Here is a 72,089-nt window from a genome sequence, read left to right on the forward strand (position 1 = left end):
ACTTTGGAAAAAAAAAAAAGCACGTACGCAAATGGCGGCGCCTATGGGCACTGCCATTTGCGTTCCTTGTTTGGGCAGGGGTAGTCTACGTAAAAATTTACGTGGACTACAGCGAAAATAAGGGCAACGCAAATAGCGTTCCCTTATTTTTGCTGTAGTCTACGTAAATCTTTACGTAGACTACCCCTGTCCAAATAAGGAACGCAAATGGCAGCGCCCATGGGCGCCGCCATTTGCGTACGTGCTTTTTTTTTTTCAAAGTCACCCATGATAGGCTACGTAAAGATTTACATAGCCTATCATGGCTGACTTTGAAAATCTAGCCGTCATAGGCTACGTAAATCGTTACGTAGCCTATCACGTGTGTGGGTTTTTTTTTTACTTTACTTTGTAATGCCGGCGGCAGCAGCCAGTCGGAAGACCGGCCCCCGCCCCCACCCCCGCCGAAACGCCGCCTCCACGAGGGACATTCGGCCACGGTAAGTCCCATCCCGGGGCAGGGCGGGGGGCCATCGGAGAATTTCCCCACCAATTTCAGGGGGCCGAATGTGTTGGCATTTGGCCTTCTGGAGATTCATGGAAAAATTCTCCGCCATCCCTAATGGGACCCATAAGACTGTTATGTTCAGGGTCTAAAATCAGCCAGCTGCCACACAGGTTGTGATCCAGTTGAAGAAAATGCATTCAGCATGGCAGGACATGCTGAGAGGGAATCAGACCTAGAGTAATTTCTGATTACTTCCCAGGGACAAGGACGGTAGGAAGGAGTTTAATTTAATGTATGCATCTATGTATTTATGTATTTATTTAATGTATTACAGACAAAAACACCCCTGTCCTCCCTCCCTGTGTGGTGAGTAATATGTTTGGTGCATTTGAGTTGGGGTGAGGCTATTGTTTTTGTTTATTTACTTGTATAATTAAAACAAATACAATGTTGGATCCAGCCTAAATTAATCTGGCTTGGGGCCCCCTGAAATCAATGTGAAAAGTCAATATTTCTCTCCTCCCCACAGTTGTCTGTGCGATGTTCCAGCCCTGACCAATGCTTTATTTAGGGACTAAACAACCCAGTGGTTTGTTTATGGGTTAACCACTAAAGTGTTAACCCCCTAAGCAACCCATCAGTCTGGGTTTCATGCTGAAAACATCTGATAGGGCTGATTGGAGATTGTTTAGTGGAAATAGGGATGTCAGAGAATTCCGCCACGGATCTCGGTGAGGCCGAATGCCAGTGCATTCGGCCCCCTGAAATCTGTGGCAGAATGGCCTGCCGCCCCGCCCCCCGCCCCCCCGCGGATCCCCCCCGGGACGAGACTAACCTGGGGTGGATGTTCCAGGTGGTGGCAGCTCCGGTGCCGGTGGCGGCGGCTGGTCTTCCGACCGGCTGCCGCCGCCGCCATTTGCAGTCTTGTCTTTTTTTTGTTTTTTGGTTTTTTTACAGAGACGTGATAGGCTACGTAAAGACTTACGTAGGCTATCACATCCCAGTTAAAAAAAACAACAATGCGTACACAAACAGCAGCAGCTACGGCCACCACCATTTGTGTTCCTTATTTTTCGCCGTCTTAGCCTACGTAAATATTTACGTAGGCTAAAACGGCGAAACAAAAAGGGACTCAAATAGCGCCCACTATGCTATTTGCATTCCCCTTTATTTTCGCTGTAATAGTATACGTAAATATTTACGTAGACTAAGACAACGAAAAATAAGGAACGCAAATGGCAGTGGCTGTAGCCGCCGCCGTTTGGGTACGCCTTTTTTTTTTTTTAACCCAGCAGTTAGCAGCTATTTGCATTCCCCTTTATTTTCGCTGTCATAGTCAACGTAAATATTGACGTAGATTCAGATGGCCAAAAATAAGGAACGCAAATGGCAGTGGCCGTAGCTGCCACCATTTGCGTACGCGGTTTTTTTTTTTTTCCCCCAGAACCCTCCGTGGCTAGAAATCTGGCTGCAGAAGGCTTTGGCCTGGATGGGCCTGGCCTGCTGCTCTGCGGAGCTGCTGCGGAGCACAGCCGGCCGTGGAGTATTCCGGGGGGGAGGAACGGATCGCCTCCCCCCGTCAAGGATTCCAGGGGGAGGGATGGAACACCTCCCCCCCCGCCATCAACATAATCCGCGGAAAGGTAAGTGACTTTCGTACATCCCTACTTCAAATGGAAACACTATCAAGCAAGTCTCCCATTAAAAATGCCTAGGCATACAAATGTAGAGCACTGGATTCTGGTCTGAACAATGTAAGCAGGCAATTGATTCAGCAGACCTTAGCCAGTAGCTCATCATGAGATTTTTCTTTATGCAAGGTCTTGATCCCCTCTGAAGTTCAAATTTACAAAGCTAAGACTCTGGCCCAACTCACTCATGGTATTTCTGTTTGGATTTCAGGATTCAGTTCTCAAATTGAAAGAGTCCAGTCTGCATTTCTTACGAAGCTACTGGGCCTTCCTTCTGGTGTCTATCTGGAAATGGGTATCCGATCAGTTGAATGCAAGGTATGGATTGATGCCTTTAAGTGGTGTTGAAGTTTATGCTTTCTAGCAGTTCCTGAAAGCTATCTCTCCTTACTGCTTTCGGATTCCTATGTTGCTGGCTGGATGAGAGCAACTGAGGAGAAACTACATAGGCTAGGCTTCTCTGCAGAAGTCGTGGGCAATTATTTGCTTGAGAAGGTCCAATTTCTTGTTGTTCAAAGACTAATTGACTTAGACCTACAGCATCTGAGAACTGCTGCAAATGAAGCTTGTTCTCCATTACTTTATACTAAATATAATAATTTTAAAAATTACGGAATCACTGTAGCTCCACGTCTGTACACTTGAACTCTTCCAAAGTATAGACAAGCATTTGCTTTTGCCCATTTTACTGTTCTGCCATCAGCACTATTAATTAAATGGATGATTTAGTAAGATCCCGGTTAGTGAAGAGATATGTTTCTGTGGTGCTGGAGGAACAGAATAGGTTGAACACATTCTCTTATATTGCAACTTCTCTAGGGAATGCAGAGAAAGGCTCAGTTCCCCACGACTAACAGCTGTCCCAGGAAATAGCTCTACCACTTTGCTCTCCATTTGGTTAAGGGACATGTCTATTTGTGTCACTGGAAGGGTTGCCAGGCTTCTTATGATTTCATTGCAAACTAGGACAAAGTGTGGTTATTTTCTTGAGAGAAGCATCTCAGATGTTGTATTTTGTTACTGTGCTAGTTTTAGCTGTGTTGTATATGTTTTATATTGATTTTGCTGGTTTGTGACCCTTCTAAATTAATTCATCCATTCATTAATTTTATTGACATATTGTAATATTCAGTACATCAAGAGTTTGCCTTTTCCCTGAAGGTCAGTTGAATTTTGCCACCACGCATGCCCTTAGTAACTCCTATATCCTGGATATGGGAATCCAGTCTTAATGGATGTATTGGAGAAGGATAAGTTGGTTTTCTTAAGATCCTCTTTAAACTCCTTGCTTACCAGGTTAGTGCATGCCAAGTGGTCCAGGTGTGGGTAAGACTGCTCCCAAGGTAGGCCAAAGAACTCAATCAAGTCCAATGTCCAATTGAGTGAATTTATTCATGAACCAAGCAGAAAGAAGTTCAGAAACTGTCAGTTGCTTTAAAAATGAAATGAAATGTACAGTTAACTAGCAAATATCAGTCAACATTTGGTGAGCTGAGCCCTCGTCGACTCATGAAATAGACTTACACTGGTGAATAGTGCAAACATGTTTTCTCCAGATGGCACCTGCCCATGGAGCCAGAGGAAGGGAGGGAGAGAGGGAGAGAGAGAGAGAAAACAAGTTTTCAGAAGTGATTTCTGCTCTCTTATAATTATGCAAATCATGGTTATTTATTCTATTTCTCTCCAAAGCTTGAGGGATTTTGATTTCCTAAGATCACTTTTGAAAGTGATGCAAGAAACCTCAAATCAAGAGCAATACCTGGCAGCTCTTCATATCTGAACCCTGAAACACTGGTGCATAAATAGCTCCTGATCCTCTGAGATCCTGGGGAGGGGGAGATGTAGGGAAGGCAGGGACTGTGCCAGTGTGAGGTTTCATAGCATCCCCTTCTAGGGTGGCTGAGCATTTTACATTACAGAGGGCAACTCTCTATTTTGAGGACCTAGTCCTGTATTTGGGGTGTCCACACTGATTCTGGATTACAGATAAAGCACCACAAGGAGGGAGAGGACACGGGGCCTTGACATTGTCTGACAACAGCACCTGGACAGCAGACCGAGCAGGTGGACAAGTGAACTAGTTAGTCTCTCCACCACATTGAGATATTTTTCCATTTTATTTAAACAATAGTTACACTTTCTAAATTTGCACCTACACATAATTTTTTTCATATGCATATGTCATGCAAATTGGTATCCTCTTCAGTCCTTTGTTTGGCAATACATAGCTGGCCACAGTATGACCCCTTCAGAGCTGAGGCCACACCAGACCACAACTTCATGAGTCAAGGCACTGAGGGGGTGTGAGAGGCTGGCTCCTAATTCATTGTTCCTGAGACCAGTCACAGGATTTCTTGTCTGTGTGTGCAGACATGGGAGAAACAGAATGGGATTGTAGCTGAACCTTCTAGCACGATGCTGCTGCTCTTGGTTATTCTGTTGCTCCACATTCCCTGTGGGATGCTGAAGACAAAATGCCAATTCAGTGTGATAAATGAAGAAAACAAGCCATTTAATTTTTACAGGCCAGGAGAGTACCTGATTGGTGGGATCACATCTACAGCGAACACTGAATTTGAGCCATATGTTTTCTTGGAGCCTCCCTCTACCCGATTTAAATCGTAAGTGATGAGGTGCCCAACTCTGAATTCCTATTCCCCAGATTTTCCTTTTCAGCAGAGGGGACACAGTGAATCTCTCTTTTCTGGCATCTGCCCCTTTCAAGCAGGGTCCGCGAGTCTGGTAGTAGTTCTCATCCTACTTTGTCTTTCCTTCCTTCGAGGGAAAGATTCCTGGGGAGGATAGAGAAATGCACAGGCACCATCTAGTTAGTGCACAGTCTTCCATTTCAAATACTGCCCCTTGCGAGGTTCCATTTGGACTCCTCAGGCAGGCCCAGCCTCAGCACCTGAGATCACTGGGCAGCTGCCAGCAGTGGTGTAATTGCTGCATTATCTCAGGGTGAGAGTCTGGGCCCCTGCAGAATAGCCACCCCCCAAAAAAAAGAATGACTACCCAGAGATCAGCAGATGATGAGAACAGCAGCACACAGTAGTAGTGGGGTTGGAGGTATTCACCACAGAATGTTTTGTGTCATAGTATGTTGAAAACACATTTTATATTAAGGCTGCTATAAATGGCGAGGTATAGATATCGTTACAGATCCTTATTTTATTATTTTTCCACATATATGATCCTTTCTTACTTTTTGTTTTCTTTTGTACAACAGTAAGATGTTTATTCCCAAGTAAATGAACTAAGCATCAGGGCAGGAGAAGCAAACTCCATTTTTATACTATAATCTTGATGGTTCTATGATGTAATTCAGTCAGCTCAACATGGGGAACTGCAGATGTTGACAGCATTAACTTCTTCAACAGGTCTGGCAAATATTTTCTTGGGGGGAGGGGGAGTTTGTCCAATATCTCAGGAATGTAGAAACAATTGTAAAGCATGGAGCAGTGGTGGTGCATGGGGAGAAATGTTAGTTATGTGCCTCAAAACTGAAGTAAGACACCAGAGTATCTAAATTGTGGGGGTCCATAAGACAGTTATGTTCAGGGTCTTAGGTTAGCCAGCTGCCATACTGGTTGTGATCCCAGTTGAAGAAAATACGTTCAGCATGACAGGAGAAACTGAGCTGAGAGAGAATCAGGCCTTGCATGATTTCTGATTACTTCCCAGAGACAAGGAAGGTAGGAAGGATTTTAATTTCATGTTTTTATTTATTTAAGCCAAAAAACAGCAGTGCCCCAGCCCCCTCCTCTGTTGGGGAATACATTTGGTGCATTTGGAGTGTGTTGAGGCTAATCCTGTCTATTTTTCAAAAGCCCTGAAATTATTTTCACTTTTTAGCAATGTGAAAGAAAATGCCCTCCCACCTTCCGTCTTGAACCCTGCATTCCCTTCCTTTTGGGGATGCTCTGTGTCATGGAAACTTTTGGTTTTCAGTGTCTCTTGCTGCCCATGCTTACTCTTGAGTCCTTCTGACTTCTGAGGGTAGAGGCCGTGGTTCAGTTGTAGAGAATATCCTCTTCATTCAGGAGATCCAAAGCATCTCCAGGCTGGGCTGGAAAAACTCTGGCCTGGAACATTTGAAAGCTGTTGACTGTCACTTTTTGCAATGCAGGGCTAGATGGACCAATGGTCTGCCTTAATATATAGCAGCTTCCAATGTCCGTATCATCTTTATATCATTACTTTTGAGAAAACACACAGAGGGATTTTCAGGAAATGCTCTGTGGTGGGAAGTGCAAAGGAGAAGATGTTTGATGCTCTCAGAACTTGCTCCAAGTTTCCAAAGGCTGTTTTGCTTTTCTTTGTGGCTCTGAGGATATGATGATGATGATGATAATGACCCCCCCAATTGCAGCAGGTTGTTGTTGTTGTTGTTGTTGTTGCTGCTGCTGCTGTTGCTGTTATTATCATTGTTGTTATTACTGCTTGTCTGGGGCCAAAGGAGAGCTTTTTGTTGCTGTGTGAATCCCCACACCCACTGCATGGTCATAAAGTTCCTGTGCTTTCGTTCCCCCTTTGTGTGCCATGAGGTGCTGACTACTGGCGATTTAAGAGACTGCTCCATCTCTGGTGACCCTGCTCTCTGGGACACTAGCTCCAGCTAGCAAGAGCTGCCACTCAGGAGTAATAATATGGGCACTTCGTTGCCCTGGAAACGCCAGGAATGAAAAAAAAAAAAAAAGATATTCACCCCATATTTTGTGTAGATACCCTGTAATCTTCTGCTAATCTTTATGAGGAGGAAGGTGTTACACTATGGTTACGGATGCGTCTGCTTGAGAAGCAAGTACAGGAAGATTGTTGAGGAATAAATGAATATGATAAGGAATATACACAAGGAAGAGCTGAGCCTTCTGTATTGCATTGATAGTGGGAGTAGAGGAGGGTCCGTGCTCAGGCAGAGATCTCTATTCAAGAAAGATTGGTGCTTTTTGTATTTAGCTATTTAACAAAGTGCCTGTGAACTGGGTGGGGATTTGAGGGATTTCTGGTTCAAATGCTTCCTTGAATCTGCCAAACGTTTCTTTATCCGTCTTTGGAGATTGGGTGTACTGCAGTCGTCAAGGTATAAGAACCACTAGAGCCAGGCACAAATCTTCCCTCAGCCATGAATTTCACTGGGTCACCTTGGGCCAGTCACCCTCTCCTAGTTTATTCACCCCCACATGGTTGTGTGGATCAAATGGGGGACATAATCTGATTTTATTTGTTTATTTTATTTCTGATTCGCATTTCTCTCCATCAAATGACACTCAATTTCATTGCAATCACGGATAAATAAAACTCCATTAAAATAATAATACAACAAATACATTCAAGCACGATTAAAAACACAACCAAGATAGAACAATAACAACACCCAACCCAACAGACCCACAGACATCCCAAAGCCCTATTTGAATTAAAGTGTGTTTGCCTGCCAGGAAAAGGACAGCAATGAGGGAGCCCACTTGGGAACCCTTGGCAGGGAGTTCCATAGCCTGATTTTGGAATTAGCTTCCCAGTGGCAATGTATCTGGGAAGAACACAGCTTGCCCATGGAGAGACATAAACTGCCTGGCTAATCTGCTTCTAGTTTGGAAACTCATTGCTCCCTTCCATATATGTTCCCACGAAACCCCACCAAAAACAGGAACACTTCCTAGATCACCACGCCATCGTCTCATAAACTACTTCCACATGTTTTGATTGAACCTACAGTGCAATTACGTTATGCATGATTACTCAAATGAAGTGGGACATGAAATATAATGTTTTGCATCTTAACATCCACATTTTTAGAAAAATCAATAACTGCCACGCAGGGTGGACTGGCATGTACATGACCAGAAAGGGAGGGAGAGGGAGGGGGAGTGCAAACCTTTCCCTCTCTGTCATGATCCAAAAAAAAAAAATCACACACCCCTCCCTGGATATGGACCTCTGCATTGGGAGGGAATTTCCCATTAGTGTTATTGGGAATGTAGTTCCAAGAGTAAAAATTAGAGATTTCTATTGCCTAAATCTTCTAAGCATTGTTAAATGTTTTCATGGAATTAAGGAGAAAAATCTGATGGCATCTGTATTTGTTACAGTACGAGAGAAATTAGGTACTGGTCCGTCCTCCCCTTCTTGTTTGCCATTCATGAGGTCAACCAGAATCCGAGGCTCCTGCCCAATGTCACCCTGGGCTACAACATCTATGAGAACTACTTCCATGAAAGAATGACTTACGAGGTCATGGTAGACCTGCTGTCTGTTGGGGAGCAGAGTGTTCCAAACTTCAGCTGTGGAAGACAGAATAACCTCCTGGCAGTCCTTGAAGGGGCCGACTCTGAAATCTCCCACAAGATTCCAGCCATGCTGAACATCTACAAGATCCCACAGGTATATGAATGGGGGTGAGGGATGTAGGCTGAATCTGCTTCAGCTTTACCAGAGAAGTTCAAAGGGAGGCATTGGGCCTGGCATCACCAAGTTAGGCTGAAGACAGGCAGTCCTTTGAAACGCACTGAACATGGTTTGAGAAGGTTTTACTGTCGTTATTTCTTTTGTTCCCCTGTCACCTCTGCTCAGGGCAGTTTGAAAGAGTACGACAGGTGCAGTGAGGCTTCAGTTTACTTTCTGATAATGCATTGAATCTAGACTAGGAGTGCTTCCTGATGGAGGGCTCACTCCAAAGTCATTCTGCAGCTATTTGGACTTTTTTGTTTTGCTTTTGTTTTACTTAACAAATATTTGACTTGGATTCCTGCATTGAGCAAGGGGTTGGACTTGATGGTCTTATAGGCACCTTCCAACCCTATGATTCTATGATTCTGTTGATATAGTATAAAAACAACAAGAAAAAGAAGATTTGGGGAAACATGTTAGGGTTACAAAATGAAGACATCACCTTCTGACTGTGCCTCCTATAAAAATCTGGAAGTCATACTGAAGTCCCAGCTCAATCAATGGGACTTAAATCAGAGCTAACCTTTCACACTGATTTCAATGGGACCTAAGTCAGATAGATTTAGGCTGGATGCAACTTTGTACTTCTTTTGATTATATAAGTAAAAGCAAAACATGGACTGGGTACATGCACCATATCCAGAGAGCCCTGTATCCACAAGGAATCACTGACAACCTTTGCTGGAGAAAGGCAGGAGGCAATGCAGAGCAGAAGTGTGCACTGACCCCCAGCATTGTCTGTGCACTGACCCTGATTCAATACTGCAAAAAGTGGCCCCATTCTGCTCAGACTGATTTAGAGCTAGGATGCTTTGAGTCATCACCAAACCTGAGCTGAGGTTTGGAAATCTGAGGCTTCCTGCTCCCATTGACTATCGTGGATGGTATTTGTAGGCATAATAGCCCCTTAGGAGATGTTTATGCCTCTCAAGTGTCAGAAATAATGGTGCAGGATTTTTCATGCTCCAAGTGTGCATGCGTGTGTGCCTGTGGGAAGCCCAGACCCAGAAGAAGGATATGAGCACAAGAATACTCTGCCGCTCATGTTCCCAAGCAATACATATACAGAGGCATCCTGCCTCAATATTGGAGGCCATGAAGAGTCATCATGATTAGTAGGATATCTGTCATGAATTTGTTTAATCCACTGTTAAAGCAATTGAAGCTATTGTCCATTTTGTGGTAGCAACTTCCGTTGTGTAACTATAAACTGTATGAAAAAGTAATTCCTTTAATCTGTCCTGAATCTCCCAGCATTCAGCTTCATGGCATGACCCTGGCTTCCAGTGATATGGGACAATGTTTCTCTCTAACCATTTCTTCCACGTCATCCATAATTTTGTACACCTCTCTCCATAAACACCTTTTATTCTCGGCAAAACAGCCTCAGATCAGATGTTACAATCTTGTTATGATATTGGCTGTTGTATAAACAGTTATATTTTCTAATTATGGCCGACAGAGAATGTTCCATTTTCACAGCAGACGCACACTGGATCAACATTCTCATGGAGCTGCTCACCACAGCCCCAAGTTCTCTTTCTCTCTCGAGCAATGCTAGCTCAAGTCCCAGCAGCCCATGGAGGTGTGGTCGGCCTGGGCTGCTATGGGGGGCTGGGGGTGGATGCTGGTGCTCTGCCTGTGCCTGTGTCTTTCTCTAGGCTTCAACTTCAGAGTCCGTCTGTGTCTGATACGCTATTTGGCCAAGTCAGTTTTCTCTGAGCCAAGTCAGTTTACCTTCTATGAAATGGGGGGGGGGGATGGTAGAACCAGCAGTTTTCAAACTTGCTGAAACTCTCCAAAATCCACTTGCAGCCTTCTTCTGTTTTCAACCGATCTTTCATCTTGTTGAAATGGGAAAATTGAATCCACCAGTGTGTGTGTTTTCCAAAAAATTGCACCTCACTCGCATAGACTGAAGTGGGAAAACCCGGAAAACGCATATTATTTTTTGTTGGAAACACTCATCTCTTTCTCTCTTTCATAGGTCAGTTATGGGTTTTTCAGTCAAGTTCCCAAAGATAGACACAACTACCCTTTCTTTTACCGGATGGTTCCCAAACCAGAACCTCCATACCTGGGGATTGTCCAATTGCTCCTTCATTTCAGATGGACTTGGATTGGCCTCCTGGCTCCAGACAATGACAATGGAGAAAGGTTCATGAGCAGCCTTCCACCTTTGCTTAGAAAAAATGGAATTTGCATTGCCTTCTCAGCAAGCATCCCAGTGCTGTATGAGAGAAAATGGAAGTTCAACATAATTTCATATTTTATGGACACTCGGGTCAATGTAGTTGTTTTTCCAGGGGACTCTCAGATCATAATAGCTGTAGGAATAATAATTCATAGAGTTGCACAGATCACAAAATCATCTGTGGGGAAAGTTTTGATTGCAACAGCTCTGCAGGACCTCCATGTAAGGTTGTTGTACAACAAGGTTGATCTCCAGCATGCCCATGTTGCCTTGTCCTTTGTAATCAAGAAAAACAGAAGGACACAATATGACAATTTTGACTCATTTTTCTTTGCAATCAAGCAGTTTGGGGAGGCAGTATTTCATTGTTTATATTCAAGGAAGATGTTGTCTGTGAAAGCCTGGAAACGATGTACAGAAAAAAAGAACTGGGAAAAATTGTCCCAGGTTGTGATAGAAAAGATCCTGTCTCAAGACTCCTACAGTATTTACAGTTCCATCCAGGCTGTGGCACAGACCTTACATGCTGCATCCTCATCTCGACTGTATGGGATGCGGATGGTGGGTGGAGAGAAGCAGGGACTTCAACAGGTATATTCATGGCAGGTATTCCTTTTCCTTCACAGATGTTACCTTCACATGCATTTATCCCCCAAATGTCCTCCAAGGAACTCGAACCCAACTTTTGTCCTCAAAACAGTCCTGTACCTTAGGATTAGGGGTATACGAAACCCCCTTACCTGGCATCTTCGGGGGTCCGTGCGGGGGGAGGCGATCCATCCCTCCCCCCCCCAGAGTCCTTGCCAGCTGGCTCCGCCCTGTGGCGAGTCTGCGGAGCTGCCAGCTGGCTCCGAAGCGCCAGCGATACGGCCACCATGCCGTATCGCTGGTTGAAGGGAGGGAAGTGACTGTGGACGCAAATGGCATCCAAGATGCCATTTGCAGCCATAAAGGCATTAGTTTACGGTAAAGGCTGCATTTACCTTAAACTAAGGCCTTTACAGCTGCAAGTGGTATCCCGGAAGCCATTTGCAGCCGCAGTTCATCCGCCCAGCCACAGTTCATCCGCCCAGCAGCCACAGTTCATCCGCCCAGCAGCCACAGTTCATCCGCAATGGCAGCCGTATTGCTGGCACTCTGGAGCCGGCCAGCAGGGAGGATCCAGCTGGCAAGGATTTCTCCAGGAGGTGGAGGTAAGTCTTCCAATCCTCCAGGGACTCCAGGGCGGTGGATTCTTTTCAATCTGGCCTCACTGGGGTCCATGGAGGATTTCTCCCCCATCCCTACTTAGGTTAACCTTGTAAGCTTCATAATAAAATCATAGTGGGGACCTGAACCCAGGTGGAGGCAGGGATGCGACAATGGACATACTGTGGTCTATCAGGTGCCTCAGTCTGAAATCGTTTGATATTTTAGTTGTTACTTTGAAAGGATGTCCAGGAGGAAACAAGGATTCTATGGCTGTACCTAGTAATGTATGAACACCCCAATCTCTGGTCTGAGGGGGGGGTTTATCGAGGGACAATCCAGGCCCCTCGGGGCCCTGTGGAATCCTCTGGCACCCAAACCCATGGGAGCCGCCATTTGCGTATGTGCAGTTTTTTGTTTTTTTTCCCACTCAGCCGTGATAGGCTACGTAAACATTTACGTAGCCTATCACGGCATTTTTTGAAAATCTAGCCGTGATAGGCTACATAAATCTTTACGTAGCCTCTCACTTTTTTTTTTTTTTTTTACTAGAAATGGCGGTGGCGGCAGCCGGTCGGAAGTCGAACTGCCGGCGAACCGCCACCGGAGCCGCTGCCGCCAGGGACATTCGCCAAAGGTAAGTCCCGTCCCAGGGGGGCGGGGGGGCAGACCGTTTCGCCACTGATTTCGGGGGGCCGAATGCACTGGCATTCGGCCTTCCCAAGATTCGTGGCGAAATTCTCTGACATCCCTACCTAGGGGTGTACAAAACCCCACTTACCTGGCTCCGCTGGGTTCTGCTGGTGGGGAGAGGCAATCTGTTCCTCCCCCCCGGAATCCTCGACGGGTGGGGGAGGTGATCCATTCCTCCCTCCCGGAATCCTGCCCGGCTGGCTCCACTCTGTGGCCAGGCTGCAGAGCCGCCAGCCAGGCCAACCCGCAGTGGGGCCTCCAGCCACTGCCAGGCTGGTGGGGACGCAAATGGCATCCTGAGTAGGGGACACCATTTGCGTTCCCGTTTTATCCGTGATAGGCTATGTAAATATTTACATAGCCTATCACGGCTAAAATGGGAACACAAATGGCTAAAATGGGAATGCCACCACTGGAGCCAAAGCCGCAGCCACAGCCAGGTAGGCTCTGTTTCGCGGGGCTTTCGTGGGGTGGAAGGGCGGGAGGCTCCGTTCCACCACAGATTCCGGGGGGCCGAATTCACTGGAATTCGGCCCCCCGGGATCGGTGGCAGAATTCTCTAACATCCCTACATTAACCTATCGCAGAGAAAAATACAGCTACAGAGAAAAATACAGCTACATCCCCGGCTGTACCACACAGCCTGCTACTCAACAATCTGCCAACCTGGTCTATCCAGGGTGGTGTCAGATGTGGTGCTGGGGAACCTTGAGCTATATTTGTTGAGTCACTTCAACATCTTTGCAGAGGCTGCCCTGTTGGGCCTGGCTTAGGGTCTCATGGCTGTATCCAGTGGAGGCTGGTGGCTAATCTGCCTGTGGAGGACCAGCAAATCCTCCATTTTCTCACAGGATGATCTGGGCCAGTCACTACCTCTCAGCCTAAACTACCCCACAGTATTGTGAGTTTAAAAATGAGGAGGAAAGGCAGATCAGAAATGTACTAAAATGAAGTAAATAATTTTATCCTAGAAAATGTAATTGTCTTTTACTACGTAATAAGCCTCCTAGTATGTAAAATGGCCATCTGAGCAATGCCTTGCTATGGACAACATTAGTTTTCTGGAAAGACCTGAGGCACCATTTTGCATAACGATGGTGGCTCAGGGAAAGAGCGGGCAGCCGACCCCTATTTTCGGACTGTGTGGCACTCTGTGAATGGTCTGGTAAGTGCCACACGGTCTCTCTTATCCACATACACACACTTTAGGAACACAGGGACAGCAATTTGTGGCAGAGTCAAGATATAAAGCAGATGGGTGGGTGACGGAGAGAGCAATAATAATAATAAAAATAATAATAACAACCACAACCACAAAGATGATGATGAATTTTATACTCCACCTCTCCACACCCTATTTAAAATACTTTACATACCAGGATTGTGCTGAGCTAAGCTGGGTCCTCAAAGTAAACAGAGACACAGATAGCAAGTCAGCAAGCCAGCACGAGCATACGTCGCACCGCACCCCCAACTCTATCTGACTTACCTCTCTCCTTTTTCCTCCTCTTTTTAAGCTTTTGGGACAGTGAAAAAAAATCCAAAAGTCCATGGACTCTGCTTGGCCCAAAGGTTTCACTCCCCAGCAGATTTCACAGGTCAGATTCTTAGAAATCTGAGCTAATTTTAGTCTGTCTCAAATTTCTTCAGCATCCCTACCCACTGCCCTTGGCTGTATCAGATAGGGATGTCAGAGAATTCTGCCACAGATCTTGGTGAGGCCGAATGCCAGTGCATTCGACCCCCCGAAATCCGTGGCGGAAGGAAGCCCCTGCCCCCCCCATGAAATGCACGCGAAACAGAGCACTTACCTGCTGCTGTTTGCGCTGACTTGTGAATGGCAGCCGCGCTACGGTCGCCATTCGCTTCCTCATCATAGCTGTGATAGGCTACGTAAATAATTACATAGCTATCACGGCTAACACAGGGACGCCATTTGCATCCCTGCAGAGGCCGTGATAGGCCACGTAAGTATTTACGTAGCCTATCATGGCAAGCTAAAAAAATAAAACAGCATACGCAAATGGCGGCAGCTATGGCAGCTGCCATTTGCATTCCCTTTTTTCCACTGTTTTAGCTTACGTAAATATTTACGTAAGCTATTACGGCGAAAAAAAGAGGAACGCAAATAGCGTACTGGGCGCTATTTGCGTTCCTTTTTCCCCCCCGCCGTAATAGATTATGTAAATATTTACGTAGGCTAAAACAGCGAAAAAAAGGGGAACACAAATGGCGGCCACTGTAGCCACCGCCATTAGTGTACGCTGTTTTTTATTTTTTTGCCTGCAGGCTGCCTGGCAGCTGGATGTCCAGCTGCAGGCGGCCCCGGCTGGTGGCTCCGGCGAATCTCCGCGGAGCGGAGCTAGCAGGGTTAGGATTTTGGGGGGAGGTGCAGAGCGCTTCCCCCCCACCGCGAATCACCCCGTCAAAAAGGTGAGTGACTTTCGTACATCCCTAGTATCAGATCACCTCCCTCTGGTCTTCTGTTTTGTATGATGGGATGATGGTGATATGGGTATGAAGGCAAAGAAAGTTGTCTATTTGTCATGGATTTATAGACTTAGAAACACTGCCCCATTCACCTTGAGCTGCAAGGCCTGTAAGGACCACAAATGCACATTCACATGAACATGAGTAGAACTTTCCAGGCAACTGGGAATTCTGCAGACAGGCTAAAGTACCATATTGAGCCACAACAGGGTTCATCAGCCTGGAAGATTTGCTGCAGATTAGAGGTCCAAAAATGGAGAGCCAAGATGTACAACAGAAGTTCCTCTTTCCCAAATGTGTCTTTTTTCTATGTCATTCTAGCTACACCCTTTCCTAAGAAAATTCCATCTTTACAACACTTCCATGGATGGAGCTTATTTGGATGAGCATGGTGGACTGGCATCCGACTTCTACATTGTGAACTGGGTGGTGTTTCCCAACAAGTCCACTGCCAGAGTGGCAGTTGGGAGTCTAGAGAGACAGGCCTCCTCAGAGATCAAGCTCACCATTGATCAGAATGCCATTGTGTGGTCCAAGTGGTTTAATGAGGTGAGGAGTATCACTCATATCATTTGATGCCCTTTACTATCTCTTCCCATGCAATCCTATACATGTCTAATGCAAAGAATGGCCCACTGAGTTTAATGGGGCTTAACCCTTGGTAAGTGGGGATAGGCTTGCAACCTTAATGCCTATTGTTTTGTCAGCTACTGTACATAATACTTTATGGATGTGATTCATAACCTGTTCATTGATACTGAAATATCATAGTGACTATGAATAGGAAACATTAAGAATGATTTTAGGGCAGAACCTAACCCAGCAGTCTCCAGTCAGTGATGGGGGGATACTGTATATACTGGAGATCACCTGCATTCATTTCATTTTCTTCTCAGACTACAGGCAGCAAAACATTCTGCCCTCAAGGAAGGACATGCCTGCTTATGAAGTGAAGTTCACTCCCATTCCATGCCACAGCTTCTAAGCCCTCTGTTCCCAGCACTTGAATTCAAAAAGGGAACTTAGGGCACAATCCTATGCATGTCATCTGTCTAAACGTGCATAGGATTCTGCCCGTAGTCACACAAACGATTAAGGGGACAGGGGGAAGCAGAGGAGGAAGGGGAACGGCTGGGAGTGCAGACCAGTCAACGGAAGCAGTGGGGTCCGCTCTCACTGAGGGGATTCCTTGTCTGCGGAGAGCCACGCAGAGGCCCCAGCAACTCAGGTAGCTGCTGCTGCAGCGGCTTCTTCTCCACACAGCAGTTTTTCCCCTCCCCCTGCCCTCAGCATTCCAAGTGGCACCTTAGGGAATCTCACAGGGTTTCATCATTACACCAATGAACATTATTTTAAAACTAAGTACACTGACTTTTTAAAAAAGAAATTCCATTCCACCAACTGCAATAGAAATGGAATAGGAAAACATATGTGGTGTTGCTATTTGGCCTCCAGGCTTTTGGGAAATGATGGGCACAAAAAAATGGGCTACACATGTTTTGAGTGCCAAAACGTAGTGACCTAGTACTTGTTTTATTTTTTTCTATTAACTGCCCTTTCTCGATCAATCTGTAACCAATCATCCTGGAATTTTGAGGTAATATAAAGCAGACAGGTCTGTCCGGCACTTGTGAATTTCAGAAAGATTGGTGAAACCCTTTCAATTTTATTAAGGTTAGAATAATCCACCACCCTGATTTTCATTTAAAGTGGGGGAATCCTTTTTTTGACAGATCACCTTATATAAAGTACTTTCCATATATATATATATATATATATATATATATATATGTATATATATGTATATATATGTATATATGTATGTATGTATGTATGTATGTATGTATAAAATATATGCGAAGAGAAAACTCTCTGGAAAAGACCCTGATGCTGGGAAAGACTGAAGGCAAAAGGAGAAGGGGACAGCTGAGGATGAGATGGCTAGATAGCATCACTGATGCAATGAATATGGACTTGAGCACACTCCAGGAGAGAGCGCAGGACAGGAAGGCCTGGAATGCTATGGTCCATGGGGTCACGAAGAGTCGGACACGACTGAATGACTGAACAACAACAACAAATATAAAATACATAATATATATATAATATATATAAAGTACTTTCCTTTCCTTATTATTGATCCCCTCCTCCTGCCCTTCTCAATTTCTGAATTCCTTCCCTTCCCATTTTTGAGCTCTATATCTAGGGATGTCAGAGAATTCCACCATGGATCTCGGTGAGGCTGAATGCCAGTGCATTCGGCCCCCCCAACACCGTGGTGGAATGGCCTGCCCCCCCACCCCCCCGTGGATCCCCCCCGGGACGAGACTCACCTGGGGCGGATCTTCCGGGCGGCGGCAGCTCTGGCGGCGGCTCTGGCGGCGGCGGCTCAGGCAGCGGCGGCAGCCGGTCTTCCGACCAGCTGCTGCTAGGAGTGTACCAAAGTCACTTACCTGTTCTCGCATCTTGCTTCGCGGTGGGTGGGAGCCGCTTCGCTGCTCCTCCCGAAGTTCAGGCCGCGGGGGGGAGGCTTCCCACCTCGCCCGGCCGAAATTCAGGCCGGGGAGAAGCGCCCTGTCTCCCCCGCCGTGAAGTTCAAAAGAAAAAAAAAACGCCTCTGTGATAGGCTACGTAACGATTAACGTAGCCTATCACGGCTAGATTTGCAAAGTCAGCCGTGATAGGCTACATTAATCGCCACGTAGCCTATCACGGGTGACTTAAAAAAAAAAAAAAAGCGCGTACGGCTAATGGTGGCCCCCATAAGGAGCCGCCATTCGCGTTCCTTATTTGGTCCCTGTAGTCTACGTAAAGATTTATGTAGACTACGGCAAAAATAAGGGCAACGCAAATAGCATTGATAGGCTACGTTAATCGTCACGTAGCCTATCACGGGTGACTTTGAAAGAAAGGGGAAAAAAAGCGCGTACGCAAATGGTGGCCCCCATAGGGAGCCGCCATTCGCGTTCCTTATTTGGTCCCTGTAGTCTACGTAAAGATTTACGTAGACTACGGCGAAAATAAGGGCAACGCTATTTGCGTTGCCCTTATTTTCGCCGTAGTCTACGTAAATCTTTACGTAGACTACAGGGACCAAATAAGGAACGCGAATGGCGGCTCCCTATGGGGGTCGCCATTAGCTGTACGCGCTTTTTTTTTTTTTAGTCACCCGTGATAGGCCATGTGACGATTAACGTAGCCTATCACGGCTGACTTTGCAAATCTAGCCGTGGTAGGCTACGTTAATCGTTACGTAGCCTATCACAGAGGCATTTTGGGTTTTTTTACTGTTCTTGTAATGGCGGTGGCGGCAGCCGGTCGAAAGACCGGATGCCGCCCCCGCCCCTGACGAAGACCTCCCGAACCGCCGCTGGGACCCGCCGCCGGGAGGGACATTCGTGAAAGATAAGTCCCATTCCAGGGGGGGCAGGGGGGCAGAGAATTTCTCCCCGAACAACCTTCGGATGACCGAATGCATTGGCACTCGGCCCCCTGAAGTTTCGGGGAGAAATTCTCCCCCATCCCTAGCTGCTGCTGCCACCATTTCCAGGCTTGTGAAAGAAAAAAAAAAAAAAAAACATGATAGGCTATGTAAAGATTTATGTAGCCTATCATGGCTAGGTTTAAAAAAAAAGACGTGATAGGCTACATAAATCTTTATGTAGCCTATTATGGTTGGGTGGGTTTAAAAAACAAACAAACCGCGTACACAAATGGCGGCGGCTGCAGTCGCCACCATTTGCATTCCTTCTTCTTACTGTCTTAATCTACGTAAATATTTATGTAGACTATGACGGCAAAAATAAAGGGGAACACAAATAGTGTAGCGGGTGCTATTTGCATCCCCTTTTGATTCGCCGTTTTAGCCTTCGTAAAGATTTATGTAGGCTAAAACGGTGAATGAAAAAGGGATGCAAATAGTGCCCGCTATGCTATTTGCGTTCCCCTTTATTTTTGCCATCATAGTCTACGTAAATATTTACGTAGATTAAGACGGTCAAAAAGAAGGAACGCAAATGGCGGTGGCTGTAGCCGCTGCCATTTGCATATGCAGTTTGTTGTTTTGGGGTTTTTTTGTTTTTTGTTTTACCCAGAGCCCTCCGCGGCCGGAAATCCGGCTGCAGACGGCTCTGGCCTGGCCTGGCTGGGCCGGGCCTGGCCGGCTGCTCCACGGAGCTGCTGCGGAGCACAGCCGGCCAATCGAGGATTCCGGGGGGAGGGACAGAACGCCTCCCCCCCCATCAACATAATCCGCGAAAGGTAAGTCACTTTCATACATCCCTATGACTATGTCTTTCCCCTACCCCCCCAAAAAAAATTAATAAACATTTTATCTTCTGTCAGGATTATAGATAGTGTACTGTACTCTCCCCCCCCCCCCCGGCTTGTAGGTAGTTCTGTACTTGTTTTCCTTTTGCTTGTGTGTGTGTGTGTGTGTGCGTGCACGCGCCTGTGCACATGCTTTTGTCGTTGTTAAGCAAACAGTGTGTGGCAAAGGACTACACACAAGTCCACAATTCAAAATATAGTGGGCAAAGCAGATTGGGTCCAAATAAGACAGAAGCGAAGCGGGGCTGATTGGGAAAGTCCGAAACGGCTCCCGAACCTAATCAGGGGGGTCTGTGCACTGCCCTACTAAACTGTTCCTGTCAAAGACCAGATGGAAGACAGCCCCTCCCCTTCTTCCAGCATCACAAGTACAGCCATCAAGAACGTGTACTTGGTGACCCAGTGAGAAAATCAGGTATGAGAAACATCAAGTAATTTTCTCGTATGTTTCTTATCTTCATGGATAGACGGTGCCTTTTTCTCGATGTACTGAAAGTTGTCGGCCAGGATATGCCAAGTTGATTAAAGAAGGAGAGCCCCTCTGTTGCTATGCTTGCACCCCATGTACAGAAAGAACAATCTCCCCTCAGGAAGGTGGGTGACTCTAGAGCAAAGAGCTGCTCTTTAGGAATAGGCACACACACACTGACATGTTCTGGGAAGGGTTGTTTTTGGCACAGGTTCCCTTCTGGCTGTTCGTATAGTACCTTATTAATGTATTCAAGAACAAATTTCTCCAAGAGAGCTGAAATAAATATCCTGAAGTAATGGAGTACAGGGGGAAAACATGCAGTCTGGGGAGTCTTCAACATGGGGAGCACAGGTGGATTGTGCTTTACACTTCAATGGACCAGTCCAACCCACATTTATGGACATTGTCAAGTGCAGTTTGGCCCCAACAGTACTTCCTGATGAGTGCAGCAACTAACCAGCATGGTACGGGTTCAGTTGATCTCTTAAGAACCCTGGTCTTGAGTAGCTTAGGACACACAATGAAAAGGGATGGGGAGGCCACCATACAGACTCTGTGAGCACAAGATACCAATAGGCCTAACCTCCATGAATGTCTCTAATCCTTCTTGAAAGCTACAGGCCACCACCGCATATTGTGGCAAGGGATCATGAAATGTGGCCTCTTCTCAATCATCCCTAATTTATGTTGTTAGTTTTTTTGTTCTTTCACCCATCTTTGTCTCATCTTCCTCTGGTGCTATCAATGCTTTCACTCATAAGGCTGGATTATAATGATGATGCAGAGGGACTTTTTTTTTTTTTCAGATGCAGAACGTTGCAACAAGTGCCCTGATGATCAGCATCCAAACAAAGAACAATATCTATGTGTTCCTAAGGCTGTAAACTTCCTCTCTTATAAAGAATCTTTGGGGATCATCCTTGCCTTCTTTTCCCTTTTCTTGTCCCTAACCACTGGTCTACTTTTAGGAATCTTCATTAAATATCGAGAAACTCCAGTAGTCAAAGCCAACAACCGCGACCTCACCTACATGCTCCTCCTCTCCCTCCTGCTTTCCTTCCTGTCCTCCTTTCTCTTCATAGGTCGGCCCCAGAAGGTGACCTGCCTTCTCCGCCAAACTGCCTTCAGCATCATCTTCTCAGTCACCATCTCTTGTTTGTTGGCAAAAACTGTCATGGTGGTGGTGGCATTTCTAGCAACAAAGCCAGGAAACAGGATGAGAAAGTGGCTGGGGAAGGGTTTGGCAAACTGTATTGTGATTTCTTCCTCTAGTGTTCAAATGAGCATCTGCATTCTCTGGCTGGGAATCTCTCCTCCATTTCCGGACTCTGACATGCATTCCCAACCTGGGCAGATCGTCCTGCAATGCAATGAAGGGTCTGTCATCCTGTTTTATATCACACTTGGCTACATGGGCTTCCTGGCTGCCACCTGCTTCACTGTGGCTTTCCTAGCCAGGAAGCTGCCTGGGGCATTCAACGAAGCCAAGCTGATCACCTTCAGCATGCTGGTCTTTTGCAGTGTTTGGGTGTCCTTTGTGCCCACCTACCTGAGCACCAAAGGGAAATACATGGTAGCTGTGCAAGTCTTCTCTATATTAGCCTCCAGCTTGGGGTTACTGGGTTTCATCTTCATCCCGAAATGCTACATTATTGTATTGAGACCAGATCTGAATAAGAAGGAGCATCTAATGATGAAACTTAAAGATGGCATATGATTTCAGTACACTTATTTTGTACAGCATGGCAGTAATAAAAACTGATGTTCCTGCCTTGGGAGTGAACATCATTTGTATGCTATTCCAACAAATCTCTCTTCTTTTGAAATGCATTGCAAAAAGAAACAATCTCTTCTAAGAAATGTCTGGCTGGGTGATGCTGGAAATTGTCAAGCACATCTTGGGGGCACCAGGATGGGGAAGCCTGATTTAGAGTGTGTGCGTTAGGTCTGTAGAGGAAGTGGCCGACATCACCTTCTGTATTCATGAAGTGTAGAGTTTGAAAATCCAGGAGTGTTTAAGTCTGCTTGGTCCTGCATTGGTCTTGGCGTGTCCCAGAGGCTGGATACAAGTGGGAATTGGATCACTTGCAGCTTCCTCTCCAGCTCTTAGCCTGATATGGCAACAGAGGCAGCACAACAATCAGAACATAGTTGTCCATGCATGTAAAGGATGCCAAACAGTTATCTTGATATCATTAAAAAGTGCTGTTCAGGTGGGAGTAGGAAGTTTATCTTCCCACTCGGAAAAGGGAAGCTTTTATTCAGAATGGTTCAGCAATCGAACAGGCTTCTTGGGAGATGGTGGATTTCCTTTGTTGGAGGTTTGCTGGGAACTCCATTCGATGGAGGTTTGCTCACATCTCCTTTGCGTTTAGCGGGGGGGTGTGACTAGATGATCTTCAAGGTCCCTCCCAACTCTATAATTCTACAAATATAAAAAGGAGAGCCCTGGAAAAGTTATTCCTAGGGATGTAGTGACCCATGTATGTCGAGCACACAGGGGAACTTGACGAGCTGCACCCCCCCTGCTTGCCTGGCCCAGACCTCCTTGGGGATCTTCCTTGCTTGCCCCACCTGCCCACCGAGCCACTGCTCCTGTCTGCACCATGTACCCAGAAGTTAAGTCCTTGTGCTTTACACACACAAGAGCTTGACTGCCGAAATCCTCGGCACACACCCTCCCCAGTGTTCCCGCCCTGGCCTCCACCTGATGATGCCAGGGTGAAAGTGCTAGGGTGCCGCCGAGGCCCTTCCTCCCCATGCCAACTGTCCAGGGCTTCTTTAACAGCCACCAGAGGTGGGACAGGTCCTGGCATGGCCATCCCCCTGAACTCTCACCCTGGCCTCTTCTAGAGGAGTCCAGGGTGAGAGAGCTGGGGTGCTGTGGGGCTCCCAGACACTCCCTGAGCTTTGGGGTGCTCAAGGGCCAGGCCCGTCTGTGCCCCAGGGCTTTGCAAGCAGGGTCTGGGAGGTCAGACAGGGGGGAGTCCGTCAGACTCCACCCCCTCCTTGGAGTCCTACACCATCCCTCGTTATTCCCTGGTTGGACGTGAGAGCCGTCAGTCACATAATGACACCTCCTCCTCTTCCTTGCCCCTCTCCTTATATGGAGAGCTTGGGGAAATGCTACAGTTTCAAAGAAATGGTCTAGGTCTGTGAGAGTTTTCTGGGAACTCTGAGGCTCCCCCAAGTGTTGAGTCCAATTAGATTTTGGATGCCTCAGAGAGCACCTACTGCACTTTGGGAGAGCCCCAGATACCTCCAAAGCAGCCTGAGTTGACTCCGGATTCATCCAAACCAAATGCACAGGCCTAGAATGAACTGACATTACTGGATTCCCAGTGACACTGGACCACTTTTGCATGCTTTAATTTAAAAATATCAATGTGAAATTGAAGGATTTTTGATGGGGGGCTCCTGTGGTTGGGCCCTGGGGTAGGCCACAGGGCTCCAGACGAATTTGGGGTCTGGCATGCCAGTGCTACTCTGCCAGGGGGGCAGGGGGGACCCATGTGAAGGGCCCCACACCATAGCATGGTCAACCCCATGCTCTGGCCAAAATCAGCACTCAGGCTGGGATGTGACTGTGTCAGCAGGCAGGCTGGCTAATGATTTGATCCAGCCCCATACCATGTCAAAGTCTGTGCTGTAACCAATAAAGTTGTGTCCAGTTTAAAACTCAACACTGTCTCTGTGTGGTTCTTCGTAGACCTTTGATATCGTTACAGATCCTCATTTTATTATTTTTCAGCATAAATGAGCCTTTCTCTTCTCTTCTCTTCTCTTCTCTTCTCTTCTCTTCTCTTCTCTTCTCTTCTCTTCTCTTCTCTTCTCTTCTACAGTATGAAGTTTATTCCGAAGTAAATGTGCTCAGCATCAGGGCAGCAGAAAGAAACGCCATTTTTGTTCTATAGTCATGATGGTGCTATGATGTAATTAAGGGAGCTCAACATGTGGAACTGGACATACTGAGAGCGTTAACTTCTCAAACAGGTTGGGAAAACTATTCCTTTGGAGGGCGGGGGGAGGTTGTCCAACATCTCAAGAACATAGAAGCAATGGAGCAGAGGTGGTGCACGGGGAGAAGAGGAATGTTGGTAGTGTCCTTCAAAACTGAAGTGAGACACCCAGCCATCTACATTGTGGGGTCCCATAAGACCATGATGGTCAGGGTCAAAAATTAGCCAGCTCCCACACTGGTCATGAACCCACCTGAAGAAAATACATTTAATATGGCAAGACATGCTGAGAGAGAATCAGACCTAGAGTAATTTCTGATTATTTCCCAGAGACAAGGAAGGTGGGAAGGAGTCTAATTTAATCTATGTATGTATTTAATGTTTTTATTTTCTTCAGTCAAAAAATGCCCCTGCCCCTGCTGTCTTTGTGGAGGGTAATACATCGGGAGCATTTAGTGTGGGCTGAGGCTAACCCTGTCTATTTTTCAGAAGCCCTGAAATTATTGTCACTTTTTAGCAACGTGAAGGAAAATGTCCTCCCACCCTCCATCTCCAGCCCTGTGCTCCCTTCCTTTTGGGGATGCTCTGTGGACATGGAAAGGGTGAGTTTGGGATATCTCTTGTGATCCATGCTCAGTCTTGGGTCCCTCTTAATTCTGAGGGTAGAGGCCGTGGTTCAGTTGCAGAGAATATGCTTTTCATTCAGGAGGTCCGGTTCCATCCCCGGCATCTCCAGGGAGATCTCGGAAAACTCTGGCCTGGAACCTTGGAGAGCTGCTACCAGCCAGTGTTGACAATACTGGGCTAGATGGAGCAGTGGTCGGACTCAGTATAAGACAGCTTCCCATGTTCCCATTGCTCCTCAATGTTATGTGCGAAAATATATGGAGAGGGATTTTGGGGAAATGCTTTGTGGTGGAAGGTGCAAAGGAGAAGATGTTGGATGCTCTCAGAACTTGCTATAAGTTTCCAAAAACTGTTTTGCTTTTCTATGTGGCTCTGAGGATAGGACAATGGTATGCAAAACTCCCTGTTGCAGCAGGTTGTTGTTATTATTATTGTGTCGTCGTCGTCAGTGTTATTATTGTGTGTGTGTTGATTCCCTTCCACCACCACCTCGCCCCCCACCACGTTGGTTCGCTTCCAACTCCCCTGCTCCATCTATGGAGACCCTGCTCTCTGGGACACTCGCTCCACTTAGCAACAGCTGCCACGCAGGAGTAATGATATGGGCACTTCAGTGCCCTTGAAATGCCAGCAAAGAAAAAGAAGTGATGCACTCCATATTTGGTGCAGCTACCCTGTCATGTTCTGCTAATCTTTATGAGAAGGAAGATGCTACGCTCTGTTTACTGATGCCCCTGCTTCAGAAGCAAGTACAGGAAGGTTATTATGGAAGAAATGTTTGTGATGTTGACATGATTTTATATATACACAAGGAAGAGCTGATCCTTGCATTAATAGTGGGTGTAGGGGAGGGACTGTGCTAGGGATGGCGGAGATATCCTCCACAGACCCCAATGAGGCCGGATTCTATTGAATCCAGCACCCCGAAGTCTGCGGACGATCGGATCTCCACCTCCCCACGAAGTATTCACCGGCCGGATCTTGCCTGCCGCTGGCTCCGAAGCCCCAGCGATATGGCCACCATTGCCGTATCGCTGGCTGGACTGACGGACTATGGACGCAAATGGCATCCACTATGCCATTTGCGTCCCTGCTGTTTGACGTGAGAGGCTACGTAAATCTTTACGTAGCCTATTGCGTGAAAAGACAGGGACGCAAATGGCTATTTGCATCCCTGTTCCTTCGCACGATAGGCTAGGTAAAAATTTACATAGCCTATCACATCAAACAGCAGGGATGCAAATGGCGTCCACTATGCCGGAAGCCATTTGCATCAACAGTATGTCAGTCCAGCCAGCGATATGGCAATGGCGGCTGTATCGCTGGGGCTTTGGAGCTGGCCGGTGGCTCTGCAGAATCACCGCAGAGCCGGCCGGTGAGGATTCCGGGGGGAGGGACGGATCGCCTCCCCCCCTGTGGACCTCCCCCCCCACTGGAATGACAGGTAAGTAATTTGTACATCCCTAGAGCATGCTCAGGTGGCACCCTCTGTTCCAGAAATATTGGTGTTTCATGTATTTAGCTGTGTGACCAAGTGCCTGTGAGCCAAGTGGGGAGCTGAGGGGGTTCTGGTTCAAATGCATCCTTGACTCTGCCAAAACTTTCTTTATCTGTCTTTAGAGATTGGGTGTACCGCAGCCACTAGAGCCAGGCAGAAATCTTCCCTCTTGGACACCTTGGCCAATTCACCCTCTCCCAGTTGATTCACCCCCACACGGTTGTTGTGTGGATCAAATGGGGGGAGCATGTGCACCACTTTGAATTCCTATGACATAAAACAGAGAAATGGTTGTCAGCATAATCTGATTTTATTTATTTATTTTATTTATCATTTGCCTTCTTGCCAAGAATATGGTACTTACGTTAGTTGACAATCATGGATACCCTATTAGCCTATTGTATCTTATTGTGCTTGTTTAATGGAAAACATTAATTCTCCACTATGCATCACATTCAGAAAACCACTGAAGCTGCATAAAGTGTTAGTTAAAGCTTCACTTAGACAAGATATCTGCAACCCAGGATCATACCACTGTAAAACAACACGTTGCATCACCTGCAGTTACCTCCAAGTAACCACTTCTTTCAGGAGCACAGTTACTAACAAAACATATTACTTTAGACAATTGTTAACTTGCACTTCAGGTTAGGTAGGTAGGTTGGTTAATATGTTATGTTTGATGTTCTTTTATGCAGGCAAATCCGTCAACCCAGTAAGACATAATTACATAATCCTTTCTTATTGTAGGTTTTCCACATATAACCTGAGACCATCGAATTAATGGCAACAGTGACGAATCCTAACCATTAGACTACCAGGGATTACAAGATTGAGAATTGATGAACAGAGTGCTTCTAGATGGACAGCTCCAAGAACAACCAATCAAAAGACTTGGGGCACTAGAGGCTGGTAAAAGGAGGGAAGAAGACAGACATTTGATGAGGATGCGGAGGAGTCATTAGAAGCTTCCTCAGACCTGCTCCTCGAGGCCATGAGGCTCAAGGGAACAGGGCCAAGGGCTCCTCTTGAGGTCTGCACCATTCACCTACCCAAAGCTATGAAGCTGGGATGGTGGGCCTCCTTCAGCTCCTCACCAGCTGTGTGGACCTGTGTGGTTGAGCACCAGGAGAAGGGCTCCGCTACTCAGACTAAAGGGTCCCTGTTCAAGAAGGATGGGAGGTATCTTGCTGGTATTTTTGCTCTGCCCCTTTTGCCTTACCCACCACTGGAATGCAGCCCCTGAGGAGTTCTATAACATTGGATTTGGCCCTGGGCTGAAAGAGGTTAGACACCCCTGGCTTAAAGGATGGACCCTCAGGCTAGTAGTTATTCTACACTGATTGTGCACGGTGTGATATATTAGTGGAGCTGAAAGGTACAGGTAGGGATGTCAGAGAATTTCACCACGAATCTCGGGGAGGCCGAATGCCAGCGCATTCGGCCCCCCGAAATCAGTGGCGGAACAGTCTGCCCCCCTGGCCCCCCCAGGATGGGACTTACCTTGGGCGAATCTTCCTGGCGGCGGCGGCTGTGGCGGTGGTTTGGCGGAGGTTCAGCGGCTGCGGCGGCCGGTCTTCTGACCGGCTGCCGCCGCTGCCATTTCCAGTAAAAAAAACAAAACAAAAATGTGATAGGCTACGTAAACATTTATGTAGCGTCTATGCTATTTGCGTTCCCCTTATTTTCGCTGTCTTAGTCTACATAAATGTTTACGTAGACTAAGACGTACCAAAATAAGGAACGCAAATGGCGGCACCCATGGGCGCCGCCATTTGCGTACGTGCGGGTTTTTTTCTTTTAAATCAGCCATGATAGGCTACGTAAACATTTACGTAGCCTATCACGGCTGACTGCAGGGATGCAAACGGCGGCGGCTATGGCCACCGCCATTTGCGGAGCTGGCCGGCCAGGATTCGGGGGGGGAGGGACAGAGGGCCTCCCCCCCAGCCAGAATTTCGGGGGGAGGGATGGAACGCCTCCCCCCCACCGCAAATGTCACCCTTCGAAAAGGTAAGTGACTTTTGTACATCCCTAGGTACAGGGAACTAATTGGGCAGAGCACCACACTGGAAATAGGATTTTCCCTCTTGGAAGTGATGTATAAAACCCAGCTGGGCCAGAGAACTGAAAGAAAGGAGTAAACACATGTTCTGCAATCAAGAATTAAAACTGGTTTCTCCTGATGTTTTATGGTTTGTGCAACAGGAAGTTTGTATAGGGAAGACAGAACTAATGACAGTCTTAGACATTTGCTAATTAGTATCCTGACCACACAAGCTGGAAACGTTTTTCTCACAGTGACAGTAGATTAAAACCATCTGAGCATCCATTCTTCCACTCCTTGCAAGCAGATAAATGACTTAGACATTCGAGCTCCATTGACATGGCATACACAAATGAAACTAGTAATGAGTAATGTCTTAATGGAACTGCAACCTTGAGAAATTTAGTTTGTGAAGAACAAAGATTTCCTGCAGCATGCCGTCCTGCAGCATTGCCACTTAGGGATGGCAGAGAATTCCACCACAGATCACAGTGAGGCTGAATGCCAGTGCATTCGGCCCCTCGAACTCCGTGGTGGAATGGCCTGCCACCCCCCCGCCCCCCTGCGGATCCCCCCCGGGATGAGACTCACCTGGGGCGGATCTTCCGGGTGGTGGCAGCAGCTCTGGCAGCGGCTCCGGCAGGGGCTTCGGCGGCAGCGGCTGGTCTTCCGACCAGCTGCCGCCGCCACCACCATTTCCACTCTGGTAAAAAAAGAAAAAAAAGAAAGAAAAAGAAAGATGTGATACGCTACGTAAAGATTTATGTAGCCTATCATTACTAGGTTTTTTTTAAAAAAACATGACGTGATAGGCTACGTAAATCTTTACGTAGCCTATCATGGCTGGGTGTGTTAAAAAAAACCCTGCGTACGCAAATGGCGGCGGCTACAGCCGCCGCCATTTGCGTTCCTTATTTTTGCCCTGTTAATCTATGTAAATATTTACATAGACTATGACGGCGAAAATCAAGGGGAACACAAGTAGCGTAGCGGGTGCTATTTGCGTCCCTTTTCGATTCCCCGTTTTTCCCCTAAAACGGGGAATCAAAAAGGGACGCAAATAGCGCCCGCTACGCTATTTGCGTTCCCCTTGATTTTCGCCATCATAGTCTACGTAAATGTTTACGTAGATTAAGAGGGCAAAAAGAAGGAACACAAATGGCGGCGGCCATAGCTGCCGCCATTTGCGTACGGGTTTTTTTTTTTTTTACCCAGAGCCCTCCACAGCCGGAAATCCGCCTGCGGATGGCTCTGGCCTGGCCGGGCCTGGCCGGCTGCTCCGCAGAGCTGCCGTGTAACACAGCCGGCCTCGGAGGATTCCGGGGGGGAGGGATGGAGCGCCCCCCCACATCAACATAATCAACATAATCCGCGAAAGGTAAGTGACTTTCATACATCCCTACTTGCTTCATTCTCCCTGATCATTACACAGAATTTCTGCCCCGACAAACAACAGATTGCTGTGCTGCTTCTAGTTCTCATTTCACTTCATAGCTTTTGACCATAAAGGGATGGATGTGATTTGCACTGCAAAACGTCTATGTTAATCCCTATCTGCTCTATACGTGCATTTACTGAGTCCTTACACTTCCAAGAATCTTTCCCCCCGGATGCAACAGTTGTGGGCAGCTCAAAAATGTGAGCCACTTACTGCGCAGTGATTGGGAAGCCAGCTATAGGTTAGTGGGAGTGAGGGTGGGATTCAAACCAAATCACTGAGAATGTAACCACACCAGGATAGAAGGAGAGTCCAAAGGGTTTCTCCACCTCCCATTGAACACCTTGGGAACAATGCTGGAGAACCTGAACCCAGGGGGCTGTCCTCATGGGGGATTTGCTTTGAATTGGGAACATTTTGAGGTCATGCACAGCAGATGATGTCGTGGCTAATCTGCAGCCACCCTGGAGATTTCCGGTGGAAAAGCCGGATTTTCTGAGACTATCTTTACTCCATTTTATGTCTTTAATTCAGGTTCTCTGCACTTCTGGTGCTGTGTGCCCTTATCCTCCTGTATTGCCAAAGTGATTTGGTTCTTGATTTTACTCAGCATAAGGCAGATCAAGGCAAGCAGCTGTCCTAAGGCTTTAATGGCCAACATAAATATTACAAAACAGACCCACTGGGTTTTATCCATTGCATATATGAACACCAGTAATTCATTCAACTGGTCCCAAATTATGGTGCGTCCCCCGGTCAAAGGCCTGATACCTTCTTTCCCTCGGTGGACTGGGTCTCTTTCCAGGTTGTAGTCATACCACCTCTCCAGCTTTAGTGGTCTGGAATCCCAGAGACAAGAAGGTGAGAGACAGCAGTGAAGTCAGCAGCTTTTGGTAGTAGACTCTCACACCACGCATCCACTGGCAACCTCCCTTCCTGTTTCTCCAGATGTCTTTTATAGTCCATTAGCAGGTCCCAGTCTGCCCTGTAGGCTCAATCCATCCCACCTGTGCTGATTACCTACACTTGTGGGAAATGCAGCATCACCACCCAGTCCTAGCAGTCTCTGCTTAAAGGGATATTCCCATCGTTGCTCATAGCAAGCAGCCCTATAGCTTGGCAGCTTCTAGGAGCTGCTGTGTCCAAGCTTTTTCCTTGGGAGTAAAGGCATGAAGGGAAACTGTGACAGGTCACCTCTAACTCCTCGGAGTACAATTCATCTTCCGGTAGGTTCCCAACACACCTCAACATTTACTTTGGCATGACAGCCCTGCCCAGGGGTGTGCCTTTCACCTGTCCATGACCTCACTGAGCCTTTCCAGCCTTCACAATCGCCCAGTACTCCCATTTCACCAGTAATTAGCCTCTGTAATGATGCACTTCTCTGATGTTTGCATTACTTTGCTTCTCTATTGTTTTAAATCACATCTCTGATATTGTGCAAAGTCGCTTCTTTGATGTTGTATGAAGTCACTTCTACGACTTCTCTGGAGCCTGTCATTGCAAGTAAGGAGAAAGTGCCCAGAGAAGGAGGAAGAGGTGTGTGTGGAGAGGCAATAGCTCTGTGGCAGTTTGCTGGAATGGAGCAAAATTGGGGTGGGGAAAGTGCTGTCATGGGGAGCCTTCAGATGCTGCACTGAAGAACTGGGGATTTTGGCTTCTTCATGCAAAAGTGGGGTGGGCCTGGACAGGGGCAGGAAACAAGCCTCTCTCATTGGTTGAACAGCCCCTGCCAGATTGATAACATTCCATTCTACTCCCTCCACCAAACCCGGAAGTATGTTCCTTTGAAGCGCCATGTCACCCGTGAAAACTGGATTTTAAAGATAATGGTGCACTCAGCTTTTCCTGCTTTGTGTGTCCCTGACAGAGCAAAGCCAATTCCATGAAAATGCAGATAATACTCCAACACCTTTCTTATTCCATTGTCATGAATGGAATAATACCCCCACCCCCTCAGGCCTATGACAAGGATACTGACGCCATGGACGTAGTGGGTTGAATCCAGATTTAAGCATCAGCCGCTGCACTGGTGGATAGGGACTTCTCAGCCCCCTACTTCCGACGGCAACCTCTGCAGTCCCATGAAAATGCTACCCAGTCAGTAGATCCTGCTGAATGGAGCGAGCTGTGGTGTGGATGGGGGATGGGGATCCCCAAAATCGGGTGGAGGGACCTTTCGTGAGTGGAGCCCTGCCTCTTGCAGAAGGCAGATCCCGAATCCAACTCCGTGGAGCTACCTCTCCCCACCACGCTCCTTATCTGGAAGAGGTGAACAAGGCTGTGCTGACATGGGAAGAGAGATCAGCAGCAGGACAGCCAAAGATGTTGCTGCTTCTGACAAGATGAGATCACAATTAAGGGTGTAATCCCATGCAAGTTTGGATGGTGAAGGGTCATACAACTCCCAGCATTCCCCAGCTAGGGAATGCTGGGAGTTGTAGGACCTTCTCCTGTCTAAACTTGCATGGGACTGCACCCGTAATTGATAACTGATAGGAACAGTCATTGGGAGGTAAATGGTATGGGCACAGTTTATAATGTAAAGTTGGTTGCTAAATTTATGTTATGCATGAGGAGTGGGTAAAAGTCGTATCTGTGAAAACCAAAATCCTGATGATTTCATATGATTTTTAAAGGGGACGACCCCAAACCAAAATCCAATCTGGGAGCTCATTTGTATCCATGGACTGAACCATGAAAATTATGGATCTGGCACCCATTGGTGCTGCCATGGTGCAGAGGCGTGGATCAGGGGCACAGATCCTCTTGATTTCATGTGGTTTTGGGGTGGATACCCCTCAGGCCACCATCACATCTCAGAGCGCATCTGCCACCATGAACTGAGCCATGGAGGTTGTGGATCTCATAGCACAAGGACATGGATCCAAGGCACAGATCCTCATGGATCCTCATGATTTTTATGGGGAGGATCCTCCAGGCCATGGTCGAGTCATGGAGCACCTCTGCCTCCATGGAGTGAACCACAAAGATCACGGATCCACACCCTTTGGCATGCCCATGGTGTAGAAGTGTGGATCTGAGGCACAGATCCTCATGATTTTTACAGGGGAAATTCCCGAAATGACAATCAAATTACAGAGCACCTCTGCCTCCATGGAATTAACCACAAAAATCACAGACATGGTACTCATGGGTGCCTCTACAGTGTAAAAACATGGATCTGAGGCACAGATCCTCATGTATCCCCATGATTTTTACAAGAAAAATACCGCAAACCAACATAACATCATAGAGCATATCTGCCTCTTGGACTGAACCACAAAAATCATGGATCTGGTCGTTGTGGGTACCACCACAGGACAAAAATGTGGATCAAAGGCATGGATCCCCATAATTTTTTCAAGCAAAATCCCCTGAACCACAATAAAATCACAAAGAACATCTGCATCCATGGACTGAACCAGTAAAATCATGGTTCCTGGACTTGTGGGTGCCTCCACAGTGCAAAAACATGGATCTGAGGCACATAACCTCATAAACTTTTACAGTGGATACCACACTAAAAGGTAAAGGTAAAGGTGTCCCCAACCAGTCGTGTCTGACTCTGGGGTGAGGTGCTCATCCCCGTTTCTAAGCCGAAGAGCCAGCGCTGTCCGAAGACGCTTCCGTGGTCATGTTGCCAGTATGACTGAACACCGAGGTGCACGGAACGCTGTTATCTTTCCCGCCGAGGCGGTACCTATTTATCTACTTGCAATTTTTTGCTTTCGAACTGCTAGGTTGGCAGGAGCTGGGACTGAAGACGGGAGCTCACTCCGTCACGCAGCACTCAGGTCTCGAACTGCTGACCTGCCGACCTTCCAGTCTGCAGTTCAGCGTCTTAACCACTAAGCCACCGCGGCCCACACGGATACCACACTACTCACTATTAAATCACAAATCATATCTGTGACCAGCATTTATAGTGAAAAACTCTGTGTATCTATTAATTCACTGCACCACCACAGCACAAAACATGGATCTGAGACACAGATCCTCTTTGTTTGTACAAAGGACCCACCCCCCCCAAAAAAAACTGCAATCAAATCACACACAACACATCTGTGACCATGGATTGAACCAGACAATGGGCTTCTCAACATGAGGCTTAAATCCTTCGATTGAGATGGGTTATTCACAGAAGCTTGCCAGTCCTTTACATGACATCATCAACCTCCAGCACCTCTTCTGTGCTTTCTGGCCACCTCTGCAACTTTTGAAATGGAGATAATGAGGTAATTGAAAAAAATATGTTTCTGTGTAAAGATGGAGCTGCACTAAAACAGCAGTGCCATCTAGTGGCTATATAATGAAACATATAGAAATTGCAGATAAAGGCAATCTCTGGGGTGGGGGTAGAGGAAGTGTGTATGAAGGAGCTCATCTTCATCCCTCAAAAAATCCAGAAGCAGAAGCTGCAGGATAAAAAACCTCATGTGGAGAAGCCCAAAGGGGCCCCTGGATACCTTCATGGGGTGAACTTCCTGAACTGTGGACTCTAAGGGCAGAATCCAGAGCTGTCCCTCCCTGGCAAAATGCAGAGAATCCATGGGGATCTGTGCCTTGGATCCATATTTTCGCACCATGGAGGCACCGGTGATCTTCATGGTTCTGTCCATGGAGGAGAATGTGCTCTGTGTTTGGATGGTGGTTTGGGGTGGTTTCCCTTTGAAAAGTGTGTGGGGTTGTGAGGATCCAGGCCTCAGATCCTTGTTCTTGTGCCATGCTGGTGCCAATGAGGCCGGATCCATGATTTTTATGGTTCATTCCCTAAGGGCTGAAGTCCGTCTTCAAGGGACCTTCTCCAGGAGCTCCTGTCAAAAGAGGCAAGGCAGGTGGCTACCAGGAAAAAGGCATTTTCTGCTGTGGCACCCCGGTTGTGGAAAGAGAGGTTCACCTGGTGCCTATGTTGTAGTCTTTCCGGCAGCAGGTGAAGACCTTATTATTTTCCCAGGCATTTTTAGCATCCTGTTTGTCAGCTCTGCTCTCTGAAATCTGCTGTGTGCATTTTAAATATATCTGCACTGCTGTTAGGCTTTACTCTGGTTGTATTTTTCTTCTGTAGTTTTAATCCATTATATTTTATATGGTATTTTCTGTTGTATTTTTGTGGTTTTAATTCTGTGAACTCCCTGGAGAGCTTCATCTATTGGATGGTATAAAAATGAGATAGATGATAGATAGATAGATAGATAGATAGATAGATAGATAGATAGATAGATGACAGACAGACAGACAGACATTTGATTAAAATAATAATACTACAAATACATTTCAAAACAGTTTAAACTGCAATGATAATAGAATAAAAACAGCACCCAACCCAACAGACCCACATACATGCCATAGTTCTGCTTGAATTAAAGTGTGTTTGCCTGCCAGGATAAGGACAGCAAAGGGGGAGCCAACCTAGAGCCCCTTGGCAGCGAGTTCCATGGCCTGATTTTGGACTTAGCTTTCTAGTTGCAATGTGTCTGGGAAGAACACAGTTTGCCCATAAAAAGAAACAAATTGCCTGGCTACTGTGCTTCTAGTTTGGAAATGGAATAGTCTCTTTCACATATGTGACCAACAAACCCCACCAGAAACTACATAGAATCATAGAATAGTAGGGTTGGAAGGGGCCTACAAGGCCATTGAGTCCAACCCCCGAGAAAACCCCAGCCCAAACCCCACCACTTCCTAGGGCACCATTCCATCATCTCATAAACTACTTCAAAATATATTTTGATTGAACCTACAGTGCAATTATGTATGGACTCAGACGTTCATACCAGCATGCCCAATGGGGCTTACTCCCAGGCAAATAGCTTTAGGATTGCAGTCATAGATCTTTGATGCTTCTGCACAGCCTTCTCCAGCAGTTGACTGGACATCTTCCCTCACTGTGTTGTTAAGGGCCTTTTGTTTGCAAACAGTTATGCACCTTGTCATTAGGAGAACGCCTTTCTACGCATTCAGTAATGCTGGGATAATCAGCTATGTTGCATGATGCTTTAGACTGGAGAGGGCATGAGGGCCAACCTACATGTGACATGAAATGTGATTTTTTGTATCTAACATGACATCCACACTTTTAGAAATGTACATAAATGCCAGGCAAGGTGGACTGTTAGGTACATGGCTACAAAGGGAGAGGGAGGGGGAATGTAAACCTTTCCCTCTCTGTCATGGCCCTAAAAGAGATCAACACCCAGCACCCCACCCTGGATACAGTCCTCTACATTGGGAGGACATTTCACATTGTTGTTAACGGGACAGATACTGAAGCTGAAGCTCAAATATTTTGGCCACCTAATGCGAAGAGAAAACTCTCTGGAAAAGACCCTGATGCTGGGAAAGACTGAAGGCAAAAGGAGAAGGGGACGGCAGAGGATGAGATGGCTAGATAGCATCACCGATGCAATGAATATGGACTTGAGCACGCTCCGGGAGAGAGTGCAGGACAGGAAGGCCTGGCGTGCTATGGTCCATGGGGTCACGAAGAGTCAGACACGACTGAACGACTGAACAACAAGCTCCAAGAGCAAAACGTAGGGATTACTATTGCCCAGAAAGGGCATTTTAATAAATCACCTAAAATTGTGAAATGTTTTCATGGAATAAAGGACAAAAATCTGATGGCATCTGTATTTTTTACAGTATGAGAGAAATGAGGTACTGTTCCATCCTTCCCTTCTTGTCTGCCATTCATGAGATCAACCAGAATCCAAGGCTCTTGCCCAATGTCACACTGGGCTACAACATCTATGGGAACTATTTCCATGCAAGTATGACTTACGAGGCCATGGTACACTTGCTGTCTTTTGGGAAGCAAAGTGTTGGACACTTCAGCTGTGGAAGACCGAATATCCTCCTATCATTCCTCAAAGGGGTTGACCCTGAGGTCTTCACCAAGATTTCAGCCATGCTGAACATCTACAAGATCCCACAGGTATATGAATGTGGGTGAGGGATGTAGGCTGAGTCTGCTTCGGCTTTGCTAGAGAAGCCCAAAAGGTGGCATTCGGCTGGGCATCTCCAAGTATGGCTGGAGACAGGCAGCACTTTTAAAAGACCGAAATATGGTTTGAGAAGGTTTTACTTCCCTTATTTCTTTGCCCCCCCCCCCCCGTCTTCTCTGCACAGGGGAGTTTGAAACAGTAGAAAAGGTCCAGGGAGTTTTCAATCTTGATAGTGGGTTGAATCTTGGCTGGGGGAGCTTCCAGATGGAGGGCTCCCAACACTAGCACTCCAAAGTCATTCCGTAGATATTTGGACTAGTTTTTCCTTAACAAATATTTATATAGTATGAAAACAACAACAACAAGAAGAGTTGGGGAAACAATGGGGGGTTACAAAATGAAGACATCCTCTTTTGTGTCTCCTATTAAAATCCCCACCGTGAAGCACACTAAGTCAGTCATACTGAAGTCCCACTGAAATCAATGGGACTTGAGTCACTGTTTTCTTTTTATATTGATTTCAATGGGATGCAAGTAAGATTAATTTAGGGTGGATCCAACTTTGTATTTGTTTTAATTATACACGTGAAATCAAACATGGACTGAGTGCACGCGCCATGTCCAGAGAGCCCTCTATCAATCTGCATCCAGCAGTTTCTCTAGAATATATATAAAATATGTCTCATAATTAAATTAAATTTGACCCATTTCCATTTTATAATAAGGAGAAACAGTCTTGCACATCTGAAAAAAAATACACATTTATTACAGAGCATATACGTTTGTGGACAAGAGTCCGCTCTTTTGGTTGTGTAGTTTTTCCCCAGTGAATACACCCAACGTAAAATCCCCCTCCCTTCCATCCCTTCCTCGAGCAAGGAATCACTGACAACCTTTGCTGGGGAATGGTGGAGAGCCAACATGGAGTAGAGGTGTGCACTGACCCCCAACATTGGCTGTGCACTGAACCCGATTCAGTGCTTTGAAAACTGGCTCTATTCTGCTCGGATGGATTTGGAGCCAGTCTGCTTTGAGTCTTTACCAAACCTGATCTAGGCTTGGAAAACTGAGGCCTTTGCTTTCATTGACTGTCATGGATGACAGTTGTAGACAAAAGAGCCCCTTAAGAGATGTTAATGTCCGTCAAGTGTCTTAAAAATTGGTGCAGGACTTCTCGTTCTCTCTGTGGGTGTCTGTGACTTTCAGTCTTCCTTTCTATCTAATGGGAACTGCCAGGAACTTGTTTATTCCTTTGCAGGTTGGGATGACATTTGCAGGGCTATTTGCTGCTTCAGAGGGGATCAGACCTGTTTGGGATTTGTGCAAGAGTAGCCTTCACATTGTCAGGGTATCCCTATGATACCCACCTGTGATAAAAGCGTGACAGCTGTGATGAATCAGACCAAAGGCCCCTCTAGTCCAGCAAAGACCTTTCCAGTCCAGGGCAACCAGAAGCCTACAAGAAAGATGTGAGCACAAGAACACCTTGCCACTCATGTTCCCAAGCAACACGCATACAGAGGCATCCTGCCTCGATACAGGAGGTCATTACTAGCCATCATGAGTAGTAGCTGTTGATAGGTTATCTGCAATTAATCCATTTTATCCCCTTTTAAAGCCACTTGAGCTAGTCTGAGCAACACTACATCGTGTGGTCATGACCTCCATAGTATAAGCATACACTGTGTGAATAAGTAGTTCCTTACTTCCTTTAATCTGTCCTGAATCTCCCAGCATTCAGGTTCATGGCATGACCCTCAGTTCCAGGGATATGGAACAATTCTTCTCCCTATCCATTTCCTCCACATCATGCATAATTTTCTACACCTCTCATCCCTCTCCATAAACACCTTTTAGACAAGACAAAACAGTCCCAGATGTTGTAACCTTTCCTCACAGAGGAGTTACCCCAGCTGTTTTGGTTGCCCTTGTCTACACCTTTCCCAACTCTCCAATATCCTTGTTTACATAGGTTTGTAGGAAGACAAGATGATATTGGCTGTTTTATTTACAGTTATTTTTACAGTTAATTATGGCCAACAGAGAAATTTGCTTTTTCACAGCAGACTCGCACTGCATCAACATTTTCATCTAGCTGTTCACCACAGCCCAAGGATCTCCTTCTGTGTCCACCAATGATAGCTCAGATCCCAGCAGCCTATGTGTGCATTGTTTGCCTAGGCCTGTGTGGAAGGTGTGGGGTCTGGTATTTTGCCTGTTTCTCTAAGCATCACCATATTTATTTGCTTGCTTTGTGGGAGGAAATATTCAGACTCCATCTGCTCCTTGGACATGTGTTGGCCAAGTCAGTTTTCTGTGAGCCAGATCAGTTTACCTTCTGTGTAATAGGAAGGAATGGTAGAACAAGCAATTTTCAAACTTGCTGAAATGCTCCAAAATCCACTTGAAACCTTGTTCAAAAAACAATTTGCAGTTTACACCGATAGGCTGAAATGTGAAAATGCATATTATTTTTTGAAAACACCAATTTCTTTCTCTCTTTCCTAGGTCAGTTATTCGTTTGTCAGTGAAGTTCCCAAGGATGAGTTCCTTTTTTTTTTTTTTCCTACCGGATGGTCCCCAAACCAGAACCACCTTACCTGAGGATAGTCAAACTGCTCCTGAATTTCATATGGATTTGGCTCAGTCTCCTGGTTCCAGACAATGGCAATGGAGAAAAGTTGCCATTTGCGTCCCTGCGTTAGCCGGGATAGGCTATGTATATATTTACGTAGCCTATCACGGCAAAGAGTAGCGACACAAATGCCGTAGCAGATGCCATTTGCGTCCCTGCTCTTTGCCATGATGGGCTACGTAAATACTTACATAGCCTGTCACAGCTAATGCAGGGAGGCAAATGGTGGCTGCAGACCGGGGCAGCCATTCGCGGCCGCAGACCGGGGCAGTGGATGGACTGGCCTGGCCAATGCCAGGTAGGGTCCGTCACGGGGAAATTTCGCGGGGTGGCAGGGGGGACTGCTCCGTTCTGCCACGGACTCCGGGGTAGTGGAGTCCATGGCAGTATTCTCTATTGGAGTCCATGGCAGAATTCTCTAACATCCCTACTCTCAGATCATAATAACTCTAGTGTTAATCATTCATGGAGTTGATCAGATCACAAAATCATCCAGAGGGAACGTTTTGATTGCAACAGCTCTGCAGGACCTCAGTGTAAGCTTGTTGTACAAAATGGTTGATCTTCAGCACACCCATGTTTCCTTGTCCTTCGTAATCAAGAAAAACAGAAGGACACAATATGACAATTTGGACTCATTTTTCTTTGCTATCAAGCAGTTGGGGGAGACAGTATTTCACTGTTTATATTCAAGGAATAAGTTGGCTGTGGAACATACTGTGGAACATACTGACTCCTCCAATATTGACACTTCCATTCAGGCTGTGGCACGGATCTTACATGCTGCTTATTTATCCTGATTGAGTGGGATGAGGATGGTGGGTGGAGTGAAGCCCTGACTTCAAAGGGTACATTCATGGCAGGTATTCCTTTTCCCTCACAGATGTTGCCTTCCCCTACGTTTATACCTCAACTTTCCTCCAAGGAACTGAAACCCAGCTTTTGTCCTCACAATAGTTCTATAATTGAGTGAGGTTCACAGTAAAACCATAGTGGGGATTTGAACCCAACTGAGGGCAGGGATATAGCAGTGGACATACTGTGGTCTATGAGGTGCCTCAGTCAGAAATCCTTCCATTTTTGCAATTTTATTTTGAAGAAGCGTGCAGGAGCAAACGGGGATTCCATGGCTGTACCACACAGGGCGCTACTCAACAATCTGACTGGTGGTGGTGGTGAGGATATAATTGGTAGAGGATATCATTGGTAGAGTCAGCAGGTCACAGGAGGTGGAACAGTGTTTGTCTCCCCAACAGCTGGCAACCTATACCACAGAGAGGAAGAACAGAGGCACATAAACTTTAAGATTGTACATGCAAAAGAAGCAGTCACAGCCACACAAAACCACTCCTTTGGACCCACATTCTCCTGTTCCAGAAACAACTCCCATTCCACAGAGAATCATTAGCGAATAGTGGGGTGTGGGGGTGTGGAGGAGGTGTCACCCAGTTACACAAAATCATGATGCTGCCACTTGAAATGATTATATTCTCAGACCCACATAGCCATGTCCGGCTCAAGGCCACAAAGAGCCTCAGGGTGGCCGTCTGCAGTAAGCTTCTGCCCCCAAACTGAACTCACACAAAACATACAGGGCGGGGGTGGGGGGGAGAGAGAGAGAGGGAAAGTCAACAATGTACAATAAGAATGCCAAAACATGTTTTCACTACATGTTGTTGTGGAAATCACCTGCCATGCTTTCCTGGAAGCAAAAGACCTGTATCTCTTCCAGGGTAGAAAACTCAAATCCAAACACAAGCTTTTTCTTTGGTAACAAACAGCACACAGAGAGAGAACACATAAGCAGACATCGATGCCCTCTCCCATACACGCACATACTCAAGAAAGAAACATACACTGACCCTCTGCCTCATTCAGATGGAACGGCCAAACAGGACACACACACACACACAGCCACTGCTGGGCCAGGACATTTTGCTGCCTGAGGGGGACCAGCCAATGCCTCCCATTTCCCAAGGGCTGATCTGGGCCAGTCGCTACCACTCAGCCTGACCTGCCTCACAGTATTGTGAGGGTAAAAATGGGGAGGGAAGGCAGAACATAAATGCTATGAAATGAAGTAAATAATTTTATACTAGAAAAAAATGTAATTGTCTTACACTATGTTTATAATAATCCTCCTAGCATGTAAAACGGCCCTCTGTGCATTGTATTACTCCATGGACATATTTACCTTCATGTGCACTAGAGAGGAGAAGCATCCTCCACTCTGCTTGCATATGTATCTTATACAGACCCTGGGAGGGGAACCTGAAGTCTGACACCAACTTTTGCAGCTCACATTAAACGTTCAAAATCTGTAAAACCTCTTGCTTCTCCGAAGCCCCAACCATCCTCACACAACAAGGCCTTTACACAGAGAGACATACCTATCCTCTTTCCCTAAGGCTTCAGTCCTATGCATACTGACATGGGAGTAAGACCCATTGAATTTAGTGAGAGCTACTTCTTAGTACACCTATAGGATTGCCCTACGTATCCCATTAACCTCTACCCCCTCTCTCTTACTTACACACACACACACACACACACACACCAATTTCTCCAGGGTATAGGGCAACAGAGAGAAAGCAATTTGTGGCAGAGTCCAGATTTAAAGCAAAGGGGTGAGAGCAATAACCATAATAATGGATTATATACTCCCCCACCCTTTGATTTTAAAAAGTTTACGTACCAGGATTGCACTGAGCTGGCTCCTCATGGTAAACAGAGCAATAGCAAAGACGGAAGCCAGCATGAGCGCATCACACACACACACACACACACACACACACACACCCAGTCTCCCCCTCGCTCATTCATCTTTCTCCTTTTTCCTCCTTTTTTTAAGCTGAATGTTCGACTGGCTTGGCTCAGCCAATGACACAGCCAGCAATGACCTTATTATGGGCGACAACCCCATCAGCCCAAAGACCCCCTCCCTTGCGGACAGCAGGGGCCTTCTCCAGCTGGATAGCACAGGCTCAACACTTGCACTGAGCAACTCTGATGTTGTTGCTGCTGTTGTTATTAATTTTATTATTATTTTAAATGTGCCTCAAGGCAGTGGACTCACGCCGAGAAGTTGGGCAGCCTGAGAGCATTTTTAGGCACAGTTGAAGAAAGGATGCTCCCGCTGGGAAAGGACACTCTCAGCCCACTCCTGAAACTTCCAGGAGGGTGCCATTTTAAAAATGGAGACTCCCTGCAGTAAGAGTTGCCGCGCGCGTCCAGGCCTCAGCAGTTGGCGGCAGCGAGGAGGGCTTCGGAGAAGGCAGCGAGGATGGCGGCGATGGCAGAGAGGTAGGGGTGCACGAAAGTCACTTACCTGGTCTCGCAGCTTTTCGTGGTGGGGGGGAGGTGCTTCGCTGCTCTCCCCCCGAAGTTCAGGCTGGGAGGGAGGCTTCCCGCCTCGCCCAGCCGAAATTCAGGCTGGGGGGGAGGCGCCTCGCCTCACCCAGCCGCGAAATAAGAAGTAAAAAAAAAACAAAAAACGCCCCCGTGATAGGCTACATGACGATTAACGTAGCCTATCACGGCTAGATCTGCAAAGTCAGCCATGATAGGCTACATTAATCGTCACGTAGCCTATCATGGGTGACTTAAAAAAAAAAAAGCGCATACGCAAATGGCGGCCCCCATAGGGAGCCACCATTCACATTCCTTATTTGGTCGCTGTAGTCTACGTAAATCTTTACATAGACTACGGCGAAAATAAGGGCAACGCAAATAGCGTTGCCCTTATTTTCGCCTTAGACTACAGCGACCAAATAAGGAACGTGAATGGCGGCTCCCTATGGGGGCCGCCATTAGCCATACGCGCTTTTTTTTTTTTTAAAGTCACCCGTGATAGGCTACGTGACGATTTACGTAGCCTATCACGGCTGACTTTGCAAATCTAGCTGTGATAGGCTACGTTAATCGTCACATAGCCTATCATGGGGGCGTTGTTGTTTTTTTTAGTTTTATTGGAATGGCGGCGGTGGCAGCCGGTCGAAAGATCGGCTGCCGCCCCCGCCCCTGACGAAGACCCGACGAACCGCCGCTGGGACCCGCCGCTGGGAGGGACATTCGGGAAAGGTAAGTCCCATCCCGGGGGGGGGGTGCGGGGGGGTGTGGAGAATTTCTCCCCGAAACTTGTTCGGGGGGCCGAACACGTTGGCACTCGGCCCCCCGAAGTTTCGGGGAGAAATTCTCTGCCAACCCTACAGAGAGGACGGCGGCGAGGGTGGTGATAAGGACGACGATGGCGGCGAAGGCAGCAGTGGAGGCAGCAAGGACGACAACGGCGGAGAAGGAAGTGGTGGCGGTGGCAAGGTAAGGGGATTTGCGCAGGGGCATCAGGGGGGTTCCTGAAGTGGGATTCGAGATCCGAACCCCGCTTCAGTTTCGGGGCTGAAGCAGGTCTGGTGGGCCCGAATCTGCCCGAGCCAGATCTGGTCAGAGTCGTATCAGGGGGATCCTGCACAGCCCTACTTCTTTGTTCCCAAAGGGGCCAACCAGGTACCTCTGAGAAGCCCATAAGCAGGACATGAATGCAACAGTCACTTCCTGTTGTTGCTATGAGCAGCTGTCATGCAGAGCCAGCCTGCTGTCAGGGTGGACACTGAGCCCATAGAACCTCAGAGCAGTTCTGATTCTGAGGAAGAACAGCCATCCCTGGGAGAGGAGCGCACTCATCCCTCCCAGGCCCTGCAGCTGGCAGAGATTGCCAGCATTCCAGACATAGATAGCAGTCCTGGGAGTGAAAGAGTCTGGGAGGAGGGCTGGCTGGATGCTCGACGCAGACGCAAAGAGCGACGAGCTATGGAGGGCACAGAAAGGAGGCATAGCGCCCGTTTGGCGCGCAAGCAACGGTCGCGTCCAAAGAACCCAAGAGAAAAGGGGAGGAACTCTCCCTAGCCCATAACTTCAGGGTCTGCAAGTGATTCTCATTCAAATGGGGAGTGTTTCCAGCCTGGGGCATAGGTTACTCTGCTGTTCATAGCTTAGTCACTGGTGATAGAGTTATTAAGTTGTAAAAGGAATAAAGGCTTGAAAAGAATCCTTTGTCTGTGTCTGGAGTTGGCTACTGGAGTAGACTGAAAGAGGCTGGCTAGGGCCCCCTGACACCTGCCTTTGTATCTGTAAGATGTATGAATGTTTTTTGTTTTGCTTTTTTAATGTTTATTCAAAGTATTTTTAACCTGCCCATCAGCACACACAAACAAGGCTCCCAGAGCAGCTTACAAATTTTCAGGAATAGCCACGATGATTACAAGCTACTGATAGACCTAACTTCCATGATTGTATCTAATCCTTCTTGAAAGCTACAGGCAACCACCACATATTGTGGTAAGGGATTCTGAAATCTGGCCTCTTCTCATCCCTAATTTATGTTGCTGGGTTTTTCTTTTTGCTCTCTCCCCCATCCATGTTTCATCTTCCTCTTACGGCATTTATACTTTCACCACCTAACGTTTCTTTTAGACCAGGAGTGGGCAGAAACTAGATCTCCATATATTCAGGGCATCTATTTCCAGAAGCCCTGGCTAGCATGGCCAATGGTCAGGAATGCTGGGAATTGTAGTCCAAAACATGTTCAGGGCACCACCCTTTTGGATAAGGCTGGATTATACAGATCCTAGACCTGCTCTTCTTTTTTCGAGATACAAAACGTTGCAACAGGTGTCCAGATGATCAGCATCCAAAACGAAGACTGAGATCAATGTCTTATTAACTTCCTCTCCTACAGAGGAATGTTGGGGATTATCCTAGCTCTCTGTTCCCTTTTCTTGTCCTTAACCACTGGTATTCTTTTGGGAATCTTGATTAAATACCAAGAAACTCCAGTAGTCAAAGCCAATAACCGTGACCTCACCTACATGCTCCTCGTTTCCCTCCTGCTTTCCTTCTTGTCCTCCTTTCTATTCATCCATCAGCCCCAGAAGGTGACCTGCCTCCTCCGCCAAACTGCCTTCAGCATCATCTTCTCAGTCACACAGTAACTTCTTTGTTGGCAAAAACTGTCATGGCGGTGATGGCATTTCTAGGCACAAAGCCAGGAAATAGGATGAGGAAATGGCTGGGGAATAGTTTGGCAGACTCCACTGCAATTTCTTGTTCCAGTGTTCAAGTATGCATCTGTATTCTCCAGCTGGAAATCTCTCCTCCATACCCAGACTCTGGCATGCATTCCCAGACGGGGCAAATCACCTTGCTAATATAATGGAGGCTCTGCCATCATGTTTTACACTACAGTTAGCTTCCAGGCTGCCATCTGCTTCACTGTGGCTTTCCTAGCCAGGAAGCTGCCTCGGGCATTCAACAAAGCCAAGCTGATCACCTTCAGCATACTGATGTCTTGAGGTGTTTGGCTGTCCTTTTGCCAGCCTATCTGAGCACCAAAAGGAAATACATGGTGACTGTGCAGGTCTTCTCTATCTTGGACTCCAATTTGGGGTTACTGGGTTTCATCATCATCCCACAATGCTACATTATTGTACTGAGGCCGGATCTGAAAAAAAAGGAGCATCTAATGAAGGAACAAAAAGATTTCTAACGCTTGTGCTGTTCTAACTAATGTCTCTTCCTTCCAAATGGACTGTAAAAAGAAACTAGGTAAGCGGAGATCCCCAAGATTGCCTGAGTCTGTGCACGCCAAGTTGGGCAAGCACAGGGTCTGTGGACTGGTGTCCAGGGGGCCAAGTGGGAGGATATCCATCCAGACTCCACTAGGGATGGCAGAGAATTCTGCCATGGATCTCGGTGAGGCCGAATGCCAGTGCATTTGGCCCCCCGAAATCTGTGGTGGAATGGCCTGCCCCCCCTGCCCCCCCGCAGATCCCGCCTGGGACGAGACTTACTTGGGGAGGATCTTCCGGGCGGCGGCGGCTCCGGCAGCAGCTGTGACGGCTGCGGCGGCTAGTCTTCCGACCGGCTGCCGCCGCCACCATTTGCAGTCTTGTCGGGTTTTTTTTTTTTTTTACGAGACGTGATAGGCTACATAAAGACTTACGTAGCCTATCACGTCTGGCTTAAAAAAAAAAACACGTACGCAAATGACGGCTGCTATGGCCGCCGCCATTTGCGTTCCTTATTTTTGGCCCTCTTAGTCTACGTAAATCTTTTTACATAGCATAGTGGACGCTATTTGCGTTCCCCCTTATTTTCGCCGTCTTAGTCTACGTAAAGATTTACGTAGACTAAGACGGCCAAAAATAAGGAACGCAAATGGCGGTGGCCATAGCCACTGCCATTTGCGTATGCATGTTGTTGTTGTTGTTTTAAGCCAGACGTGATAGGCTACGTAAGTCTTTACGTAGCCTATCATGGCTGATTACAGGGATGCAAACAGCGGCGGCTACGGCCGCCGCCATTTGCGTCCCTGCTAGCCAGCGGCCGGATGTCCAGCTGCTGGCGGAGCCGGCCAGCGGCTCCACGGAATCCTCGCAGAGCAGAGTTGGCCAGCCAGGATTCCGGGGGGAGGGATGGAGCGCCTCCCCCCCCCCAGCGGAACCGAGCGGAGCCAGGTAAGGGGAGTTTCGTACATCCCTAGACTCCACCCCCTTTCTGGATTTCTGTGACATCCCTACATATGTTTCTCATGGAACAGGAATTTCCCTAACAACTATTTATTATTTTTCCATAATTTCTCAGCTATGCTTTTATTAATTTATTGATTTATTTCCTTACTTGTCAACTTTGTAGAGCTACGTTTCCTTAAGTCTTCCTGATGTGTTTAATATACAGAATAATTCCTGACAGAATACTTGGATAATTTCTTGTCCTCTTCCTCCTCCTTCTCCTTCTGTTCCTCCTCCTCCTCCTCCTCACCCTCATACAAAGACAATAACAACAGGCTTTATTCCCAGTATCAGGAAAACACTTTTCTCCTCTGCAGTGGAAGTGAGCAATAGCAGAATTTTGGCATTCCTGTCATTAAACATTAGGTGTCCCTTCACAAATGAAGTGATAGCAGCTGCAATAAAGGCATGTGTAGCTGCACCTCCTAACTCAGATCTTACAGCTTTAGCCAGGGTGAGTTCTGTCTGACGTGTAGGCCATTGTGGTTGCCTGAGGTACTGCATTGCTGTTTTGCAATTAATGCATTAAACCTCTTTCCTTCCTGCCTTTCAGCATTTTCAGATGACTTTTATGCTTCTACCTCTTTCTATTCCTTCTTGGAAAACAGGGTCAGCTCCCAATTTTGAGTGCTCCCTTGGCAAAATGCCCTCTCATGCTCTCCAATGTTGGTGGAGTTGACTGAGCAGCTTATCTGGCAGCAGTGAAAGATGTAGTTACAAATATCAGCGATACTCCGAAATGGCAGGTTCAGTGACGGGGTGCTGCCATTTCCCAGAATGCCTCCAATGTAGCATTCCTCTTGCACAGTGTGGGAAATTTCAGAGCGGACTCTGAGTTCCACACCTGTTTTTTTAAAGAGAGGGGCAGCAGTCCTGGAGAGCCATGAGAGAAGAGTGGTCTCTGCATTCCTCAGACACTCCGCTACCGCATGGGGCTCTCAGAGACATGATCCACCAAAATATGAGGGCAGTTGTATTTTGCCACAGGCAGGCATGTGGGAATAGGCTTAGCTGTCAGCCCAACCACATGCCAGTGGTGCTAACCTTGGCTGCCTTGAACTTCTCCTTTCCAATAGACAGGAGAAGATCTTGTGGCAGGTGCCTCAGTGGTTTGGGAAGATGAGACTCGGCTTCCATGATGCTGGCACTCCCTGGCATCAGTCCTGAGCTTAGGAGGATGAAGGCCTCATCCACACCACAAGGGCAGGGTGAGGAGGAATTCCCCACAGAGGTTCCAGGAGCGACTTCCGAACTTTTCAGTTCTACTGGCATAGTGTAACCTCCACTACACTGAGTGTGTTTCTTCACCAATGGTCAGTCCAAATGTGCCACCAGACACATGATCAATTACTCTTATATCCTAGACATGGAGTTATAGTTTGTACTTATAGGGAAGGATGCCCCCCTTTTCCCAAGATCGCCTCCAAACTCATTAAAATGTATGTTAGTGCATGCTAAGTGGTCCAGGCATAAGTAAGACCAACCTCAGGTGAGGCCAAAGAACTAAATCAACTCCATTTTCCAATTGAGTATATTCATTCAAGAACTTAGCAGATAAATTCAGAACTGGTTGGCTGTTTTAAGATAAAACTATACATAAAATTAACTGCCTAAGGCAATTCAAACTTTATTGTACTACTCCATGCTGACCAATGAAATAGACCTACACTACTGAGTTGTGCAAACATGTTTTTTTTTTTCCCCTCATGCAGAACTGCCATAAAGCTACACAGAGAGTCAACAGAGTGGCAGGAGTGATTTTTCCTCCCTTATACTGATTTTACTCTGACCATGATGCTTCTTAAGAATTAGATTAGAGAGCTTCGGCTATTGGGCGGTATAGAAATGAAATAAATAAATAAATAAATAAATAAAAATTAGATTAGATTACTCAGGTTTACTCTATGTACAGAAATAAAGGAGGTAAGTGCTTTCCCGAAGCGTATTATAAATTGAAACGAGAATATCAAGCACTTATCAATCAGAAGAAAAGAGCTAAAGAGAGAGAGAGAAATGGAACCTACTAATACCTGCTACACAAAAGAAGTATAGCAAATTATTCTGGCAACTTGTTTTAGGGGCCTTGTTGGAGGTCCATGAGCATCCTACCTTTTGTATTTCCAATTATGAATGGGAAGGACATTTTTCTGCAATTCTTCAGGATACCAACAACTTCTCTTTGTATAGTTTCGAACTGTCCTCTGATGCTCCAGAATGCCATAACTTCCTTGATAATTTACTCCCAGTGAAAATATCGATTTGGCTGCTGAATGTAAATCTGCTAAAGCTTCTGGCCCAGATTCTTTGTCCCCCTATCTTTTATAATCTAAATCAGAATTATGGGCTCCTATACTTTCAGTTTTATTCATTTCCATTAATAACTCTGGAAAGATCCTCAATATTTGGAATAAAACAATAGTTCCTATTTTTAAGAAGGGTGACAGGAGAAACACAGCTAATTACAGTCCATTTGGTCTTCTTTCATTTTTTGGCAAAACTATATGGGAGGTATTTAAAATGTAAGCTATTAACGTGCATGGAGGATAATATTACAATCAATGAGGAACAGACTGGCTTTAAGGCTGGCGATTCAACTTTAGACCACTGCTGTGTGCTAGCTCACCTGGCAGAAAAATGTACCTCAGTTCCTGGTGGGAAGCTTTCCACTACATTTATTGATCTTAAGTCTGCCTTTGATTTCATCTCGAGGGAATTGTTATGGTCTAAATTAGGGCTGTGCACTGCCTAGATCCGAAGCCTGAATACAGGGGCAAAGTGGGCTTCTTTGTAGGTGATGCTAGGTGAATCAGAACAGCACCCAGGAGCCCCAAAGCAAAGTGGCTCGTCGTTGAGGCGCCTTGTCTGCCATGGAGATTTATAGCTCTTTTGATGCCTTCTGAGCAGCCCAGATAAGCTGGTGCCAAATGTATCAATTTGAGAGAGATTCGGCCACCGGGAGGGGCAGAAGAGGAGGATGAAGGGGGAAGGGGAGAGGAGGAGGAGTGAGCTTCACTTTGAGTCAGCCTCTGTTTCCTCATTGTGAGAGCGAGGTGGTGTTGCTGGAGAGGAGTAATAATGCTCTGTCTGAACATTATTTGGCTAGAGCAGCGGTCTGCTAAGAGGGGTGCAGGCATCCCAGGGGGTGCACCAGCCGAATCATTGGGGTGAGAGGCCTGCCTGATAATGCAGCAGCCTCCCGCTGACCTGACAAGCTGCCATGGTGTGCAGTGATGGACGTGGTGGTGGCAGGAGCAGGATGGGACAGGAGCCAAGAGCGAAGCTCCAGGGCATTTCTCTCTTGGCTCCAGTCTTATCCTGCCTCTGTTGTGGCCACTGAGAGCCACTGCACCAGTCTCTGCCAGGCACGGCGGAGGATGCCACGGCACCGGAGCAGCTGGCATCCTGCCAGAAGAGAGCGGGAAAGAGATCAACCCTTCCCACTCTCCTTTGGCAGCAGGAAGCCAAGAAGAAAGTGCGTGCTATTACAGCTATGTTGCTGTCACATATTGCTTTCACTAAAAATCTCACTATAAATAATAGGCTTTTTTAGTGAAGTAAACACATTTTTGTACCATTTATAAATGAAATATTTTAAAAATATTGTTTATTTCATCTTTATCTCATCCTTCTTAAAAATTCTTCCAGGAATTTCTTTCATGATGATAGTCTCTTTGCCCACCATCTTCAATTTAGTTTTATGGTGTTTCTGGAGAATTGAATCCCTTGTAGTTTTCTTTACAAAATGGACAATAATATCTCTGGGTAGACCTTTTGCTTTTGCATACATCGAATTCAGTCTGTAAGCTCGATCTATTTCCATTTCCATGGTTTTCTCTTCTTTACTCAAAAAGGCTGCTATAGTCTTTACCAATTCCGTTCTGAGGTCAGGTTCTGCACTGCCATAACTTTCCACGACCCCTCTGAAATGTAATGAGTGTTCCTTGTCTTTAAGCTCAAACCAAGCTAAGGCATCCTGCTCATGTTCTAACTCCATAGTTACAATTTCTGCATTATTTTCCAGTACTTCCACTCTGTTTGTAATTATTTTAAATTCTTCTGTTCTTTGATTTAATGCATCATCTAATTTCTTAAATTCTTGTCTCAATTCTTCCTTCGTGTCTTTAATCTCCTCCTTTACTTCCAATACTTGTCTTTCCATACATTTTTCTATACGTTGTTCAAAGGTACCCATCCTTTGTTCTGTGTTTGTTCATCCAAGGCCAGCTTTTGTATATCTTGCTTCTGCTTAGGTACCTCTTCCTTGCTTATAAATGTTGCTTTCACTGATAATTTTGTAGCTCCCGCTGGAGTCTCTTATAAGGAGCCTTTCTGGGATTTAGTATTTCTACTTACCTGCATCTCCCAGGTATTCACTCTACTATGAGTTGTTCTTATATCCTTGGCTGGTTTATCCAAATTCATAGCACTCATTCAATTATCTTCTTCATTACTTCCTTTATAAATCTATTTAAATTTTTTTATAAATCTAATCTATCTGGATATCCAGTATGTTGTTGATCCTCCAATGCCAAAAGAGATCTCAGTATCAAAAGGAGAAAAAGAAATAAAAATAAAAAAGAACATGAAAAGATTTTTCATAAGCTGCTGGGTTTTTTTAACATCCAACAGGTGTCAGCAATACTCCTTCTTTACTAAATTTCACTCAATCAGCCTACAGGTTGATCTTGTTCCAGCCTATGCAAGGCTATGTTAAAGTGTGGAAGGAAATTAAACAAGACCTATTAAAATGGGGAAAATTACAGCTATCACTTTTGGGAAGAATTGCAATGATCAAACTGAATGTACTACCTAGAATGCTATTTTTGTTTCAAATGATACCCATTATTACATGGACTTTACCCTTTAAGCAGTGGCAGATATAACAAAGTTTATATGGCAAGCAAAAAAAAACAGGAGTTAAAATAAAAAATTTAAAAGATGCAAAGGAAAGAGGTGGCTTGGGATTATCAGATTTTAAAACCTATTTTTCTGCCTGCTGCTTGATGTGGATGAAGGAATGGGTGACACTGAAAAATAGAAGACTTTTAGAACTAGAAGGACATGAATTGAGATATGGGTGGCATGGTTATGTGTTGTATGATAAAACAAAAGTGAATGTATATTTTAATAATCATTATATAAGAAGGGCTGTATGAAGAATTTGGAATAAACATAAATTTAGGATCTATCAAAACATACCACGTTGGATATCTTCACAAGAAGCAATGCATAGAAGAGAATTTGATAGCACACATAAATTGATAGGATATAATGAATTACTGGAACTGTCACAAGGGGAATATATGTTAAAATCAAGGGAAAACTTACTGGAAGAAGGTCATGTATGTCAGTGGTTTTCATGTTTGCACCTTAAAGATAGGTTCAAAATAGATGAGAAAAATGGTGGATCTGAACAAACAGAATCTGAGTTGGAAACAGCACTGTGTACAAATGATGAACATGTTATTGCTAAACTGTATAAATTACTGTTAAGGTATGAGACAGAGGATGAACAAGTAAAAGATTGTATGATAAAATGGGCACAAAATGTTGGTCGCAATATATCAATGGAAGAGTGGGAAAGTATGTGGGGAAAAGAGTTAAAATTTACTTTATGTACTTTATATCTTAAAGAGAATTTTTATAAGATGATGCATAGATGGTATATGTCACCATTTAAATTGTCTAAAATGTATAAATGTGTTTCTGGAAAATGTTGGAAATGTGAAGATCAAGAGGGAACATTTTATCATTTATGGTGGACTTGTAAAAAAGTTAAAACATATTGGAAACGAGTACAGTCTTTAGCTCAAAGAATATTTAAGACTACTATAGAATTAAAGCCAGAAACTTTTTTATTGGGACTAACAGATAAACATGTAAAAGAGAAGGGGAGAACCCTCTTTCTCTACATGACAATGGCTGCAAGGTTACTGTATGCACAGAAGTGGAAGAATGAAACAATACCAACTATGAGCGAGTGGATCATGAAAATGATGGAGCTGGCAGAGATGGCAAAACTTACTATTATAATTAAAGAAGGGTCAATAATGAAATTTATGTTAGATTGGAAACCTTTTATAGAATTTGTACAAGAAATAGAGAAAATGATATCTATGTATGTGGATTTTGAACTCTGAGATGGTTAATTCTCTTTGGTGGAGTTGTTGTTAAAATTAGAAGAGAAATGAGATAATGTCTGTGAACTCAATGTATGATATACAACTAAGATAAGAACTAGAGAATAATAATGAGCATTTGTTGTGTAACAGGATCAAAAGGTAGATATCTTACAATTTAAACAGATATTTTAGTGTATTGTATTGTGTATTGTGTGCTTCCCCTTCATGGATCACTGCCTTGTTGTGCCGAAGGGGCTTGCGTAACTCAGTGAAGCCATAAGCTATGCTGTGCAGGGCCACCCAAGACGGACAGGTCATGGCGGAGAGTTCTGACAAAATGTGGACCCCTGGAGAAGGAAATGGCAACCCACTCCAGTATGCTTGCCAAGAAAACCCCATGGAACATATCACAAGGCTAAAAGATATGACGCTGGAAGATGAGCCCCTCAGGTCGGAAGGTGTCCAATATACTACTGGGGAAGAGCAGAGGGTATTTCCAAGTAGCGCCAGAAAGAGTGAAGCAGCTGTGTCAAAGCCGAAAGGACACTCAGCTGTGGATGTGTCTGGTGGTGAAAAGAAAATCCAATGCTGTAAAGAACAATATTGTTTAGGAACCTGGAAGGTAAGATCAAGGAGCCTGGGGAAGGAGGACCAGCCAGCAGCTGCACCGGGTGGATCCTGAGCCTGAGCCTGCTTCTGCCCCTGCCCACAGGTACTTAAGGCGGGGCTGCCAGAGGCAGCGCCTCAGCATCGCACCAAGTGCAATGCTAAGTGCGCACTTAGCGTCGCACTTGGAGTCGCGTAGGATCTGAAGACCCACCCACCTGCCTCTCCAGAGACACCAGCAGCAACAATACCAGCAGCAAATAGCAGCAGTGGAGGGCAGCAGCTTTAAAGACAAGGGGAAAGGGGCAAACGTGGACTTTATCTGCTCCTTCTTAGCTGCTGTTCTCTTTTATCTCTTTTATCTTTCATATTCTTTTAAACTGTTGAGCATTTTATATCCTAACATTTTAATATGTGCCTGGGAGGACTATTGGGCAAGTCAGGGGGTTGGGGAGGTGCCACCATAACTGTGGTCACAGGCAGGGGTAGGGGTGAACGAAAGTCACTTACCTTTTCTCGCAGCTTTTTCGCGGTGGGGGGGAGCGCTTCGCTGCTCCCCCCGCGAAGTTCAGGCCGGGGGGGGAGGCTTCCCGCCTCGCCCGGCCGAAATTCAGGCCGGGGGGGGAGGCTTCCCGCCTCGCCCGGCCGAAATTCAGGCCGGGGAGGAGGCTTCCCGCCTCGCCCGGCCGCGAACACGAAAGTAAAAAAAAAACAAAAAACACGTCCCCTGATAGGCTACGTGACGATTCACGTAGCCTATCACGGCTAGATCTGGAAAGTCAGCCGTGATAGGCTACGTGACGATTCACGTAGCCTATCATGGCTGACTTTGCAAATCTTGCTGTGATAGGCTACGTGAATCGTCACGTAGCCTATCAGGGGATGTGTTTTTTTTTTTTCTTTCATTGCAATGGCGGGGGCGGCAGCCGGTCGAAAGACCGGCTGCCGCTCCCGCCCCGCTCGAACACCGGACGAACCGCCAGCCGGACCCGCCGCCGGGAGGGACATTCAGGGAAGGTAAGTCCCGTCCCGGGGGGGGGGGGCGGGGGGCGGGGGGGGCGGAGGATTTCTCCCCGAAACTTGTTCGGGGGGCCGAACACGTTGGCGCTCGGCCCCCCGAAGTTTCGGGGAGAAATTCTCCACCATCCCTAGGCAGGGGGAGGTATGGCGTTGGGGGATTAACAGGCCAGCTGAGGAGAAGAGGGGCTAGACACCTTACAGCTGTCCCCTCTTCTGTTTCTTCCCCCAACCTGATGGTTCCTGGCAGCCTTACCAGTCTGCCCTCGGGTCTGGTGGTGCTGCTGCTGAATGCCAGGTCGGCCCAAAATAAAATCTCCCTCATCCATGATTTGATTGTGGATGAGGGGGCTGACCTGGCATGTATTACTGAGACCTGGGTGGGGGAACTGGGAGGGGTCACTCTCTCCCAGCTGTGCCCTCCTGGGTACTCGGTGCAGCACCAACACCGACTTGAGGGTCAGGGAGGGGGGGTTGCCGTGGTCTATAGGAATTCAATCTCCCTCACCAGGCTTCCTGCTCATTCGAGTGCAGATCTTGAGTGTTTGTACCTTGTGTTGGGTACCCGGGACAGATTAGAGATTCTGTTGGTGTACCACCCACCCCGCTGCCCATCAGACTCCCTACCTGAGCTGACGGAGGTGGTCTCGGACTTGGTGTTGAGGACCCCCAGGATGATGGTCCTGGGGGATCTCAACTTCCATGCCGAGGCCGCTGTATCCGGGGCAGCTCAGGACTTCATGGCTGCCCTGACAACCATGGGGCTGTCCCAACATGTTATTGGCCCAACGCATATAAAAGGACACACGCTTGATCTGGTTTTCTTGACTGGGCAGGAGGATGGTCATCTGAAAGTGGAGGAATTAACATCTGTCCCTTTGTCATGGTCAGATCACTTCCTGCTGAGGTTTAGACTCCTGGTGGCCTTTCCCCTCTGCAAGGGTGGGGGACCTATTAAAATGGTCCGCCCCCGGAGATTAATGGATTCCGATGGATTCCAGAGGGCTCTGGGGGATTTTCCTGCTGGTATGGCTGGTGCTCCTGTCGAAGCCCAGGTCACTCTGTGGAATGCAGAGATGACTCGGGCGGTTGACACGATCGTGCCCAAGCGCCCTCTCCCTCTGAGCAGAGCCTGGCCAGCTCCTTGGTATACACCTGAGCTGAGGGCAATGAAGCAAGAGGGGAGACGGCTAGAACGCAGGTGGAGGAAAACTCATGCTGAGTCTGACCGAAGACAGGTAAGAGCCCACTATCGAGCCTACTCTGTGGCGGTGAGGGTGGCAAAGAGGCAGTTCTTTTCCACCAGCATTGCATCTTCTCAGTGTTGTCCAGTGGAGCTTTTCTGAGTGGTTTGCAGCCTGTTACATTCTGGGACAGGGAGAGAGATGGTGGAACCCTCGGTAGCACGCTGTGACAAGTTTGCGCGGCACTTTGAGGATAAAGTCGCTCAGATTCGTCATGAATTGGACAACACCATTAATGCAGTTCCATTGGTAAAGGCGTTCACAGCACCGTCTGGTCCAGTTTTATTGGATGAGTTTCAGTTACTGAGGCCTGAGGATGCGGACAAGGTGCTTGGCCAAGTCCGATCGACCACTTGTGTGCTTGACCCTTGCCCTTCATGGCTTATTAAATCAAACAAGGAGGGGTTGTCCAGCTGGGTCCAGGAGGTTGTAAATTCCTCCTTGAGAGAGGGAGTGGTGCCTGCCGCTTTAAAAGAGGCAGTAATTAGACCACTCCTGAAAAAGCCTAACCTGGACCCAGAGGATGTTAACAATTATAGGCCAGTGGCCAACATCCCCTTCCTGGGCAAGGTGCTTGAGCAGGTGGCTGTAGGACAGCTCCAGGCACTGTTGAATGAAACGGATTATCTAGATCCATTTCAATCAGGCTTCAGGCCTGGTTTTGGAATGGAAACTGCCTTGGTCGCCCTGTGGGATGACCTCTGCCAGGAGAGGGACAGGGAGAGTGCGACCCTGTTGATTCTCCTGGACCTCTCAGCGGCTTTCGATACCATCGACCATGGTATCCTTCTGGATAGGTTGTCTGGGTTGGGAGTTGGAGGCACTGCACTACAGTGGTTCCGCTCCTACTTGGATGGCTGATTCCAGAAGGTGGTGCTGGGGGATTATTGCTCTGTGCCATGGCAATTGTGCCATGGGGTTCCACAGGGCTCTATTTTATCCCCCATGCTGTTTAACATCTACATGAAACCACTGGGGGAGGTTATCCGGAGGTGTGGGCTGAGGTGCCATCAATATGCAGATGACACCCAGCTCTACCTCTCTTTTTCATCAAAACCAGGTGAGGCAGTGGCTGTTCTGAATCAGTGTCTGGGCACAGTAATGGACTGGATGAGGGCCAATATACTGAAACTCAATCCAGACAAGACGGAGGTACTGTTAGTGGGTGGTTTGTCTGCCCGGCTAGGTGATATTCAACCTGTTCTGGAGGGGGTTGCACTCCCCCTAAAGGATCAGGTTTGTAGTTTGGGGGTGCTCTTGGATCCAGAATTGTCACTTGAGGCACAGGTGAACTCAGTGGCACGGAGCACGTTTTATCAGCTTAGGCTGGTATACCAACTACGCCCTTATCTGGACAGAGATAGCCTAGCTACACTTATCCATGCTCTGAGAACTTCTCGTCTGGATTACTGCAATGCGTTATATATGGGGCTGCCTTTGAAAATGGTCCAGAAACTTCAGCTGGTCCAAAATAGGGCAGCAAGATTGTTAACAGGGACTGGCCTGCGAGCTCATATTACGCCAGTACATTTCCAGCTGCACTGGCAGCCAGTCCATTTCCGGGCCCGATTCAAAGTGCTGGTATCAACATTTAAAGCCCTTAACGGCTTTAATCTATGACTAATATCTACGACTGTGATATTATTATTAGTAGATATTATTTAATATCTATGACTGTGGGCAAGAATCCCTTAGAAGAAAGGAGTAGCACTCATAGTCAACAAAAGGGTGAGAAAAGCAGTACTGGGGTACAATCTCAAAAATAACAGAATGATCTCAGTACGAATCCAAGGCAAACCATTCAACATCACAGTGATTCAAGTCTATGCCCCAACCACTGAGGCCGAAGAAGCTGAGGTTGATCGGTTCTATGAAGACCTACAACACCTTCTAGAACTAACACCAAAAAAAGATGTCCTCTTCATCATAGGGGATTGGAATGCTAAAGTAGGAAGTCAAGAAATCCCCGGGATAACAGGCAAGCATGGCCTTGGTGTACAAAAGGAAGCAGGACAAAGGCTAATAGAGTTCTGTCAAGAGAACATGCTGATCATAGCAAACACTCTTTTCCAACAGCACAAGAGACGACTCTACACATGGACATCACCAGATGGTCAATATCGAAATCAGATTGATTATGTACTTTGCAGCCAAAGATGGAGAAGCTCTATACAGTCAGTAAAACAAGACCTGGAGCTGACTGTGGCTCAGATCATGAGCTTCTTGTTGCAAAATTTTGGCTGAAATTGAAGAATGTAGGGAAAACCACTAAACCATTCAGGTATGTCCTAAATCATATCCCTGATGAATATACAGTGGAGGTGAGGAATAGATTTAAGGGATTAGATCTGATAGACAGAGTGCCTGAGGAACTATGGATGGAGGTCTGTAACATTGTTCAGGAGGCAGCAACTCAATCCATCCCAAAGAAAAAGAAATGCAAGAAAGCAAAGTGGCTGTCTGATGGGGCTTGACAAGTAGCTGAGGAAAGAAGGGAAGTGAAAAGCAAAGGAGAAAGGGGAAGGTATATCCAACTGAATGCAGAGTTCCAGAGAGACAAGAGCAAGGAGCTTCTTAGCAAGGAGAGACAAGAAGGCCTTCTTAAATGAACAATGCAAAAAAATCAAGGAAAACAATAGAATGGGAAAGACTAGAGATCTTTTGAAGAAAATTGGAGATCTCAAGGGAACATTTTGTGTAAAGACGGGCATGATAAAGGACAAAGAAGGCAGGGACCTAACAGAAGAAGATGAGATTAAGCAGAGGTGGAAAGAATACACAGAAGAACTATACAGGAAAGATCTTAATGTCCCTGATAGCCATGAGAGTGCGGTCACTGAACTTGAACATCCTCGAGAGTGAAGTCAAGTGGGCCTTAGGAAGCATTAGTAACAAAAAAGCTAGCGGAGATGACAGTATTCCAGCTGAGCTATTTAAAATCCTAAACGATGCTGCTGCTGAAGTGCTGCACTCATTATGCCAACAAATTTGGAACACTCAACAGTGGACACAAGACTGGAAAAGGTCAGTTTACATTCCAATTCCAAAGAAGGGCAATGCCAAAGAGTGTTCAAACTACCGTATAATTGCACTTATTTCACATGCCAGCAAGGTTATGCTCAAAATCCTACAAGCTAGGATTCAGCAGTATGTGAACCGAGAACTACCGGAAGTACAAGCTGAGTTCCGAACAGGCAGAGGAACTAGAGATCAAATCGCCAACATTTGCTGGATCATGGAGAAAGCAAGAGAATTCCAGAAAAATGTCTATTTCTGCTTCATTGACTATGCTAAAGCCTTTGATTGTGTGGATCACAAAAAACTGTGGCAAATTCTTAAAGGGATGGGAGTACCAGACCACCTTACCTGTCTCCTGAGAAACCTGTACGAGGGTCAAGAAGCAACAGTAAGAACTAGACATGGAACAACCAATTGGTTCCAAATTGGGAAAGGAGTATGACAAGGCTGCATATTGTCGCCCTGATTATTTAACTTATATGCAGAGTACATCATGGGAAACGCCAGGTTGGATGAATCACAGGTCAGAATTAAGACTGCTGGGAGAATTATCAACAACTTCAGAGACGCAAACGATACCACCCTAATGGCAGAAAGTGAGGAGGATCTAAAGAGCCTCTTGTTGAGGGTGAAAGTGGAGAGTGCAAAAGCTGGTTTGAAACTCAACATTAAAAAAACGAAGATCATGGCATCTGGCCCCATCACTTCCTGCCATATAGAAGGGGAATGGAAGCAGTGACAGATTTCATTTTCTTGGGCTCCAACATCACCGCAGACAGTGACTGTGCCATGAAATTAAAAGACGCTTGCTCCTTGGGAGGAAAGCTATTGCAAACCTAGACAGCACAGTAAGAAGCAGAGACATCACCTTGCCAACAAAGGTCCGCATAATCAAAGCTATGGTTTTCCCAGTAGTAATGTATGGCTGTGAGAGCTGGACTATAAGGAAGGCAAAGCGCCAAAGAATTGATGCTTTTGAGCTGTCGTGCTGGAGAAGACTCTTACGAGTCCCCTGGACTGCAAGGAGGTCAAATCAGTCAGTCCTAAAGGAAATCAACCCTGACTGCTCATTGGAAGGACAGATACTGAAACTAAAGCTCAAATATTTTGGCTACCAAATGTGAAGAGAAAAGTCACTGGAAAAGTCATTGAAGCTGGGAAAGATGGAAGGCAAAAGGAGAAGGGGACGGCAGAGGATGAGATGGCGATATAGCATCTAGGGATGTCAGAGAATTTCGCCACGAATCTCGGGGAGGCTGAATGCCAGTGCATTCGGCCCCCAGAAATCGGTCGCAAAACAGTCTGCCCCCCCCCCAGGACGGGACTTACCTTGGGCGAATCTTCCTGGTGGCAGCGGCTCCGGCGGTGGTTCGGCGGTGGTTCGGCGGCGGTTCAGCGGCGGCGGTGGCGGCTGGTCTTCCGACCAGCTGCCGCCGCCACCATTTCCAGTAAAAAAACAAAAAAAACAAAAAAAGTGATAGGCTACGTAAAGATTTACGTAGCCTATCATGGCTAGATTTTTTAAAAATACCGTGATAGGCTACGTAAATGTTTACGTAGCCTATCACGGCTGATTTAAAAGAAAAAAACACACACGCTCGTATGCAAATGGCGGTGCCCATGGGCGCCACCATTTGCGTTCCTTATTTTGACACCTCTTAGTCTATGTAAACATTTACGTAGACTAAGACGGTGAAAATAAGGGGAACGCAAATAGCGTAGCGTCTACGCTATTTGTGTTCCCCTTATTTTCGCCGTCTTAGTCTACATAAATGTTTACATAGACTTAGACGTATCAAAATAAGGAACACAAATGGCGGCGCCCATGGGCGCCGCCATTTGCATACGCGTTTTTTTTTCTTTTAAATCAGCCGTGATAGGCTACGTAAGCATTTACGTAGCCTATCACAGCTGACTGCAGGGATGCAAACGGCGCCGCCATTTGCGGACCCAGCCAACCAGAATTCGGGGGGAGGGACGGAGCACCTCCCCCCCAAGCCAGAATTTTTGGGGGGAGGGACAGAGCGCCTCCCCCTGCGGCCAGAATTTCGGCGGGGAGAGACGGAGCGCCTCCCCCCCTGGCCAGAATTTCGGGGGTAGGGATGGAGTGCCTCCCCCCCACTGCGAATCAATTTCGTTAAAAGGTGAGTGACTTTCGTACATCCCTAATTTAGCATCACCGATGCAATGAATATGAACTTGAGCACACTCCGGGAGAGAGCGGAGGACAGAAAGGGGCGTTCTATGGTCCATGGGGTCACGAAGAGTTGGACATGACTTAACGACTGAACAACAATTGTGTGTTTATGTTGTTGTTGTGTTTTGTTTTTCTTTTTTAAAAATAAAAAAAAATATTATATCAAAAAAAAGTGGAAAAGGTATGGCCATTTATGTTTTCCTATGCAAGTCAATGGGAAAACGGCAGAAACAAGTGATTGGAATGTCTGAATCTCGCTTCATGATTCGGATCCAAGTCAAAATGGATGAGGTCAAAATCAGTCCAAAGCGAGGTGGGGCTACTTCAGAAGGTCCAAAGCAGAATTTGAAGTAAAGCAGGGTGGGTGGGTCCGTGCACTGAGATACCTCTACTTTCATATGCTGGTGATGCTGTGCTTCTGTCACTTTCCACAATTGGGTTATATCTCTTATTGTATTTGTGATTTACTGCTCCAAGAATAACTTGACAATCAATTATAGAAAGTCTAAAGTTTTGGTGTGCTCAAAACCCATAAACATTATAAATGGACTTTAAATGGTAACACTGTGAAGCAAGTCTCCCATATAAAATACCTAGGGATACAAATGCAGAGCACTACATTCTGGTCTGAACAACATAGGCAAGCAATTGATTCAGCAAACCTTAGGCAGCAGCTGATCGTAATATTTTTCTTTATGCAAGGTGGTCAGTTGATCCCCTCTGCAATTCAAATTGATAAAGCTAAGACTCTGGCTCAACTCACTTATGGTATCCCTATTTGGATTGTGGGATTCATTTTCCAAATTGAAAGAGTCCTGTCTGTATTTCTTAGGTAGCTATTGGGCCTTCCTTCTGGTGTGGGGAATGCAGCAATCTATCTGGAAGTGGGTATCCGATCAGCTGAATGCAAGGAATTGATCGATGCCTTCAAGTGGTGGTACATTGATGCTTTCTAGCAGTTACTGATAGCTGTCTCTCCTTACTGCGTTCAGATTCCTCTGTTGCCTGCTGAGAATGATGGAGAAGAACCTACATAGGCTATGCTTCTCTGCGAAAGTCATGGGCAATTATGGGCTTGAGAAGGCCAATGTCTTGTTGTTCAAAGACTAATAGACTTAGATCTACAGCATCTGAGATCTGCTGCAAATAAAGTGTGCGTCCATTACATTATGCTAAATGTAATAATTTAAAAACTATGGAATCACTGCAGCTCCATATCTGTACACATTATCCATTCAAAACTACAGAAGAGCATCTGCTCTCTTGCCCATTTTGCTGTGCTGCCATTGGCACCATTAAATTGATGATTTAGTAAGATCCTGGCTAGTGACGAGATACGTTTCTGTAGTGCTGGAGTAACAGGATCAGTTGAACACATTCTCATATATTGTAGCTTTTATAGCAAATGCAGAGAACAGCTAATTTCCCCACTGTTAACAGCCATCCCAGGAAATAGCTCCACCACTTTGGTATCCACTTGTTTAAGGGATGTGTCTACTTCTGTTGTTGGAAGGGTTGCCAGGTCTTTTATGATTTCAATGCAAACAAGGAAAAAGTATTATTTTCTTGAGAGAAGGAATCTCATACATTATATTTTGCTACTCTACTAGTTTTAACTGCAGTTTTTTATGTTTTATATTGATTTTGCTGGTCTGTGACCCTAATAAATGAATTCATCTATTTACTAATATTATTGATATATTGTAATGTTCAATACATCAAGAATTTGTTTTTCCCCCGAAGGTCAGTTGCATTTTGCCATCACCCATGCCCTTAGTAACTTCTATATCTTGGACATATGGGAATCCAGACTTAAGGGCTGTATTCATGGATAAAGATAAGTTGTTTTTCCCAAGATCCCCTTTAAACCCCTTGATCACCAGGTTAGTGCATGCCACATGGTCTAGGTGTGAATCAGACTGCCCCCAAGGTAGGCCAAAGAACTCAATCAACTCCAATGTCCAATTGAGTATATTTCTTCATGAACCAAGCAGAAGGAAGTTCAGAAAGAGTCAATTGCCTTAAAACTAAAATGAAATGTGCAGTTAACTAGCTAATATCAGTCAACATCTGCTGAACAGCTCCCTTGCTGAGTCACGAAATAGACTTACACGGGTGAATGGTGCAAACATGTTTTCTCCAGATGTGCACCTGCCCATGGAGCCAGAGACAGACAGACAGACAGACAGACAGACAGACAGAAACAAGTTTGCAGAAGTGATTTCTGCTCTCTTATAATTATACAAATCATTGTTATTTATTCTACTTCTCACCAAATCTCGAGGGATTTTAATTTCCAAAGATCACTTTTGAAAATGATGCAAGGAACCACAAATTAAGGGCAATACCTGGCAATTCTTCATGTTTGAACCCTGAAACTCTGGTGAATAAATAGCTCCTGAGCATCTGAGATCCTCGGGAGGAGATGCAGGGAAGGCAGGGACTGTGCCAGTGTGAGGTTTCATAGCATCCCCTTCTAGGGTGGCTGAGCGTTTTACATTACAGAGGAGAACTCTCTATTTTGGGAGACCTAGCAGAGAACAGTCCTGCATTTGGGGTGCCCAGACAGAGTCTGGATTAGAAATAAAGCACCACAAGGAGGGAGAGGACGTGGGACTTTGACATTGTCAGACCACAGCACCTGGACAGCAGACTGAGAAGGTGCACATTTGAACTAGTTAGTCTTTCCACTACACTGTGATGTCTTGCGATTTTATTTAAACAATAGTTACACTTCCGAATTTGCACCTATACATATAAATTTTCATAGGAAAATGTCATGCAAATTGGTGTCCTCTTTGGTCCTCTGCTTTGGCAATGCGTAGCTGGCCACCCTATGACCCCTTCAGAGCTGAGGCCAGGCCTGACCACAATTTCATTACTCAAGGCACTGCAGCAGTGAGAGAGGCTGGCTTCACGTTTGTTGTTCCTGCAACCAGTCACAGGATTTTGTGTCTCTGTGCGCAGACACCAGAGAAACGGAAGGAGACTGTACCTGACTTTCCCAGCATGCTGCTGCTCTTCTTGGTTATTCTGTTGCTCCACGTTCCATGTGGGATGCCAAAGACAAAATGTCCTTTGAATGTGATAAATGAGGAAAACAAGGAATTTAATTTTTACAGGCCAGGAGAGTACCTGATTGGTGGGATCACATCTACAGCAAATACTGTAATTGAGCCATATGTTTTCTTCCATCCTCCCTGTACCAGATTTAAATCGTAAGTGCTGATGTGCCCAACTATGAATTCATATTCTCCAAATTTTCCTTTTTCAGAGAGAGGACACAGTGACTCTGTTTTCTGGTATCAACCCCCTTTCAAGGAGAATCTGTGAGTCTGGTAGTTCTCAACCTATTTCGTCTTTCTTTCCTTCCAGGGAAAAATTCATGGGGAAGAGAGACAAATGCTCAGGCACCATCTAGTTAGCACACAGCAGGATGTTTCAAATGCTGCCCCTTTTGAGGTTCTTTTGGACTCTTCAGTCAGGACCAGCATCAGCACCTGAGGTCACTGGGCAGCTTTCAGTAGCAGTGTGATTAGTGCATGATCTCCGGGCGAGAGTCTGGGCCCCTGCAGAATAGCCCCCCCCCCATGACTACCCAATGATCAATAGGTGACGGGAAGAGCTGCAAACAGGTCTACTGGGGTAGAAAGTATTCATCACAGCATCTTCTGTTTCATAGTATGTTAAAAACATAAGGCTGCAATAAACAGTGAGGTATAGATATCGTTACAGATCCTTATTTTATGATTTTTCAGCATATATGATCCTTTCATGATGGTGCTGTGATGTAACTAAGTGAGCTCAACATGTGGAACTGCAGATACTGAGAGCATTAACTTCTTCAAAAGGGTTGGCAAACATTTAGAATGGGAGAGGTTGTCCATTATGTCAAGAATGTAGAAGCAAGTGTAAAGCACAGAGTGGTGGTGGTGCATGGGGAGAAATGTTACTTTTGTGCCTCAAAACTGAAGTATTACACCAAAGCTATCTAAACTGTGAGTGTCCATAAGACAGTTATGTTCAGGGTCTTAAATTAGCCAGCTGCCATGCTAGTTGTGATCCCAAGTAAAGAAAATGCGTTCAGCCTCGCAGGACATGCTGAGAGAGAATCAGGCCTAGAGTAATTTCTGATTACTTCCAGGAGACAAGGAAGGTAGGAAGGAGTTTAATTTAATGTTTATATTTATTTAAGACAAAAAACGGCAGTGCCCCCCCCCCCTGTATGTGTGTGTGTGTTGGAGAATGCATTTGGTGCATTTGGAATGGATTGAGGCCACCCCTGTCTATTTTTCAAAAGCCCTGATATTATTTTCACTTTTTAGCAATGTGGAAAAAAAAGTCCTCCCACCTTCTGTCTCGAACCCTGTGTCCCCTTCCTTTTGGGGATGCTCTGTGAACATGGAAAGTTTTGGTATTTGATGTCTCTTGCTGCCCATGCTTACTCTTGAATCCTTCTTACTTTCGAGGTGGAGGCCATGGTTCAGTTGTAGAGAATATCCTCTTCATTCAGGGGGTCCCAGGCATCTCCAGGGAGGACTGGAAAAACTCTGGCCTGGAACATTAGAGAGCTGCTGACAGTTACTTTTGACAATACAGAGCTAGATGGACCAGTGTTCTGACTAGATATATGTCAGCTTCCAGAGTCCGTATTATTTTTATACTGTGCTGCTTCTCAAAGTTACTCCTGAGAAAACATGCAGAGGGATTTTCGGGAAATGCTTTGTGGTGCAAAGTGCAAAGGAGAAGATATTTGATGCACTCAGAATTTGATGCAAGTTTCAAAGGCTGTTTTGCGTGTGGCTCTGAGGATATGATGATGCCCCTGTTGCAACAGGTTGTTGTTATTGTGTTGTTGTTGTTGTTACCATTGTTAGTATGACTGCTTCTCTGGGGCCAAAGGGGTGCTTTTGTGTTGCTGTGTGAATCCCCCCACCTGCCACAAGATCTTATAATTCTTCTGTTTTAGTTCCCCCTTTGTGTGGCATGAGATGTTGGCTACTGGGGATTTAAGTGACTGCTCCATCTCTGGTGACCCTGCCCTCTGGCACCCAAGATCCAGTTAGCACCAGCTGCCACTCAGGAGTAATAACATGGGCACCTAATTTCCCTGGAATTGCAGGAAAGAAAAGGAAGTAAATTACCCCATATTTGGTGTAGATACCATGTAATGTTCTGCTAATCTTTAATCTTTAATCATAAAGTTCCTGTGCTTTAGTTCCCCCGCTGTGTGCCATGAGGTGCTGACTACTGGTGATTTTATAGACTGCTCCATCTCTGGTGACCCTGCTCTCTGGGACACTAGCTCCAGCTAGCAAGAGCTGCCACTCAGGAGTAATAATATGGGCACTTCGTTGCCCTGGAAATGCCAGGAATGAAAAAAAAGATATTCACCCCATATTTGGAGTAGATATCATGTAATCTTCTGCTAATCTTTATGAGGAGGAAGGTGTTACACTATGGTTACGGATGCGTCTGGTTGAGAAGCAAGTACAGGAAGATTCTTGAGGAATAAATGAATATGATATGGCATATACACAAGGAAGAGTACTGTACTGCCTTCTGTACTGATTCTGCATTGATAGTGGGAGTAGGGCGGGTCCATGCTGAGGCAGTGATCTCTGTTCCAGAAATATTGGTGTTTCATGTATTTAGCTATGTGACCAAGTGCCTGTGAGCTGGTTGGGGAGTAGAGGGCTTTCTGGTTCAAATGCTTCCTTGACTCTGCCAGACCTTTCTTTATGTATCTTTGGAGATTGGGTGTACTGAAGCCGTTAGGGACCAAGACCCACTAGAGCCAGGCAGAAATCTTCCCTCAGCCAGGCATTTCAGTGGGCCACCTTGGGCCAGTCACCCTCTCCCAGTTTATTCACCCCCACATGGTTGTTGAGTAGATAAAATGGGGGAGCGGGACCATGTGCAACTCCTATGAAATAAAATAGATAAATGGTTGTCGACATAATCTGATTGCATTTATTTGTTTTATATCTAATTCACATTATTCCCCATAAAATGGCACTCAATTTTGTTGACCATCATGGATAAATAAAAACTTGATTTAAACGATAGTACAACAAATACATTCAAGCATGATTAAAAACACAACCATGATAGAATAGACACCACCCACCCCAACAGACCCACATACATGCCAAAGGCCTGCATGAATTAAAGTGTGTTTGCCTGCCAGGATAAGGACAGCAAAGAGGGAGCCCACCCGGGGTCCCTTGGCAGGGAGTTCCATAGCCTGATTTTGGAATTAGCTTCCCATTGGCAATGTTTCTGGGAAGAACACAGTTTGCCCATGGAGAGAAACAAATTTCCTGGCTACTCTGCTTCTATTTTGTGAACTGACTGCTCCCTTTCATATATCTTCCCACCAAACCCCACCAAAAACAACACCACTTCTTAGAGCACCAACCCATCATCTCATAAACTACTTCAACAAATATTTGATTGAACCTAAAGTGCAATTATGTTATGCATGCTTATGCAGACATTCATACCACTGTACCCAAATGGAGCTTACTCTCAAGCAGGTAGCTTTAGGATTGCAGTCATACATCTATGATGCGTCTCCACAGCCTTCTCCAGCACTTGACTGGACATCTGCCATGGCTTTGTTATTAATGGCCTTTTGTTTGCAAACAGTTATGTGCATTGTCATTAGGAAAACTCCTTTCTACACACCAGTATTGCTGGGATCATCAGCTATATTGCATGGGGTTTTAGACTGGAGATAGCATGATGGTCATTATGTGACATGAAATGCAATTTTTTGCATCTCACATCCACATTTTTAGAAATATCAATAAATGCAGGCAGGGTGGATTGTTAGGTATATGGCTACAAATTGCAAAGCTTTCCCTCTCTGTCATGGACATAATAAAAATCACACACACACCACCTCCCCAGATATGGCCCTCTGCATTGGGAGGAAAATTCCTATTGGTGTTATAGGGAATCAAGTTCCAAGAGTAAAAATTAGAGATTTCTATTACCTAAATCATGTAAGAATTGTTAAACCAACCAGTGTTGGCTCAACAATGCTACAAGCGACAAGGATCTTGGAATTGTTATAGATCACAAGCTGAATATGAGCCAACAATATGATGCGGCTGCAAAAAAAGGCAAATGTTCTTTTGGGCTGCTTAATAGAAGCATAGCTTCCAAATCCTGAGAAGTACTAGTTCCCCTCTACTTAGCACTGGTTAGGCCTCATCTGGAGTAGTGTGTCCAGTTCTGGACACCACACTTTAAAAAGGATGCATTGCAGACAAGCTGAAGAGCATTCAGAGGAGGACAACAAAGATGATCAGGGGACTGGAAACAAAGCCCATGAATAGAGACTGAAAGAGCTGGGCATGTTTAGCCTTGAGAAGAGAAGACTGAGGGGAGATATGATAGCATTCTTCAAGTACTTGGAAGGTTGTCACAGAGAGGAAGGCCAGGATCACTTCTTGATCATCCCAGAATCCAGGACACAGAATAGTGGGCTCAAGTTACAGGAAGCCAGATTCTGGCTGAACATCAGGAAAAAATTCCTGACTGTTAGATCAATATGACAATGGAACCAATTATCCAGGGAGGTGGTGGGCTCCCCCATACTGGAGGCATTCAAGATGAGGCTGGACAGCTATCTGTCAGGAATGCTCTGACTTGGATTCCTGCACTGAGCAGGGGGTTGGACTTGATGGTCTTATAGGCCCCTTCCAACCCTCCTATTCTATGATTCTATGAAATGTTTTCATGGAATTAAGGATAAAACTCTGATGGCATCTGTATTTGTTACAGTGCGAGAGAAATGAGGTACTGGTCCATCCTCCCCTTCTTGTTTGCCATTCATGAGATCAACCAGAATCCGAGGCTCCTGCCCAATGTCACCCTGGGCTATAACATCTATGAGAACTATTTCCATGGAAGAATGACTTATGAGGCCATGGTAGATCTACTGTCTGTTGGGGGGCAAAGTGTTCCAAACTTCAGCTGTAGAAGACAGGATAACCTCCTGGCAGTCCTTGAAGGGGCCGACTCTGACATCTCCAAAAAGATTTCATCCATGCTGGACATCTACAAGATCCCACAGGTATATGAATGGGGATGAGGCATGTAGGCTGAGTCTGCTTCAGCTTTGCCAGAGGGAGTTCAGAGGGAAGATTTGGGCTGAGCATCATCAAGTTAGGCTGAAGAAAGGTAGTACTTTGAAAAGCACCGAACATGGTTTGAGAAAGTTTTAGTGTCCTTATTTCTTTTCTTCCCTTGTCACCTCTGCTCCGGGGAGTTTGAGAGAGTATAATAGGTGCAGTGAGGCTTCAGTTTTTGATAATGTGTTGAATCTAGACTAGCAGTTCCTCCTGGTGGAGTGGTCCTAACTCTAACACTCCAAAGTCATTCTGTGGCTATTCAGACTTTTGTGTTGCTTTGTTGTTGTTTTACGTGACAAATATGTATATAATGTGAAAACAAGAATAAGATGAAGAGTTGGGGAAAGATGGGAGGGTTTCAACATGAAGACATCATCTTTTTGTGCCCCCTATAAAAAATCATCATCTGGAAGCACCCTAACTCTGAATTCCCACCTCAATCAATGGGACTTAAATCAGAGCTAACCTTTCACACTGATTTCAACAGGACGTAAGTCAGATAGATTTAGGCTGGATGCAACTTTGTACTTGTTTTAATTATATAAGTAAAAGCAAAACATGGACTGAGTGTCTGCACCATGTCCAGAGAGCCCTCTATCCACCTGCATTCAACAGTCAATCCAGAAGAAAGATAGATAGATAGATGATAGACAGATAGATAGATAGATGGATGGATAATAGATGGATGGATGGATGGATGGATGGATAGATAGATAGACTCATAATTAAATTACCTTTTAACCACTTCCTTTTTAAAATTAGGACAAACAGTCTTTCATGTTTGAAAGAATTACATATTTATTATGGCATATACGATTGTTGACAAGAGTCTGCTTTTTTGCTTGTTGTTGTAATTTTCCCCCAGTGAATGCACCCAATGTAAAATCCTCCTCCCTCCAGTCCCATCCTAATACAAGGAATCACTGACAACCTTTGCTGGGGAAAGATAGGATCCAATGGGGTATAGAGGTGTGCACTGACCCCCAGCTTTATCTGTGCACTTACCCTGATTCATCACTGCAAAAAGTGTCCCCATTCTGCTCGGACTGATTTAGAGCCAGGATGCTTTGAGTCACCCACAAACCCGAGTTGAGGTTTGGAAATCTGCGGCTTCCTGCTCCCATTGACTATCATGGATATTTCTAGGCATAATAGCCCCTTAGGAGATGTGTATACTTGTCAAGTGTCAGAAAAATTGGTGCAGGATTTTTCGTGCTCCATATGTGTGTGCGTGTGTTCGCGTTTGTGCGTGTGAGTCTCAGTCTTCCTTTCTATCTAATGGGAACTGCCAGGAACTTGTTTATTCCTTGGCAGGTTGGGATGACATTTGCAGGGCTATTTGCTGCTTCAGAGGGGATCAGAACTGTTTGGGCGTTGTGCAAGAGTAGTCTTGACATTTTGAGGGTATCCATATGATACCCACATATGATAAGAACATGAGGGCTGTGCTAAACCAGACCAAGGGCCTATCTAGTCCAGCAAACGCCTTCCAGTCCAGGCCAACCAGCTGCCTGTGGGAAGCCCAGAACAAGGACATGAGTACAAGAACACCCTGCTGCTCATGTTCCCAAGCAACACATATACAGACGCATCCTGCCTGAATACTGGAGGTCATAAATACCCATCATGATTAGTAGGCATTGATATCTCCCATTGATTTGTTTAATCCACTTTTAAAGCAATTGAAGCTATTGCCCATCTTGTGGTAGCAACTTCTGTAGTATAACTACACACTGTCATTTAATCTGTCCTGAATTTAGCACTCAGCTTCATGGGATGACCTTGGCTTCCGGTGACATGTGCCAATTTTTCTCCCTGTCCATTTCCCCCACATCATGCATAATTTTTTATACCACCCTCATCTCTCTCCGTAAACACCTCTTATTCTAGGCAAAATAGCCCCAGACGTTATAATTTTTCCTCAAAGTGGAGTTATTCCAGCCCATGCAGTTGTCCTTTTCTGCAACCCTTCCAAAACTACGACATAATTTTTTTTCGGTTTGGCATCCACCATAGATTTGTAGCAGCACAGTATAATATTGGCTGTTGCATTAACAGTTCTCCTTTCTAATTATGGTCAACAAAGAATTTTCCTTTTTCACAGCAAACACGCACTGGATCAACATTCTCATCAAGCTGTTCACCACAGCCCCAAGATCTCTTTCTCTGTCAAGCAATGCTAGCTCAAGTCCCAGCAGCCCATGTAGGTGTGGTCGGCCTAGGCTGGTATGGAGGGTGTGGAGCCTGGTGTTCTGACCGTGTATGTGTCTCTCTAAGCATCATCTTTGTATGTGTCCACAAAGCATCATTTGCAAGGAACATATCAGGCACAGACGGAAACTGAAGCTGAAGCCACATATTTGCTCCCACAAAGCATCATTTGCTTTGTGGGAGCAAATATGTGGCTTCAGCTTCAGTTTCCGTCTGTGCCTGATATGTTCCTTGCCCAAGTTACTTTTCTCTGAACCAAATCAGTTTACTTTCTGTGAAATGGGAAGGGATGGCAGAACCAGCAATAGTCAAACTTGCTGACATTCTCCAAAATCCACTTGCAGCCTTGTTCTGTTTTCAACCTGTTTTTCAGCTTGTTGAAATGGGAAAACTGAATATATCAGTGTGTGTGTTTTCCAAAAAATTGCACTTTACTCCCATAGAATGAAGTGGGGAAATGCATATTAGTTTTTGGAAAAACCCCTCTCTTTCTCTCTTTACTAGGTCAGTTATGGGTTTTTCAGTCAAGTTCCCAAAGATAGACACAACTACCCTTTCTTCTACCGGATGGTTCCCAAACCAGAACCTCCATACCTGGGGATTGTCCAGTTGCTCCAGCATTTCAGCTGGACTTGGATTGGCCTCCTGGCTCCTGATAATGTCAGTGGAGAAAGGTTCATGAGCAGCTTTCCACCTGTGCTCAGAAAAAGTGGAATTTGCATTGCCTTCTCAGGAAGCATCCCAGTGCTGGATAGGAAAACATGGAAGTTCAACATAATTTCATATTTTATGGACACTCGGGTTAATGTAGTTGTTTTTC

Source organism: Heloderma suspectum, chromosome 2 (assembly GCF_057233095.1).
Source record: "Heloderma suspectum isolate Gila_16-S chromosome 2, 16-S_ref, whole genome shotgun sequence".
In the NCBI taxonomy this organism is placed as follows: Eukaryota; Metazoa; Chordata; class Lepidosauria; order Squamata; family Helodermatidae; genus Heloderma; species Heloderma suspectum.